This window comes from Colius striatus, chromosome 4, assembly GCF_028858725.1.
Source record: "Colius striatus isolate bColStr4 chromosome 4, bColStr4.1.hap1, whole genome shotgun sequence".
Lineage (NCBI taxonomy): Eukaryota > Metazoa > Chordata > Aves > Coliiformes > Coliidae > Colius > Colius striatus.
In genome coordinates this window covers 72,968,530-73,040,472 of record NC_084762.1, presented here as the reverse complement: position 1 = coordinate 73,040,472, position 71,943 = coordinate 72,968,530, and the positions used below count along the sequence as shown (strand labels likewise).

Below are 71,943 nucleotides of genomic sequence, written 5' to 3'. Positions count from 1 at the left end.
CTTCAGGGCTGGTGTACACCTGAAAGTGTCACCAGCACAGTTCTTCACTACAGGCATCCCAGTGACCCCTGCCAGTGGGAACACATGGCCAGAAATATGATATTGCCAGCATGACTTCTGGGACAATATAGGGTTTTTGTGGATGAAGGTGAAATGCTACTGAATCCCAAATACACGCTCCTCCTAATATTTGATGTACACTTTGCACAAGTATAAATGGCTAAAACCAAGACAGAAGAGAATGAGGCCCAAGGGAGATAGATAAGTTTTAATAGGTCTGCAGCCTCTCCTGGGAGATAATTTGTGCAGCCATTAAATAAAGAAAACTCTATTGGAATTTCACAAATAACATGGATTGATAACAGAAGGAAACATTGTAACATAGCTCTATTATCTGGGTGGGACACACATTGCTTCTTCGATACTGCTACAGTGCAGAGTGATTGAAAAACATTGTCTTTTAATTAAAAAATATATAAATAATGGAAGGCAAAGGAATTGCTAAGGTTCTTGCAGACTGCTCTGGAAAAGGCTGCTTCTGGTAACGATGGGCAGAGCTCACTGGGGAAAAAAAGTGTACAAGTCAGATGACACAAAGATAGAAATTGAATGGAAAATGCTTTGAGTCAGGCTGACAGCTTGGTTAATAGAGCTCTGTGCTAACAAATATTAGCAGTATGTGGCCTCACTTCAAGTGTTTGGGGTGTGGAGAGATGGCAGACAACTTAGCTGCTATCACAGAATTACAGAATCACAGAACAGTAGGAGTTGGAAGGGACTTCTAGAGATCATCTAGTCCAACCCCTTGCTAAAGCAGGTCCTCCTAGATCAGGTCACACAGGGACACATTCAGGCAGGTTTTGAGAACCTCCAGAGAAGGAGACTCAGCACGCTCCCTGGGCAGCCTGTGCCAGGGCTCCCTCACCCTTACAGTAAAGTAGTTTTTCCTTATGTTTAAGTGGAACTTTTTGCATTCCAGCTTTTGTCCATTGCCCCTTGTCCTATTACAATGTACCCATCTCACTGTAAGCCTGGGTTCTCCATTAAGAGCAGGCACTGCTGTAGTATCAGATATCCTGCAAAGCAGAAATAGAACAGGACTGTGCTGGTTTTGTCTGGGATAGTGTACTGGGGTTGCATGACAAGGTTTTGGTAGCAAGGGAGTTACAGATGGGCTTCTGTGAGAGACTGGAAAAAGCTTCCCCTACATCTGATAGAGCTAATGCCAAGTGGCTCCAACATAGATCCACCACTGGCCAAGGCTGAGGCAATTAGTGATAGTGGTCATGCCTCTGTGATAACATAGCACAGAAAGGGCAAAGAAGGCTACAATGCTAGAGCAAACTGCAGCTGAAAAGAGGTGGGAGGATATGAGAGCAACCCTGCAGATGCCAAGGTCAGTGAAGGAGAGAAGGAGATGCTCCAAGCACTGGAGAAGAGACTGCCCTGCAGCCTTTGGTGCAGCTCATGGTGAGGCAGGTCCTGCCCCTGCAGCCATGGAGGCCACAGGGGAGCAGAAACCCACTCGCAACATGTGGAGGGTGCCACGTTGGAGTGAGTGGATGCCCAAAGGAGGCTGTGACCCCGTGGGAAGCTCAGTCTGGAGCAGTTCATTCCTGAAGGACTGCACCCATGGAAAGGATTCACACTGGAGCAGTTTATGAAGAACTATAGCCTATGGGAAGGACCTACATTAAAGAAGTTCATGGAAGACTGTCCATCATGGGAGGATCCCATGCTGGGGAAGAAGTGTGAACAGTTTTTTCCCTGAGGAGGAAAGAGCAGCAGAGACCATCTGTGTTGAACTAACTGTAACTCCCATTTCCCATCTCCCTGCGCTGCTCTGGTGGGATGAGGTAGAGACACAAGAAGGGAGGGGAAGGGGGAAGCTGATGTAAGATTTAGGATTTATTTCTCATTACTCTTCTCTGTTTGATAATAAATTAAACTAATTTCCCTAAGTTGAGTCTGTTTTGCCCATGATGGTAATTGTTGGGTGCTCTCTCTCTGTCTTATCCTAACTTGCAAGCCTTTTGTTATGTTTTCTCTCCCCTGCCTAATTCAGGAGGGGGAGTGATAGAGCGGCTTTGGTGGGCACCTGGCATCCAGAGTTAACCCATCACAGAGTTAATTTGCTTCACAGTAACTAGTATGGGGCTGTGTTTTGAATTTGTGCTGAGAACAGTGTTGATACACAACGATGTTTTAGTTACTGCTGAGCAGTGTTTACACAGAGTCAAGGCCTTTTCTACTTCTCATCCCACCAGTGAGTGGGCTGCACAAGCAGTTGGGAGGGGACACAACAGGGATAGCTGACCCCTACTGACCCAAGGGATACCTCATACCATAGGATGGGACATCATGTTCAGTATATAAAGCTGGGAGAAAAAGAAGGAAATGGGGAGACCTAAGGAGTGATGGTGTTTGTCTTCCCAAGGCACTGTTACACATGATGGAGCCCTTCTGTCCTGGAGACGGCTGAACATTTTCCTGCTGATGGGAAGTGATGAATGAATTGTGTTATGCTTTGGTTATGTGGGCAGCTTTTGCATTACTTGTTAAACTACCTTTATCTCAACCCATGAGTTTTCTCACTTTTACTTGTCCAATTACCTCCTCTGTTCCATTACTGGGACATGAGCTGTCTTGGCTTAGTTGACAGCTGAGGTTAAACTACAGCATTTGGAGGAATTATTCTACAAATGTTGGAGAAACATAGGGGTAATGCAGAATACTCCAAGCTCTCACAGGTTCCAATGACAGAGCAGGTTTCAATGACAGAGCAGCTTTCAGGCTCTGAAAATGAGCTTCCCAGCACACGAATGGCAGCAGCTGGCCACTGCAGAACCCCAAATACACTCAGAGCCAGCCAAATGCATGGACCCTGACACTAATGTACTGGAGTCTCTCAACAAACTAAACCACAAGAAGGAACAAGACAAGAAAGTGGAGCATATGTCAGGCTCCAGAAAGGGTGCTGCCAAGAGCTAGAACTTGCTTTACCATACAAATGAAATGATGACTTTGTAAAAAAAAATAGGAAGAATGTCTGGAAAGAGCCCAGCTCTTGCAACCCTCATTTCTCTGAATGCATTTATTAGTGTTATTCTATTTATGGCTTCTAGTTTTCGAGTGTGGCCGATTATGTTTCACCTTGGAGCTCCCCAGCGTACAAACGCTCCGCAGTCAGGCGTTGGCTGCTGCCCAACTGGCCTCTGCCCTAGTTACTCTCCGTAACACAGTGAAGGCTGTAGTATCATTCCTTTTTAGGGCTAAACCACGCCACCGTCTTTTTATCATTAAAGGAAATGAACTTGAAGTTACATCAAAATAAGTAAATAAGACTTGTGTCCAAGGGCGTTAAGCTTACAAAGCAGGCGATCTCAAAGGTTGGGAGAAGCAGCGTGCAGTGCTGCTGGTTTGGTAGCGTTCTTTGGCATGAGTATAAATGACAGCAAGAGGTGTGAGGCAGAGAAGAAAATCCCAAGTATTCAGCTTTCAAGGAAATTTGCAAAAGCCGCTGTCTCAACGGCCAAGGTTTACATGCATCTTATGAGAAAGAATTACTTTTCTAGGGGAAAGTAATTGTCCCCTGCACTGCTGAGTTAATGATGTATAAAATAACTCTGACAAGCTCAAGTCCCATGGTGGCACTAGCCAACAGCGAAGAGAAAAGAAAATCCAAACAAACTACTGGTGACCAGAAAACAACTCGAAGCAGATTGTTAGCAATAAATCTTAACATGACATTGAAGCTGGGCTCATCTTACAAAGAGCAGAGAGAGAATTGCTAAGGGCAGATGGCAGTGCCTTTCCCCGTGATACAAACATAAACGAATGTGTATCGTTTCTGACTACTGTATATGGCTCTGCCTATCTCAACATCACAAATAGCTGGAAAGAACATTAATAGACTTCTAGGGACTGAGTTTTAATTGTTCTGTGGTTTACAACCATCAGTTTCTTCTAATTCTATTTGATGCAGCTATAGCTTCAAATATTCCACATTATGCAAATTATGAAGTTCAACTGGAAGCGTTTCACCTGCCAAGATCTGAGTTTCGTGTTAGTGGTTATCCTGCAGTAGCTGGTGGCAAAACAAACCTACTGCAGCGTAACACAAGGTGACATCCTTTACATGGTTATATTTAATCTCTTCTGATGCTTATTTGAGTTGTAGCTGAGTACAAGGATATACAGATTCTGCATTCAAATCATCGCAAGTATGAATAGTAATGGCAACAGCCATAAGAATAATGCAAAATTCTTGCATCTGTCTGTGCAGGGAACCCAGGAGTTTTTTACGTTTTACATATAGATCACCCTTTGTTCCAATATTTTCCACTAAAGCTGTTGTGAGGAAAATCTATGAAAAACAGGAAATCTGACTCATTATAAGGAGTACTGGAAGAACTGTAAGTCTGGTCATACTGCATGTATTATTAGATGCATGAAACAAACTGAAAACGACAGTGTATATTCTTTCTCTTACAGAACTTGCTTACAATTCCTTTTGGGTTATTTGTAGCAATAAGATTGAAAAAAAACCCCTCAGATAGTAGAGTGACTTGCCAAAAAGGTATCTCTATACCACTACACATAAATAAAACTTTCATTCTTTCTATACTATTTATGGGCACATTTGTTTGTAAACCTTTTTGAAATGTTCTTTTCCATTTCTCGAGATTCACTTGTAGCCTTTCATAGTTCTTCTGTAGAACAAAGCTGACATCTCCAGATGGCAAATAGAAACATCAAAAGATGGACTGCCACATGGGAAACATTTGCCAAAGCTAAATACAGTCTTAGAAGATTTTCAGTAGTAGAGCTAAGAATTCTTCTGAATATGCCATTAATAGTGGTGCAATAGATCTAGCTGACACTTTGGAGTTGGTGAGCTGCACTCAAATACTTTGCTACCCACAAAATGGCACTTATTTCAGGATAGTTACAGACTCAGGAAATCATACAGTAAATCAAAGTTAAGAATTACACAAATTCTGCTATAAAATGCAGCACACATTAAATGACATACAAGAAACATGCACACGTGCACAACTAGGAAAGTGTGTATGATAGGATTCAGTCTTTTTGCTGAAGAAATATTTGAGAGTTTTACAGTTCTTCAGCATCTCCTTTTATAGAATCAGATAACTGCCACTACAAATTCAGCTTGAAGACTGACATTTTTACATCACAATAGCTCCTTTGTTGCTCTAAACAGCGATATATGCACAGAAAATCAGTTCAGAAAGAAAATGCTTTCCATCATACTCACATTTGCCTTGTTATCAGAATGAGAAACTGTGTGTGAAGTTCTTTAGAATTTTTTAACCACTGGTATTGGTCTCCTTTAGATATTGGCAGAGGTGGGAAGGGACCTGCCAAAATCCATTACACTTTTTGTCTCAGCTGTAGTAAGACAAAGTGTTCATCATGAACTGAGCAATTCAAATATCTAAGGATATGAGAGAGAATTCACTCAAAATAGTGAATAATTACTTTGAACTTTGCCACGCTCTCCAAGTAGAAACTAAGAGCTAATAAGTAATATAACTAATAAGTAATATAACTAATAAGTAAAATATTTTATCAAGTTTTCTCAGCGGGAGAGGTCCAAAAAGCTCACTTGTCCCTTACACCAGCCTCAATAGAAATAGCTCTTTATGGTGACTGGTCCTTGCCTCAGACACCAGCTCTGCAAGCTGTGTGGTTGCATCAGAAGCACACCTCTGTTAGAGGCTTGTCTGAATCAAAGTCCTGGTGAAACAGTGCCCGTGAAGACCTCACCTTCAGGCACTTTGCCCAAGTTTAAATATAGACATTATTAAGCAGTTTTTTTCTCCCTTTCTGGTTTATTGTCATCATGAAGAAACTGGATTTTTGCTTAATCCTAAGTCATTCTTAAAGCAATGGATTTTGGAAGGCTGTAACAAGAGCTAATAAGTCTATACTGAACAGATCTGCATGGCTAAATTCTGCAAAGGAGATCTGTGGCGTTATTGAGTCCTACTAACTGTATTGCAATTGTATTAGAGTCCTCTCTGTGATGCCTGTCCTCACTGCAATATTGATGTACTACCATGGTGTCACATACAAGCCCACAATGCTATGCTATAACAGCTATGTGTTAGTTTGTTCCCCCAGCAGAACATTCCTCTACCGTAGCTGCCACACAGAGCATTTTTTTTTAATTAATCACAGGTGACTTGCAGGCACTGATGAGTTCAAGGAATGTGGTCCACTGAAATCTCTCCAATTGTAGTTTCATGAGAGACTGGCTCCAGCAACCATACTGGTTAAAGAAGTTCCTGCCCTATGACCTCCAGCTACTCATTCATGGTCTTATGTCACAGCTCATCAGCCCTGCTGTTGGGTGAGAAGTTACATACCTTGAGCCACAGCCCAATTTATAGTCTAGCTCTACGGAGGATGATCACACGGGCCCGAGGAGGCTGTGAACATCAGCACAAGGGCGGGAGCAATCATCTGGGCATGGAGCAGGGCAGGCACTTCTTAAAAGAGCTTCACTGCCGAAGTCAGCGTCTCGGGGAAACCCCACCTGCAGGTTTATAATCTGTTAAGCCAAACTCACAGCTAAATGGAGAAGTCCCACTTCTCCTTCTGCCTGCTGGCCATGCTTTCTGAAAGGTTTTTCCCAGGGATGTACATCAAACTGTAAATAATCCAGTGTAAAAAGCTAATCTGACATAAAACTCATTGTACTTTTGCAGGCTTGGTTTTCCACTGGCTGACCCCTCTGACCTGACTAGCTATGTCTCAAAGCCAGCACAGAGAAAGTATTAGAAACATAGAGAAGGGTGCAGGTGGGGAAGGGTTTTCAAAGGCAACTTGCCACTAGGTTGGCTTAGCCAGGTTAGGCCATTATCAAGTTACATCTCCACGATGAGGTGCCAGCCAGACTAGCCACAAGTTACACGAGTCACCTTACAACACCCCCGTGAAAGCTGGGGTACCTCAGCACAGGAAACATTCATTTGGTCACTCCCTTCTGGTTGTCATTGTCAAGCAGTTTCTTATTGAGCAATGCAACCGTCTTCCTCTTTTGGTATCTTAGAAGAGATTTTCTTTTGGGATTTTAGGACTGCACAGTTCTTGCAGAATGATTTTCTGCAGGAAGAGCAATTTAGACTCACATTCTTTTCAAGAGATTTCTTCAGTTTAATATTCTACCTGCTTCAGTTGCAGAGGCATCAATGAGTACAGCATGGATAGTTCAGCAGCTGAATGATGGTAGTAGTGGTAATAAGAGTGCATATGGGAATCCCAGGGAAACCGTAGTCATCATCATTAACATTTTATTTTCTACAGTGCAATCCCTACTCCTATGTACCACAATTTGCTGTAGCAGGCTATGCAATGCCCAGTACTGGAGAGAATCTGCACAAACATGAAGAGCAGGAAAGCCGTGAGGAAGACAGTCATCACAAAACTCAAACTGCCATGGGAGATTTTCCTATTGATACTTTAAAATTACTCTTGTTCTGATGTGTGGATATGTTTCAGATCAGGTATGATTTTGAGGTAGAAAGAAGGTAATCTCAAATATGTAGACAGGTCATATCAAGATTCCCTGGTTGTCAACTTTGTTGACAAACCACATCACAACTTCTGTTTTTAGCACTGTTTTGCCCAATTTGCTGTCTTATTCAATTGAACATTAATTAAAAGCAGTAAAACCCACAGAGCTGCAACAACGTGGTGTTTTCCTCCTGCAGCCTGATATTCAGTAAGAAACATGCACTTAAAGTAGGGACCATTTTAAAATCCATCATGTAGGTAAATTCTTGAAAAGAGCAAAGGAGGGAACTTCTGAAATAGATGAACTCGTAATGCTGATCATACATAACTTAAGTGATGACTCCTTAGCTGAAGATGGCAACCTAGTGTGTATCTTACAGGAAAGTGATAATGAAAGTTAATATTATTAAGTGCTTTATAAAATGGTTAAGTGAAAAGAGGTATTCCTTCTTGGACAAATTGCCTTGGAATTGGGGGCCTTCAGATTCCTGAATCACCATGATTCACCCCTCTGAAATACAGTAATGTGTTTCAGCAAAAAGGGTGCAATGTGGGAATAAAAATGTCTGGTAGAACAGTCAGCTATTAGAACAACCTCCCCAGGGAAGTGGTGGATTCCCCAGCATTGAAACCTTCAAGATTCAGACGGATAGAGTGCTAAGCTATTTCGTCCAGGGCATGCTTTTGCAAATAAAGGTTGGACCAGATGATCCTTGAGATCCTTTCCAACCTGGAATTCTATCATTACACATTTTAAAATCATGGCTGGTTTACATGGGCACCCTTGGCTGTGAACTGTGGCACGTCAGCAGGATTCTGAAGAGAGGAAGAGTGAATGAGGACTCTTGAGAGCCCTACATCAGAAGGAGGAAAGTGACATGACCTATGACAATTACTCTAAATTATTCATGTACAATAGCACCCAAGGATCTCATAAGATCTATTATGTTAGACATTGTATGCTGAAAAATTTGCAACCTAAAGGGATGTTTTTCATTATCCACTGAGGGTGAATTTAGCTCTCAACAAAACATACAGGAAAACACAGTTACTGTTGTGATGGAAATTATTATTGTGTAATAATTTATGGATCTTGTTTGTTGACTTTGCTATTGGGAAATTCACTGTCTAAATATACTGGCTTGATTTAATAAGGGAAAATCAGGCTGACCTAATAGGTGGCTGGAAGGTAAACAGACAGGTTAAAAAAAAAAAAAGAAAAAAGTTTGAAATAAACCACTTCTTCACAAATGCATGTGAATTTTTAAAAGTTAATGGAGGGGAGGGGGAAAAGGATTGCAAGCAGATGAAAGGAACTCTCTTAAGTAAAAGTAGGGGGAGGGGTGTGTGTGCAGTGGAATCAGGCTGTCACATGCACAATGTTTTTAGAGAAAAGATGGGAAGGTGTTTTCAAGAAGCCAGACTTTCCTGTCTTGTTCTGGAGGGATAGTAAGACTTTAGAAAAATGAATATGAAGATTTGTTTTTTTTAAAATCTTTTGCTAATCTGAGACCCTCACAGAGAAAAGTGGTAGAGATCAAACTTCATGCTGAGTACCATGAAAGATACATCATAGTGCTGTGCAGGACTAGAATAGGCAGAAAAAATGAGGAATTCACAGTAAGTAAAAAAGTAAGGGGGAAAAAAAAGGAAAAATATAGATGAGTTGTGGTCAAGGAGAAGAAAGAAGGAAATGTAATCGTATCTAGAACCACAGTAAGTTGCCCCCAGATGTTTCTCACTCAAAGCCTGATCATGCTTCCATAAGGACCAAAACTATGGGCCCTAAACTATGCAAGCCCCACAGTTCAGATTCAAAACAAGAAAGGGTTATCAGATCTCAGGTGGTGCCTGGTTTTCTTTTTCCTTTTTAAGTAACAATCATCTTTTTCTAATGGCTTGATGTCAGAAGTATGCTTGAGGGAGAGATTTCAATGAAGAAAGCTGGCAGTTGTGCCCAAGTTCCATTGATTCAGTGGAATTGGCTCCGGTCCTTGTGGGACAAGTGCTTCCTTAATTTTAGACAAGTCTACTTCAAACACAATCAGACAAGAGGCTTTTCCCCATCCCCCCTTTTTTGGCCTACACGGTAGTGAGACATGTTGCTTGTAATCATTATATACTAGTTTATTGATTGTGGCTTTTCAGTATTCACTGTAGATAGGCTCGTTTTAACAGAATTGTCAAGAGACGTGTCTGGTTAACAAACAATTATGGATTGAAGGTATAACAGCAAGCATGGGGATTTTGTCAGGACATACAGAAATGTGCAGGGAGTTTTGACAAATGGTGAATGAGATTTTCTTTCAAATCTCTGGTATTTTTCAAGAGATGTTGCAAAAGTCGATTTCATGGGATTTTGGAGGCTGTTCAATATTTCATTTTCATCTCTAGTTCCTATATTTTAATATTTTAAAAGATCAGACCAATGGAAATTGTTCACAGGAATTGCATATATGGAAAATCTATAAGAGCCCACACGATGGATTACACCGGCCCATTGCTTATAACATAATGTTACCATTAAAATGTACTCTGGTTATTAGGAAAACTGGAAGTGAGTCAATCATTTGAATAAACAAACAAAGACCTGGTTGCCCTGTACTTTAGTGCATCCCTGAGACATCTGCAGGCTCCTTTCCCACGCCTGCTGTCTCATTCCTAAACTAGCAGAGGCTGTTGTGCAAGGCAACCTGGCAATTCCTAATAAACAGGTAGCTTAATGCACTGTCCTGAAGCAATCCCTGCACACCGGACACCTTTGCACTTTTGGGACAGGCACAGGGAATTGAAAGCATCTTGTGTGTATCAGAGGAGTGAGAAGAGGTTTTGCAGCTTAAGGAAAGGGAAGGATAAGCTTATCAGGCCAAAAGAAGGTTTCTGTGGCCTCTGCAAAGGGGACATGTGTCCTGACTGCGTCAATGAGCTAGGATACAGTAGTCTGGTGTGTTAGACACTGTGAGAAGGTAAGAAGATAGAAGAAGGTGTCAGCTTCAGCTTTTTGGCTATAGAACAGGGTTTTTTTTTTTGTTTCTGAAAGATATAAGAAACAGTGGCAACTTCAGCAAAAAGAAGTCATTTGGCTTCACAACTGACAACAAGTTCCCAGCCTTGTAGGAAGCAGTATTCCTATATGCAAATTCTTAGGTAATTAACTGGGGGTAAATGGAAACAATACCTGAAAGAAACAAACCCCATACCTCTGAACTCAAGTTCTTGTATTGGGATAAAACATGCATATTTTAATTTCTTAAGAATGAAAGCCTATGTTTTCAAAAGCAACTCTTGTTTCCTGTTTCCATTATGGTCTCAGACTGGGCATCCAAACTCAGGTAAAACTCTGGCCAATGAGTTTCTATTTACCTTGGGCGTCAGGGTAAGACTCACAACATTTCTGCTTATTAATTCTCCAGGTTTAATGTGTTTGGCTTTTGCAAGTTATGACACAGTAAATACATTTGTGTCACTTAGCAACCTCAGCTGTTACTAAAGGAATGTCTTTTGTTCTTGGAAATCTATTATAAATGCAGGTTACAAAATTATTATTGGGGATGGTGTTCTGGCCTCTCCCCATTCTTCATTTAAAGTGTGCACAGGAAATTAGTTTGCTTTGCACAAGGATCCTTCATTGACACTATTGTTATGAAAAGAAGCTCTGCATATTTACTAGATAGAAGCTTCTGTGGAAAAGAAAAGACATGAGAAATGCCTGGAGAAAGAATGGACTAGAGAGGACCTCCTTGTCACTGGGTTTATCCAGTTCAAAGCCCTCTTACTGTTCGGTAAACAACACTATAAATACTTTACCATTGATATGCAACACTACAGAGTCTCTCTCAGGAACTTATCGACCTGATTCACTTCTATGTACAACGCCAAAGTCTGAGATCACAGATCATGCAGCTCTGGCATAAGGGTTGAAATCTAAACAACTGCACAAATTAAAATCTATTTTTCATTTCACATCGATTGGGTTACTGGCTTTCTGTAACAGATTAGAACATATACATGATCCTGAATATATACATGTAGTAGAAGGACTGAGATGACATTGGATTGTGGACTTCGAAGGATTTAAGCATTTTCTTTCTTTGTCCTTAATAGGTTTAAAGCTCAGAACTCACATCCAATTGTCCACTTTGTCAGGATCAATACAAAAGGTAAGATACAGAAACTGACCTATATGTATCCTCAGGAAACGCTATAAACTTATGTCAGAATTTTATAGACAGCCACATAAATAATATAAGTAGCACTTGTTTATGAAACTCAGGCTTTATCTTCTGCAAGGGATATCCGAAAGTCAGTTGTAACTAAAAATATCCTACAGACTGTTTTCTAAAAATGTGCACAAAGTGAGAGTGCAAATAAAAAATTATAACATAAAGGAACCAAGTATTGTTTGCAAATGTAACATCCTGCTAATAGAATGACTTAGACATCATTTTGCAGTGGGAATTTTGGCAATCCCAAAACTGAAACAGACAATACAGAGAAATGTGTTCCCCTTCAAAACAAAAAAGGAATCGCTGCTGCACTCATTGTCAAATTACTGCTCAGAGAAACATTGTTGGTGGTCAGAAAAATCTTGTCAACAGTTTTTCACTGGTTGATTTTTAAAAGAACCTGCTTCTATGCTTAATGTTTGGGGTTTGGGGGTTTTTAAAATTTAAATTATTGTGGTAAACTGCTAAAGTAAAAGCAGTGCTGCAGTAGAAGACAAAGTGTGATAACTAGGCTGTGATTCTCCTGATCTAAAAGAGAATATCTTGCTTTAGCTAACTCAGGACTCGGGCCAAATGACCTCGTGGCTACAACTTCAGAAGCCCTAACTTCTTCAGGGTTGACCTGGCAGCCAATCCTGTCACACGAAGTCAGCATCAAGGCACCTGTACGTACGACAGACACTTGTGTGGCAAAACTCACTGTTGTTCTCACTTCTACAGAGAGACAGCAGCAAACAGCTAACAGTTCATAAGGTGCTGTAGTGATTTCTGCCAGGAACATCCGACAGTGGCTGCAGACACCTTAGGCATGCTCCCAGCATGGATTGGGGTTTAATGCCAGAAAGGTCTCTAGGTGCTGACATGCTGAGATCTGCTCTACACGTGTAAGTATGACATAAGTTCATACTGAGCTCTCCTTGATGTAGTTTTCCTACACGAACAAACGTTTGAGGGGGAACTTTAGATCTGACTTAGGATATACCGTCTCCTCCATCATTTCCGCTCTTCTCTTGTTTTTCGCTTCTACTGTGAAAAGAGTAGTCAGAACACCAAAGTCATGGGTGAGGTTCCCCATTCCTCTAGGAGAACATAATCTGAAATGCTCAACCTGCTTGCTAACTCAAGATATGAAAGTCTATGACACTCCCTTTATTGAGGTGGTAAAACTGCTAACCCAAACTAGTAGTGTTCAATGTATTTTCAGTGGGTTTAGTCCTAAAATCCTCAGCAGGTACTTATACTCAGTCATTTGTCCATCAGTCATCACCACATCTTTGCATTAATAAAAGATCTGAGGACATTGGGCTTCTGCTAATGACTGAGCTCTGAGCTCCCTATCTGAGGCACTGATCTGCTCCATCCTGCAAACTTTTCCCAGAGCTGCTGTTGGTTAGGGATGCAATGAAGCATGATTTGCGATTATCATTGCTGGGCTCATGAAAGCCCCAGGTGTAGATGTAATCACAAGCAGCACTGAGCTTTTGCTGCTATAGCTTATTTTGCTTTTTGTGGGAGGAGAAGAAAAGCCTGGAATAAGCTGTACTGGTTTATTGCAGTTTTGCTTGTACAGAATGCCAGATTACCTGCTCAGAAGTGCTCTGAATATAGATCTCCCTTGAAGAAGATCTATCCACTGCATCTGTGTAGGCCTGCCTTTATTTCACTTGAAAAGATACTGCATAATTATGGAATAAGGGTAGAAATGTTTGCCTAAAAATATTTTGGTGTGGGGAAACAAGATCTGCCTTTTTTACCATCTGCAGAACACTACCTGGTTGCCAGTTATCAAGAAAGTGCTGAAAATAAGAAAGTATCATTACATTAAACATACATGTGAATAAAGGATGTGCAATTAGGTAGAACGTTTTATGCTCGGCTCATACAAATCCAGCCTGCAGATGTAGCAGTGGACTTGGACACCCTGCCTGAAGTGACCAGTAACATGTTCAGGTGACAGCATGTTGACAAACAGATGCACACATGTACAGAACCTCTTTCGTTTTGTACAGCAAGTGAAAGTAGATCGGGAAAACACTGACAAACGGACCAAAGGACATGACCTCTCCTTTGCTAACCGCTTACTGATTAATCAAGGGCATGGTGCTGATAGCAGTTACACATGTAGAAAAACTTCCATTTTACTAGCTGTTGCCCGGCAGTGGCGACCTCCTGTCCAGTTACATGAATGAGAGTGTTCTTGACTGTCCCCCCAGAGTTTTGACATCTAGAAAATGTTAAATTTAAGGCTCATTGTAGAAACTTCAGCACTAGTTTAAAGAACTCGGTGATGGATTCAAGCGAAGGAATGGCACCGGGACAGGAAGATGCAAGACAGAGCCTTGGTCCCAGGAGATGAAGTAAACTGCCGCCAGGTAGAAAACCCTGACGCCCGCACAGCCTTGCTTCATGACTGATAATTCTAGTGGTGGAAAAATAAGACCCCAATGGCGCTTCTGTGCCGAGGAATTAAACCCCAAAGCACTGTGCTGCCTGCCGCGCGGAGGTGTCCGGCACACCCGGCAGCAGAGCTGCGATGCCCGAGCGAGCGAGCGAGCTGGCGCCGGCAGGAGCGCACCGGTGTGCCGGCCCCTCGGTACCGGGCGCACCAGCACGAGCGTCTGGCGGTCATAGAACGGGGTCTCGTGTGAGACGGCTGCAACGGGCACTGCAGCCTGACGACCCGCGCAGGAACGCGCCGGCACTCTGTTAGGAAAACGCAAGCATCGCTTCCACGTGCAGCCTTAAAGGGAAACGTTAAAGTGAACGCAGAAACCGGCAACTGCCGCCTCGCCGGTGTGGCTGGCGGTTACAGAGGCACGGGCAGGCGCTCACACACGGAGCCCTGCAGACCACTAACGATTCGGCGGAGCAGTGTCTGCCGGGCCGACGGACTTCGGGCAGATCTGGCCCCGACCGAGAGGCAGGCGAGCGCGGCGTCCGGAGGAAGCCCATCGGCGGGCGGCTGGCAGGCGACCACCCTTCCCCGGGGACTCTTCGCCCTCCTCAGTTCCACCCCCTGCCGCCCTTCTCCGGGGACTTGTCTCGGGCGACAGGACCCTCCCCGCGCCTCCCTCGGCCGGGCCGCCCGCCCCTCACGCCCCTCCTGCCAATCACCGCAGGCCCGCCTCCGACACCCGAGGTGCGGGGTTTGAAAGCGGGCCGTTCCACGGGGCGCGCAGACAGGGGGGGAGCGGGAGCGGCGCGGTTGCTGGGCGCGGGGCGGCCTCGCCCGAGCGGCCGTTTAGCGGCTCCGGGAGCCGCCCCCGAGCCGGCGGGTGAGCCGCCCCCTCTGCCGCGAGGCGGGGCAGCGGCACGGGAACGGCCGGCGGGCGGTCGTTGGCGGGGGCGTCCCCCCCCTGCCCGGCGCAGTGGGAGGCGCCCGGGATCCCGCGTCACCCATTGTTTACAAACCAACCCCAGCGGGCCGAGCTCCAGCTTCAACCGCAGCCGCCGGAGCCGCGTGTGCTCGCGTGCGCGCGGGGCGGCGGCCCCGGTCCCGGCGGCGTCTTGCGGCACGGCACGGCTGGGCGCCGGCCGAGATGCCGTGCCGCCCGGGCGAGCGCTTCCTGCTGCTGGAACGCTCGGTTGCTGTGGGGCAAGCGGGCTCCAAGGAGGTAGACGCGCTGGTGGCCAAGCTGGGCGAGGTGCTGCAGCTGAGCGCCCAGCGGGCGCCGCCGCCGCCCCGCGCCCCGAAGCACCTGGGGCCGGGCAGCGCCCGCGACCGCGCCGCCCCCTACTCGCCGCGCTGCACCGGCGGCGGCCTGCTAGCGCCCCGGGGACCAGCCCCGCCGCAAGGCCATCCACAGCACGCCGAGCCCCCGCGAGTGGACAGGATCGGGCAGCAGCGGGTGACCAAGCAGCTGTGCGGCCGCGGCTGGCTGCGGAGCGCCGCCCGACGGAGGAAGCACCCGCCGCCGGGGCCGGGCGAAGGGCCGGCAGAGGAGGAAGACCCCCATCGGCTCCTGCAGCAGCTCATCCTTTCCGGCAACCTCATCAAAGAAGCCGTCCGGCGGTTGCAGCTAGCGGCGGCGGCGGCAGCGGCGGCGGCCTCCACGGCCTCGAGCGGCAGCGCCTCGGCGGGGAGCAGCGGAGCGGACGGCGAGGCGGCCGAGGCGGCGGTGGTGCAGCCCCTGCAGTAGCCGGCGGGGACGAGCGGCGGCGGCCGGAGCGGAGGAGCGCGGCCGAAGCGGCCGCTGGCGGCGGGGCCGCGGCCGGCCGGACTGCGGGACAGCGGCGCTGGCTCCGCCGCGATGTAAGTCTCCCCCGCGGCGGGGCCCCCCTGTCCCGCTGCCGGGCGCGGAGGGGCCAGGCCGGGCGCAGCGGGTCGGAGTCGGTTGGGGTGGGGCGGGTGTGCCCCCCCCCCCCCGCGCCCCAAGGTCACCCCCGGCGCGGCGCCGAGCCTCGCCGCTCTCCAGCCGGCGGAGGCCGCGCACGCCGCCCGCCCCGCGCTGTTGTTGTGACCCCCCACACACACTTCGCCTTCCCCGGGAGCTCCTCCTCCTCCTCCCCCCCGCCGGGAAACCCGGCCGGGGCTGCAGCCCCCCCGCCGCCGGTGCCCCGGCCGCCGCGGGGCTGCTCCGTCTCCCGGGAGCCATTTGCAATAATTCTCGCTGACCCCGGCGGGAGGTGTTTCCTGCCCGGCCCGGGCTTTTTTTGTTTGGTTGTTGGTAATGTTTTTTTTAACGATTATTTTGACGTTTTGAGTATTTTTTTTTTTCCCCCGTTGTGACTGTATGAAGCAGTTTTTTTAAAATGTGAATATCGAAGCTGGAAGGCAGCTGGACTTAAAATTGTAAAGCCTGATGAGTGAATGGAGCCTGAGATGCATTGTTCACGTAAGGTAGCCGAAACAAGTTTTTTTTTCTACCAAAAAAAAAAAACGAAAAGGAAAAAAAAACCCACTACCCCAACCCGGAATCCTCCGTTCCCCGACAAACTCAATGGCTCGAATACAAGGTGCAGCTGTTGATTTTAAATATATGCACTTCGTACCGGAGTGTTTGAACTGTGTTCCTGATTTACAGGACTTACTGTCTTAATTAACCTGTCTGTATTGAATAAACGTGGTTCTTGTTTTTATTTTTGAGTCTGTGTCTTATTGTTAAAGGGAAGTGAATTGTGGTTCATGAGAACAAAACTATGTGGATGATGCTCTAGTAGGCACGTTCCCCCTTGATCTTTCACTTGCGAGATCTCCATTTTGCAGGCGCACGCACGCACACACACACACACACACACAAAATCCCCACAACAATCCGCATAGCCTGATGCAGTGGGACACCGGTTATTAATGCACAGAGATGCAAGTGAGCCCCTTTGTTTGCCAGCAGCGTTCATTTCGTAAGCTGTGAGACGCCCCTTCGAGCAGCAGAGAATGTGGCTGGTGGAATTTCTAAGTCAAATCACACTGAAACCAAAATTAGGTATCTTGTATTGGGGAAGGAACAGAGCTCGTGGTGGTTACTTGTGTGGAGGTTTGTTTGGGTGGGTTTTTTTTTTCATTTTCTGCGGAGAGGTGAAGATAAAAGACTGGAAAGGAAGGTAGAGTCATCCAAGGCAACAATTAAAACAAAAAATCTTTAAACCCTTGAATTTGATGCTAATTATGATTGAGTTCTAGCACCTATTCTGAATAGCTTCCTTGGTAAAATCTGACGTTAGGCTTTTAGGACTCAAATAATGAGCTTCCAGAACTGAACACAGGCAGACTGGAGCATAACAATCTCCCAGCCCCCACTCAATTTGAGGTGAAAGCTTCTGCTTTGAAGAAGGTAGCAATCCCACATGAAAGAAAATGGAAGATGTTTGCCTTTGTCCAAGAGAGCAATTTATGCAGCAACATTTGCTTGTGCCATTAGTTCTTTCAAGAACACGTCAAATCTACAAAATATTTTAGATATTCTTTTTCTGCTAACAACTACTGATAGATACTGATGCTGAAGGGTTTTATAACTGAATTCCTCATACACTCAGAATGGTACGTGATGTTATTATTAGCTTTCTCTTGATTAATTTATAAGTAGAATGCAGTTTTTCCATATCAAAGTATGTAAAATGCAAAGGGAGAAGTTCAGTGCATTTTAGAACCTCCTTAATTACTAACATCTGAAGTCGTTTTTCTCTTAAGTTAGCTGCTTTTGTGGCATTTTGCACAACTTGGAAAGGACTCAGATCTGCCATTAGTTACATTATACAATAAGGTAACAAGGAGGTTGTCCTTACTTCAAAGGAATTTTTATTTGAAATTTTGTTGTTTTTTAAAGGGGGGAAAAAAGTTCAATTTCAAAAGAAATCTTCAAATATAACCACTAGCCCACAAGTAAAAAACTAGTTGTTCTCCTATTTGTCCTTTAGATGCTGGGGCAGATAGGTATTTGCTGTGTCGATGCTGAATTTCACTCCCTAGTATGAGCAGTTTAATTACTAAAAGTGCTGGAGGAAACAGGCTAAAAACTGAATACAGATGATGGGGCCTGAGTTGTTACACGACTGCAGTTAAAAGTATATGTGTGGCTGTCAGCTGAAATTCTGAAAGCTGACACGGTTGACTTGAGTTTTTTGCCACCGATAATTATGCATCGATTCTGCATCCTCCCCCCTCCCCCCTCCCCAAATCCTAGCCTCTGTATACTAATGAGAACAGCTAACTTTACAAGTGTCCTTTGTAGTCATTGAAAGCCTCAGGACATTCCTTTTAAGGATTTTACTAGAATAACACTTTTCAATAAACTGGCAGTTGAAGTGAGGCTTAGAAAAGATGCTAATAAATTTCACAGTGACTGGCTGGTTTTTAAGCTTCCTAAATTACTTCTAAAATAGCTTTTACTTTCTCCTTTGTGCAAGGCTGGGAGATGTATATATGAAAAGAGTTATAGTGAGCTAAGTGTTATGTAGCGTGTGTGATGATTTGGTAAAAGGATTTTTGGCACTTGCTTCACATAACCTGCATAACTCACCAACACGTTTTCATCACTCCTAACGTGAACATCCTGAGCTCATGCCAGCAACCTTTATCGTCACGTCTTGCTTATAAGTCTTTAAAACCGTCTTCAAAATGGAGCACATCACTCCTTTGTAAGGGAACGGATCGGACGGGGCTTATTTTGGTTTTGGAAGCCAGATTTTACAAGATGTTGGACCAATTGAAGTGTTGCCAGAAGGTTTCCATTGATTCATTGCAAATTCTCTGTTTCAGATATTGCCTTGCACTATGCTACACAGGCGTACAAACAGAAAGAAACTTTGATATAAAAGTCATCCTCTACTTTGTTTCCCAAACGGGATAAAAAATGTTGAACAGTGAATGTTTTTGTAAGCTTTAAATATATCTGGTTTAGAGATATGGTTTCTTCAGTACTTTTAGCCTGTGCTGCTCCTCAGATACCAGTTTTTGGCTTCTAGCAAAGCAAAAAGCAAATTTGGGTACATTTTGGACTTCACAATATACTTACACAGGATCACAAAATGGTAGGGGTTGGAAGGGACCTCTAAGGATCATCTAGTCCAACCCCCCTGCTCAAACAGGTCCACCTTCATTTGTAAGTGAAAATATAGTTTACTTCAGCTTTAAATTTGGAGTAAAATGACATTTTCATAACAAGCATTTAGCTAGGTTTATTGTTTTCTTTCCATCTTGTGAGGAAACATGTTCAACGCACAAGGTTTTGCAGTGGATCACATGAGCTGTAGGATCAAAACCAATCCATTTAGGTATTTTTAACAAGGGATACTGCAGTGCATTGAGGAAGAAGCTGATTTTCATTATATTTATGGGAGGGCTGTATTTTGGGGGTAAACTTAATTTTAAATAATACTATAAACAAATACACCAAAGACTCACAATCTCCTCTTTCAACGTGCCTCTCTGTGGTGTTGCATTAGCATGGCACAAGGCTGCTACAGCTTTTTCATTCATAGTCTACCTTACAGCTTAACTCCTAAGTTTTCTCCAAGTGACTGAAAAAACGTTTTCCTCACCCTTTGCCCAAAAATAAGCTTCTCATCCTTGTTATGTCTTGCTCTTTCTACTCTTATGTTTCCTGAAACTCTTGAAAGTAACTCAGTTTAGCCATAAGTTTAGCATGCAGAATGATTTTTGTCTGCTGTTCACCTTATGTCTGCTGTTTCCTTTTTTAACTTACAGTTATGTATTGCACCAGCACATAGAGACTCCTGGCAAGATTATGTTGATATTGGTACTCAGCAAAATAAACATGGCCGGAAAGTAGGCAGGAAAGTAGGAGCTCTGCCCAAAGTCCTTAAAAACAGGTTTTAAAGTAAATAACATGTGTGTCTTATGGAAGGTGTAAAGGAGAAGAAGAGTGTGGGTTGGTTAGTGCACAATTTAAGTTCTGGCCAGCCGTACCCAGTCCCAGTGTTGGTGGCATCTCTATCATTTCCGGCATCTCCATCTCTATCTAAAGAGCATCCCTCATCTCCTACTAGTCCCTGGCTCCACAATTTTCCTCTCCTCACCCTGCATTCATCACTTACCCAGGCCATTATTTTCAGGTTGGTGTAATCTTTTATTCTGTCATGTCTTTTGTCCATGTTGTAATACTCTTCTCAAATATTAAGTGGCTTTGTTCCCCTCAGTTGCTTTTTGCTAGGTACATTTGACTTGCTTGTTCATTTGACTTCAAATATCATAGCTCAGACACTTCTTAGTAGCCAAGATCTGTTTTACTTCTTACAAACTTTGCAATATGTGAGTTGGAGGAAAAGTTACAACTGTCTTTCATCTTCAGTTTGTACAACACAGGGCAGAAATCGGAGATGAAATTCTAGCTGCAATAAAACAAACAGATGAAGTTAGCACAAAAAAATTCCTCTCAACATCTTTACTCCTTTGCTTTTTGGTTTGTTTTTTTTTTTTTTAGAAATAGCTGGAAAACACCACTTAAAGTGTTATGATAACTACATAAATGCCTTTGCAGCAACACAAAAATGAAATCGGCAAACTCACTTCCTGAGTCAATGGGATTGGTTCGCTTTTTCTCTTCCAAAAATGATGCTTTAGCTGTGTGACTAATCTTGACCACCTTTGTCAAAGCTGCAGAACTGCTATTCTGCAATTTCCATGGTAAAAATCAGCTGCCAGAGAAGGAATTGGTGCCCTTAGGGAGAGGAAGAATGTATTGTGCCCAGGCCACACTAGTACACACTGTAGACTCCACAAGAAAGGAAGCTACAGGAAATCAGGCACCATAAATTCAGAGGCACACAGCATCAGCTGTTCCTTCTGTAACATCCTGTATTTAAACTGTATTATTTTTGCTTCCCATGATCTAATCAGGTGATAGCTGGTAGAGTAATGCAGCCAGCTAAGGGTGCTCTTCATCTCTGTAGGCACTAGGACATTGACAATCAAAAGAAACTGTAAAAACACCTTGTCTCTGTGTCCCCCCTGGTAATCACTGACATGGCAGGACTCTCATGAAGAAGTGCTAAAGAAGGGCTGTAAGCTCCTGAGTGGTATGAAGAAGTTTAATACATCCACTTCCAACCCCAATAACAGGTTTTATAACAACAACAATTGTAAAACTAGGAAAAAACCAAAACCCTAGCCTGAGTTTTTACACTTGGAAGCCAGGCAGTAAATTAGAGAATAAATAGACCTGCTTTCATTTTCCTCCCATGTAGGAACTATCAGTCCTCATCAGAGGAACTTTGCTGCTCCCCAGTGTACTGTGGGGCTTGTGCCACCAGCTGCTTCTCAGAAGGTGATCTCTAATCGATTTTACAGTCCAGACAGGTTGTAGTCTTCCATCTTGGTGGGATCACTTTTAAGAGCAGCACTGTATTAAAGAAATACAGTTTTCATTTGGTGGTGTGTGGTGAAACGGCACCAGGATGAAAAATTAATTAGAAGAAATGGATCCTGGCAGGCTTAATGCTAAATATTTGCTGCTCGAAGCTTTTTACCACAAGAGGTCAGAGCTTATTCTACCTGTATCACAACTGTCTTAGTTTCAAGGCTTAAATCTACCGCAGCATGGGCTCTAAGTTAAGGTGCAAATTTGGTTTATTGGTATTCTTAAATCCATGTCATGATGCCTTTTCATTTTTACAAGACTAGTAGTTTTCCACAGGAAACCAAGCAGTGCTGAAGCAGGTGAGGGAATATCTGTATGTACATCCCCAGCTTCTCCTGAAGAAAATGACTGGGATATGTAATCCTCTCTGGTTGGTAGGAGGCAGTATTGGCAGTTGCTATCCTGGCAATACTGTCAGTCAGTGCACAAGTGTGCCCCACCCATGTGATATCTCTATGTCATTTTAGAAGTTAAAAAAAAAAGCAGATACATGTATTTTTCATCATTGCTCTTCTCTGCTGTTAGCTTCCACTGGGATGCTTTTACAGCTGCTTTCCTCCAAGGCCTCTGATGTAAACTTCTCTATCTGCTTTCAGCTATGTCCTGAGCAGTGGTTGGATCTTGAATCACAGGACATGGAAATCTTCTTCCCGTAAAAAAGGAATATGTCAGCCTGGAGTGTGCCAGACTGGTAGCAGAATGGAAGGAGACAGAAATTCTCTCTTCTGCATATGTATAGATCTGTTCTTCTCCCCTCCTTTTTTTCTCCCTCCTTTTAAGGGAGGCTACAGATGTTAAACGCCTCTGAAAGTAAAATTGCCAACCTCAGTAGGGATTTGGAACTGATCCATGGCCCCATTTTCACTTTTCCCATTATTTTGCTGGAGACCTTTTAACAGCACATTTGGTTTGTGTTCATCCTGTTCTCCAGCCTGTGGTAAGACAGAGGTGCTCCAGGGCTAAAGAGTGAACACACTTGGCACGGGTGCTGTGTATGTGCACAGACAGGCTCAGGGGTCAAATATGAGTGGCTGAAACAGTACACATCAAATGTACAGATGTTTTATTGACACTAAGAATAAAAGATAGTCCTGCACAAAGGACATATTCTATTAATCAGCTTTAAAATTAATTTTCTGGGAAACATTTTAATGTACAGCAAAAATTATGGGATAATACCATTGTGCTTTTTGTCTCATTGTCAAAGTTAAAGCAAATATATTTTTAGTGCAATGCTGCATATGGTCTGTGCATGCATTGCCTTGATAGCTGCACCTGAACACCTCTTATCTGAGTAAAACCAGATCGGACACTATCAGAACGACCAAATTATTGTAAGAAATAGAATTTCAAATGGGTTTTAGTTCACCTGCTTCTTCCTAAACAAAACAAAAATCCTTATTGTTGGGTATGTACCAAGGCTGAATAATTCTCTCTAGGATGTCTTCATGCAGGACTGACTGGAAGTTTTCAGCCAGCACAATATAGATCTGCCTTATGATGGCAATGGATTTAACTTATCTTCTATTCAAAGTCTCAATTCTTTGGGCTTTGGTATTTTTAAATACATTTGCAGTAGGTTTTTTTCATGCACAAGAGTGGAGCTTTTTCTCATATTTTCTAGAGTCAGAAAAGCTTTAGGGTGAGAAGGAAAAAAAAAATCGTCTCAAAATCTAATTGTGAAAAACTTTTAATGGTTTCAGATTGTATCTGCTTGGGAAAATTATCTTACAAACTGATCTTCACCTTCAAGTACAGCAAGTACGGACACTTAGGAGTTGAAATTGTGTTATCCAGGAGGCACTACTTTAAAGTTCATAAACTTTGGAAAGTTTTAAATTGGAGAGGTTAACTGGAATGTTAAAACTAAGTAGAAAGATGAAAGATTTTCAGTGGGCAATTTCAACTTCACAAGCAGTCCAGTCCAATTTATTTGAACTCCTGTGACTCAACAGAGGATATTAATGAATTGACACCAAAGGTGATCTTTCATAAGTGACAGACCCACATAATTAAGTCTTTTAAACTCTAAGGATTGTCATACTGGGTAAGACCTGAGCTCTAGGTACCTCAATATCTTGGATGCTGGTCAGCTGCTTCATACCAGCTGCTTCATGGTAGAAGAGCCCCAGCAGTTCTTATCCTGATGTCTATCAGTTTGTCCCCCTCTTGGTTAATATAGTTTACCGTCTCTGTTGGGGTTTGGAACTTTAGTCATGGTTATGTTGATTTTCTTGATAGCTGCACATGATGGTATGAGTGGTCCAGTGCTCTCAGAGGCAGGAGATCTGACCTGCTGTTGTCATTTGGCCTATATATGTTGGATGCAAAGCTGGCTTCCATGGAAGGTGGGTGGTTTGGGTGGTTGGGGTGGTCAGGGGAGCAAGATTCCTTCTGTGAGAAGCAGAGAGCCCAGCCAGCCTGTCACACATATCTAGTGGCTGTCTTTGCTTCTGAGTGCAATGCTGAGCGCTGATAAGGAAACAGCATGAATGGATATTGCCTGTGGAAGCTGGCTCTGGAGAAAGATGTGGGACTGGAAGTTGGGCTCTGTAAGAAGAGACTCCTCAGGAAACGTTGGAGCTGACCAGGAAGAGAAACAGATGTGCAAGAGATACTCCCCAAAGAGGTAAGATCTGAACCAACACAAGAACTGTGGAGAGCTGTGGAAAAAGGGATTTCAGACACTCTAGACCAAAGGACTTACACTGAAATTCAGAAGTATGCGTAAGTCTCAATTCCCCTTAATAACTCCTAGAGGGGATGGGGGTGATTACTAAAGCTTTGAGAGCAGATTTTGGAGCCCCCTCATGAGAGGGAAGACTATTAAAGACTCATCTGGAGAATTATAGGTAGAAACAAGCTTTCTGATGAGGAAAAACAGTAGCATGGTAGAAAACTAAGACAAGCTCAAGCAGCTTCTCCTGACTGTCTGCAAAAGGATGCTGACATGTGGACACTGACCATGGGCAGCACTGAACCATCTCTTTCTTCTGTTCTAGTGCACTCTTGACTTTGGCATCTGCATGGGTCATGGTGGGATTTTGTCCTTTTCCTGTCACCAACTGCTTCCTGGACTATGGGTCTGCACTGGCAGGGAGCTTGATCATGTTTATTTCTGCACTGGTACTCCTTGATACCTGAGCACATGAGATCTGAATGCCTGGTTCTTTCTAATACTGCACATAGAAGCCTCAGCTTCTTCCATCTGCCCTAGAGAGAAGGGGAACTACAGCACCGCTTATTTCTGTGGTTGGAAGTCTTTATTTCCATGGCTGTGGCTATGGAAAAAGAACCTGCCTGGCTATTGGCTTCTTAGTTGTCACAAAGGTCATGATTTTGAAAACAACTGATTTGTAGTAGTTACATCTTCTTTTTTTTCCCCCCGTTTGTTAGTTGCTGCTGCACTATAACCCATATCACAGCAAGCAAAATTAAGTACAAATGGTATCTATTATTGCCTTGCTGTTTTTCAGACTATGTTCAGGAACAATGACAAAACAAGTACCAAAGAAGTCAGCACTTCTGTTGTCAGCATGAGCTACCTTTACAGCTCTGCACGTGGCACTGAGTGTCTCACAGCTGAGATTTGTGGCCCTGGGTGATCCTGGCACCAACAGCTTGCCTTGCATAACTGCTGTTATTTAGTTGTTAATGCTCTCATTGGGTTTGATGTTTCTGAGGCACAGAGAAGCTTATTTCTCACATTCTTAAGTCCTGAATATAAGGACAAACCTCTTCCCCCATGAGGACAGTCAGGCATTGGAACAGGTTTCTCAAAGGCTTCAGTCTCTGTCCTTGTTGGTTTTTAAGATCTGACTGGATAAAATACTAAGCAATGTAATACTGCCTGAGACTGTCTGTGCTTTGGATAGACAGGTGGACTAGAGACCTCTTGAGATCATCCTAACCAGAATTATCCTATGATCCTACAAAGTTGACACATCCACTTGCAACAAAATATTCACAGAATATTCTGTTCTAATACAGTGCGTGGAATCCACCCAGTGTTTTCCCTAAATCTCAGCTAGGAATAAGGAATCCAGGCTACATTTAATTTCAAGACTTTTTTCCTGTGATATCTTTATTCACCCTGATTCACCTGGAGTATTGTTCTCATTTAGGGTCCTATGGTTGCTCTGACCATTCTCAGTTTCTTCTACCTTTAGATTTTGTCTTTTCTCACTGAGATCTTTGAGGACTCAAAAGCAATAGCAGCCTTTCCCCAGCCACTAGTTGCTTCTCTACAATGGGGAGGACATCACTGCTCAGCTGATACTCCTTGGACAGATAGATGCACTTTTTCCTCCAGCGCTGGAAAAGGCAGACAGAAAGGACCAGATGTCATCCTCATGGTTCAGACATTCTTACTTTCCCCTCACAGCTCACATCTGCATCATCTTGAGCCTTTGGGCTCAAGAGGGAGCAAACTAGTTAATGTTAGTCTGTGCCCGAGGGCAAGAGTTATTCCTAAGAGAGCAAGAAAAGAGTCCTTTCCCAGATCTGAAGGACCTCATCCCTTGTGCTCTTCAGATTGTGTTTGTAATGGCAGTTCTTGTCTCAGTAAGCCTTGGAACTCAACAAGAACTGAAAACACCCTCCATATTAGGAAGCAGTTTGCTAGGAACAAGTGACTTAGAAAATGTTCTAGTCCAGTGCCCATGACAATGGTTTCAGATCACTGGTACCTAGAGAACAAAAAAGCCTCCAGTTTTGAATGTGAGGTGAAGTTTCTGTTTGATACAGAATGAAATTCACATATTTTGCTTTAGAGAAGTTGCAAGCTTGAGACCACCTCAGATATATCTATATGCTCTATATGTCCCTTGTCTCCAGTGCATACCATCCTATTCTTTTTTTAGCAAAGGCATTAGGAAATTTAAATGACAGACCACATATCTGATCTTTACAGGACAGGGCCAGCTCGTGCAGTTCAGCTGTCCACATCTCCAAAGCTCTCAGTTTTATCTTTAGTGATAAAGCCTCGGTGTCCAGCAATGGACAACAAAGCTGCTGAAGAGTCTGGAGCACAAGTCTCATGAGGAGCTGGGGTTGTTTATTCTGGAAAAGAGGAGACTGAGGAGAGACATCATCACTCTCTACAACTACCTGAAAGGAGGTAGCAAGGTGGGGATTGGTCTCTTCTCTCAAGTAACAAGTGATAGGACAAGAGGAAATGGCCTCAAGTTGTGTCAGGGGAGGCTTAGACTGGGTACCAGGAAGAACTTTTTAACTGAGAGGGTTGTTAGAGATTGGAAGATGCTGCCCAGGGAGCTGGTGTAATTCCCGTCCCTGGAGATACTTAAAAGACACACAGATGAGGTGCTGAGGGAATGGTTTAGTTTAGTGATGGGCTTGGCAGTGTGAGGTTAGTGGTTGGACTTGATGACCTTAAAGGTCTTTTCCAACTAAAATGATTCTATGATTCTATGAAATTTTAAAAATAGAAATTGATGCCTGATTTAATCGGGCCTCTTTATTTACTCTGGGATAGAGGATCGTTCACAGGGGTTTTTTCAAAGGTGTCTCAGCGCAAGGGTTTTCTTGATCCTTAGCTCTTCTTCCTCTCGCATCTGAAGTGTTTTCCCCCTTTTCCCCCTGCTCTCCTGGGAGGTGAGATGAGTGCCTTACGTGGCACCACAGGCAGGGAGCAGTGCTGCCTGCTACAAACCACCGCTGTCCCTTACATTGCCTCCATCTCTGCCTTTCAGAAAGTTGAAGAGCTTGTTCAGTTTTTGAACAAAAATATCTCCTGTGATGCCCTATTATCATACCCAGCTGTAACGTGCTGCTTTTGATTTGTGCTTGGCTGGTTTGCTAGTAAACTTCATCTACATGCATATGTACTGCACTGGCGTGCCAAGTGACAAGCAGAGATATGTCTATCCAGCTACGTGTTGGGCAAAACCAAACTGATCCTTTTATCACCAAATGAGACGTCATTATAGCCACCTTCTGGCCTCTCCCTCAGCAGATCAGGCTATGAAAATCAGGCAGGTCTCCAGCCTGTCCTATGACAGTGAAAAACCCAGTCAAAGTCAGCGCTACAGTGGCCTTAACCTTCCTTAAATTGGTGGTACCACTTGCATTGCTGACAGTGCAGTGAGTCAGCACGGATACGGTGAGCTGGTCTGTGGTTATCCACGGCTCAGCACCAATCCTGGCTGCCGTGACATCACTGCTGGGGGTGTAGTCACACCTTGCCTGACCTGTGTGCTTTCTTAGTGGAGGTTATCCTTGCACCTCCCTCAAGTGCGCAACGGAGGGAGAGTGCTGACAAGCTCAGTCTTGGAGTGCAGAGATTCGGGATTGGTGCCAGCAGCTCGTGTCAGCTTTGAGCCCCCACTTTCCTGTGTTGTGGGGCTGTGACAGTGCAGACAGGCACTTCCCAGTAGATGCTCACAGACACCAAGAATAGACACTCCATTATTGTAGCACATTAGCTGACGGTAATGATGGGGCTCTGCTTACTAGTTGGGTTACATACTGGCAATCTGGCCACTTTACATACTTTATTTATCAGGTATTAATTGCAACTTCCACTTATCACCCCCAGCCTAAATTGCCGCATTGTCTATTGCAGCAATCAGACATTTACTTACTTTTGCTTTTGTTATTAGCATCAGAAAACTCAATTACAGGCAAGCAGGCATGCATGCACAAACACATAGTAGTAGGTTTGTGCTGATGTTTTTAAAGATACACATCTGCTGATACTAAAAATAGGTCCTTGTCAGCAGCTTGGTAATTTTAGGCTCAATGAGAATTCATCCCCATGGTAACTGTACAGTTGTTGAATCATTTATTATTTGAGCTTCAAAATCACAACAGTGCCAGCAATTTTCATCCTCTGAACATTTTTAAGGACCTTTTGCAGTGTTGCAGTACTCCTTGCTCAACACCATCAATATTTATCAAGCACATAGTGCTAGCCCTTGAACTGAGTACCTGCCTCTCCTCTCCTCGTCCATATCAGGACTGGGAGACTTGATAGCAGGACGGCAGTTTAAATAGGTTTCACTGCTGTGATAACAGTATGGCTGTTTGACTGAGGGTGGTACATACCAAGCCCTGCAAACTCCTGATTGGCAAAATGAAACCTTAAAGTGTGGACCTCGGACATGGCTTTTGTCTTGAGAGGCAGAAAACCAAGATATCTCAGATCCCTCTATTGCAAGAGGTTTTGCAGATAAGGGCCTGGTAGTTTTTAACCACATAGATAGATAGATGGGTTGACAGTGAGGGGACACCCTGCCTGGCTTTGTGGAGATAAAAGCTGTTTGTACTTTCCCTCATTTACAGATAATACTCAGTAGCCATCTTGTGCTAAAACCAAAAGAAGTCAGCATAAGGTAAAACTCGGGCTTCCTGAACTCAGGGTTTGTTCTCTTGGAGCCTCCAGAAAACGAAACAGCGGAAACTCTGCAGGACAGAGGGGCTGTGACCACCATCAGACTTGAAACAACAGGAATAATTCAGCAGCAGAAACACTTCCACAGCACACAAATTGCATTGAAATTGGATGCCTGAGACTGATTCCGGGATGGATTAAATCACAGGCATCAACTCCCTCACCAGCTGCCCGCATGATTTTTGTTGCACCATTGCTGGCCATTAGATTTACTGGAGTGTGCAATACAGAGGGCTGTTACATTTTGGGTAGAAAAGGTTCAGTCCCATTTAATCTGACAAACTAGAATCTGAAAGACTGACCCAGAAACACAGACGCTACTCCCAGGTGCCAGCAGTTGTAAAGTGATATGCTTACCAGAGCTGATTCCTCCCAGGTTAAACACTATAGCTGTTATATACCATCATGACTGATGCCGTATTTTTAGCTCAAATGCACTTTCATTGTTTGAGCTTTTAAGAAGCTCTTGGACCAGGTAATCTGCAAAGCGCTTTTAAATTGCCTTTCGTCTTATTAGTTCAGTTGAGTTGAACACAGTGAAATAATGATGTGCAAGTGCCTCCCTCGTCCAGCCACCGTGCAGCTGCCTGCCACTTTAAGCAGCTTTCTGTAAATCTGTCACTACTCAAGGCGTGTTGTGCATCACCCATACGGGATGTGTCAGATGATCCTGGTGCGCGCTGCGGGGAGAGCCAGCATCCGCTGTCAAGGCGAGCTTGGGTTCCCCTCCTTTGCAATCCACCTCACCTACATGCCAAGGGACAATACAGTGCTTTCCCCAAGGGCAGGAGCAGGAGAAAGTGGCCTGTCCATGAGCTAGCTCTCAGCATAGAAGTTCTCTCCTAGACAAGCAGCAGCTCTTCTTTATTCTTTATCCGAGCGTCTGGTTGCTCAGTCTGTTCATTTAATTAAACCAGAAATTTCCTTCCCTCCAGTTGGTTCAGCCACTATACATTTATCCCAGAGCACATAAGGAGACAGATTTGGAAGACGCTGTCTTTATTTCTTTCCACCTACCAGCCTCCATCTTCCCAGGCTGGAAGGCATGCTCTGTGGCCATGGCCCCAGCTGGCAGAGGCGATGCCAGATCTCCCCATGCAGCAGCCAGAATGCTTCAATACGAGAATTACTCGCCTGTAGCATCCAGAAAACTGGTCATGGCTTGCAGGTTTTATAACAAGCTGGGAGAGGGAGAAAAATCACCTGCACAATTGACCAAAAGCAGTGTTTATTTCCAAGCCCATTGTGGCTGAGAGCTTGTTTCCAAGTAGTTGTTTCCTCTTGCCATGCAGTATGGGGCAGGCAGCTTGCCCAGCAGGCTGTTGCCCATGAGAATGGAGTGACCGTGCCAGAGCCCTCCAGCCCTTACCAAACACTGTGTTCCCCTTGACACAAAGAATAAAAATCTCAGTAATGGCCTGAAATACACTGTTACTGCCCTGTGGCATACAGCTAACCACAGCACCATTTCACATTGGGACTCTATTCATTTTTACCTTGTTATACTTTTTTTACCCTCTTGGGGGGGTACGATGACAGACTGGGACAACACACACAGTGATGTCATGAGATCACAGTGTCACAGAATGGCAGGAGCTGGAAGGGACCTCTAAAGATCATCTGGTCCAACCCCCAAGCTCACTTTGGTCAGGTCACACAGGTACATGTCCAGGTAGGTTTTGAAAACCTCCAGAGAAGGAGACTCCACACCCTCCCTGGGCAGCCTGTGCCAGGGCTCCATCACCCTTGCAGTGAATAAGATTTTCCTTGTGTTTAAGTGGGAGTTTTTGTGTTCCAGCTTTTGGCCATTACCCCTAGTCCTGTTGCTGGACACTACAGAAAAAAGTGTTGCCCGTCCTCCTGACATCCACCCTTTAGGTGCTTATGATGAGGTCCCCTCGCAGTCTTCTCTTTTCTAGGCTAAACAGCCCTAGGTCTTACAAGATGCCCCAAAAGCGCTGCTGATCATGGGCTTCTGTAGCCCATGAGCTCCTGGGTTTGCACAGCTGTGCCCCAGGGTGCCTGCCCAGTCAGAAGATTTCCCTGGACATAAGCAAAGGTGTTATTGAACCTACAGAGCAGTGGCAACTGGGGACTATGCAACAAAAAGAGATGCAGCAGGCCTGAAACTTGGAGACTAGGCTGGGTTTGGAACTTTGGGTACAGTTTCCTTTAACACAAAATGCTTTTTAATCTGAAGCCATAGAGAAATGATGAACATATGATTCTATCATACTATTTTTGCAGGCTGTGTCTGAAGAAGAATCATGTGTTAAAGTCCATCTATCGGCTTTTACTAGTTTTTTCCGTCGGCTTGTAAGTGTATTTTCCATCAGATGTTTTGATTAGTAAAAGTAGCTTGTGTATGATTTGTACTAGTGACATTGGTCTTTTAACCAGAAATAGCTCCTGAGCAGTGGAGTGCCCTAGAAATATTGTCACTCCACAACTTTGTGCTTACACACAATCACTTAGGCATTTATCCCACGTCACATTCCTCCTCTCTCCACCCTGCAGGCAGATTTATGCAGGCTGAATTTTTTTTTAATAAATGGGCTTCTTTGTTCTTCATTTGGCATGTATCTTGCACCCTGAGTTACACACCAGTCATCTCCTAAGAAGTGCAGGTGAAGGGCAGCTGTGCCATTGCGGGTGGCTTGGACATGCCAGACACTGCCCTGCCTGGAGGAGCTGCTCTATAACCTCATGCTAGCTTTGACACAGGGGCTGAGACTGGAACCAAAGCAGGGCCAGGAGTGACCCCTTGGTGTGTGGCAGCCAGAGGAACAGGCAGAGAGACACACAGATTATACAGATGAAGCCAGTAGCCACTCGATTGCAGCAGCCCATGCAACTGCCCACCTGAATGGATGGAGAAGGGGCATGGGGTTTGATGTTAGACATCTGAGACCAAACACTCACAAAATCCTATTTTCTGCTGCTGGTGCTTCTTTGTACAGTGATGGATAGATCCTCTTTAAAGGCACCAACGTGTAACAGCTCTCCAAAAAGCAAACCAGGCTTACTGATTAATCTAGGCCATCTTTCATTTTCTCTGCACTCATTTCTATGCTTTCTGATTTCATTCCCATGCTACCATGGAAGGCTCTCACTGCTAAGTACACCTAAATATGACTGCAGCCAAGTGAGAGAGGACCTCCCTCCCTCCCTGTTGTGGATCCAGCTGCAGTGGGGCTGGTACAGACTCAGCCCCTGCCCAACACTCCCAGACTCCAGCATAACACAGCAGGGCCTCAGCATTCCCACCTCAGGCTCATCAGAGTGCTGAGCCTGGAACCACTCTTTTGTCACCAGTCAGGCTCAAAAATCAGTAGAGGATTGGTTGTTGATTGCTGGGGTAGACAAAGCTCATAGCCTTTATGGCTCAAATCACATTGGTTTCTCATCTGTGGTGTAATGAGACTGGATGGGACATGCTTCTGCCACCCTTTTACCCATCGTGGGAAGCCCTGGTTAAGTGTAGGGGGAATCAATGCTCCAGTGGTACCATCGAGGTGAGGGCAGCACACCATGTCTCCAACTCACTTGCGTGAATTTTGTCTGGGTCTTTTCAGCTGGTTTCATTGCCTGGGATCCTTTGATGCTGTAGTGACAGCTCAGTGTGGATGGTGGTGCTGCTTCAGCTCCTCACTCCTTCCTGGCTCTCCACTGGGGCTCCTCTTGGCTGTTTCTGTTACTCCAGCTCCAAACTGTGGTCAGTAGAAGGGAAATATAACAGATCTCCAGTGCTTCTTTATGCCATCAGAACTGTGCCCAGGACCCAAGGTGGTGTGTGATGACACAAGGACAGGTGTAAGGAGGACAGGTCCAGGGAGGAGAAAATGATTTTCAGATAGGATTGCTGGCATACCATGAAATCATGGCCTCAGGATATGAATGGGGGTATAACTTGTAGGCAGAAGGGATATCTTTCATTAATCAGAGTGATAAAGTTGGGAAAAATACCAGAGTCAGGTTCTCCAGGCCCTTTTTTGGGTATATTTCTGTGTTCCAGACCTCTCATAGACAGTCTGAGCCAGCCAGGGTATGGTTTACTGGAGTTCATGTGGGCTCCTTGCTCTGTTATGGCCACTCAGATGATTGTCTCTCTCGAGCCCAGACAGGCTGATGTGTGCAGTCATATTTCTCACAGCAGTAAATGAGGTAGTAGGGATGGTATGGTGCTTTTTCACTTGTTTTCCAGCTTAGTTCTGTTGCCACGTGGCTGTGTGTCCTCTCAGCAGCATTTGCTCCAATTCCATTACTGAAGCGCCTCATTGCAGGAGCTCCCACGCAAGACCAGGATCACATATCCCCCAGGGACATACAGGTACTAAGCCAAGTCACTGCCGTGCAATACATACAAGAGCCACAGGAGAACCGTTATCACCACGCTCCACTTACACCATCAAAACAAGGATTGTTTTTTTCTTTGTTTCCAATTTAGAAACGTGACCTTCCATTGGCTTCTCAAGCCAAGCAGGGCAGAGACGGCCAAAAGCAAGCTCATCCTGCTCAGACTGCCCAGCTCTGCTTACCAAGTAGCCCACACACCTGTGGTGTGTAAAAGGCCTCCTTGGCTCTCTTATAGGGCAAAGAAGTAGGTGAGAGAGACTGTTTACCTCTTCATTCAAGTGATTAAGGATTAAACAACAAAAAAGGAGCTCTTATAGATCCAAGAGTTGAACGTGCCCATCTGAGCACAGGCTGAAGTTACTCAGTTACTGTGAGTGTCATGGTTTTGTGAGGAGCCACTTTTGCTTGGTAACAGAGGGACAGGGCTGCAGCACAGACCTGGCAAAGAGCTCTTGGACTTTCTCTCCGTCTGTCTGTTTCCTCCTGTCTGTGAGGAACAGAACCACCTCCAGACTGGCTGGGACAATCTGGTGCCTCTGCCATCACTGTTTAAGGATGGGAATTTGAAATGCGTGAGAGAAGGTGGAAGGGAAAGGTAAGATGGAGGCGACCACGTGGACCCTGCAGCCAGGAAAGGACAGAAAGAACGATGCTGGACCAGGGACATCCTTGCAGCCCGCGATGAGAAGCAGAGACTCCCTGCCAGAGGGGGTAAGAGCTGGAGACTCTGGGTCAGAGGGAATGAGCAGTTTAGACCCCAAAACATAGAAGATGAACTGGGGTTGCAGCTGCCCATCAGCTTGGCCCATGCAGGGCTGCCTGGTGTGTAGGAGACCCCGAGCTGGAGCAAGGAGGGGCTGGAGAGGAGCACTTTTCCTCAGGAGTGCAATAAGCAGCAAGAGATATCAGGAAAGGACTGACTGCACCTCCATTCCCTGCCCCCTGCACTGCTTATGAGAGGAGGAGGTAAGGACGCTGGGCTCAGGGCTCTGAGCCAGGAAAGAGAGAAGGGGTGATCTTAAAGAGCTGGTTGCACTTCCATCATTTGCCCCACTCTGTGTTGTTGTGTTTTGGTTTTGTTTTTTTTGGCTAGTTCTGGTTTTGTTCTGTTTTGGTTGGAGGCAGATTTGTTTTGTTCCCCAAGCTGTGTAGCCTGATCTATTTTTTCCAGGACCATCAGCAGAGATTAAGCCCTTCCTCTGTGGTACTTAAGCCTGATTGTGGTCTTTTGTCCCTGGATGGGCCAATGAGGTAGGGGCAGGCACAGTGAACACACAGGCTCCTTCCCTGAGGCCAGTGACTAGAGGGACAAGAGCTGGATGAGGAATGCTAGGCAGAGAGCTGTGCCTGCCCCCTCACTGCTCTCTCTTCTGGGCCAGCCCTGAGGCACTAGTGTAGGATGCCTGAACATTTGGGTCCCCTGTCCTGCCTTTCACAGCTTTCCCTCCTCCCCAGCACTGTTCCCCTGCCAGCCCTTCATCTTTTGTGAAGGGCACAGCCCTGCTTTACCCCATCCCCTGCTGGAGAGGCCAGGGAGATCACCTTGGAGAAAGAGATAGATGGGAGCACGAAAAAGGCAGAAAACCCATACTCAGGGAAGCAGGTTGCAGAGGAGGGAAAAAGGCTTTATCCTCAACCCACCCTGAAGAGCTTCGTTGTAGGGGGTGGGTTAGAGGCTTTATCTTACCATTGCTGCCAGTTTCTACCAGCTCTGCATTTTATCAAGGTTCTTTGCTGAAAGTGTTTGCTACTTAAAAAAAATAAAAAACAAAACAAAAAGGCAGGGCAGGACTTGCATTTTTCATTGCAATGTGCTGCTTTCTGGCAGCATTGCTTTGTAAGATCCCGAAGGGCCGCAGCCTTTGAGTTCAAGGGTGTCAGCAGTGACAAAAGCACCCTGAAAAACGTCCTCTCGTTAGAGAATAGTACAGCTACAGTTCAGGCACCAGAACATACACAGCTTTGGTTGGCAAGTTACTAATTATGGGTTAAAACCACTTCACGTTCATAGACTTGGAGTATTCCTTCACAAGTTAGTTTCATCAATGTCTATTTATTTTTGGCTTGCAAACTTTGAAAAGAAAATCACCAAAACCCAGAGACTAAAATATAACTAAAAAATTTAAAGTTTAAAAATTCTTTGGGTTTGTTAGCTCAGGATGCACAGTAGGAAACTTAGGATGGCAAATTCCAGACCTAGCAAAATCAGAGAGCATCAAGTTCTCTATAGCCTTGCTTAAAGGTTTGGCCATTCGGCGATGTTACAGTGAGATTATCCCTCCCACCTTGGAAAAGTACAAATACAAAAAGTTTAAGGGAGGGATTTTTAGGAAGTCCTTTAGGCTTAAAAAAATCCTGCCCTAAATGTGGGGCATTATTTTCCCAGTAAACAAATTGTGATACAATCATTATTTTTGAGATGGTTTTAAATTGACAAAAAAATTGCAATGTTCCTGGTCAGACAGTGTACATCATGCCATGGAGGCTGGCACACTGACCTTGGGAAGCAAGAGTGTTAGACAAAAGCTGATTTTAAACAATCTTTATCATTCTCATATATTTAAAAAAAAATACACAAAGTGTACAAATATTCAGCTTTAGGGTTTTACTTTGGGAGTTGAGACAACATGCTTACTGAACTCAGTTTACAAAAGAGGAACGGGATAAAGACATAGTAGCCTAAAAACTGGACATACTTTTATTATCAGGTTAAACTGGGTTACCATTCCTTGGTTTATCCTGGCTAATAGAAAGTGCAATATGCTTCCATAGTTTGGATTTGGGGTTTTTTTAACCACATAAAGCCATTATATTTAAAACCAGGTTTTACTAAAACTGTAGTTCAGAAGATGAATTTCCTCCATGTAACACAATATTTTAATATACAGTCTTTATGAAAGTATAACATATATATTCACTTGTTTTTTCAGATTAATTCTGGTTTTTTACATTACTATTATATATTATTTACACATGTGAAAACGTGGGTGATATATTCACAGCTCAAGTTCAATCAATAACCCTAACCTCAGAGAACGTTACGTTGTGAAATCGGACCTTTGTCTTTACTGATGGAGTGTCATGCTTTCCTGCTTAAATAAATAAAATCGCCTCCATCTGAGAACCTGCCTGAGGTAACTGAGACATTCAGAGACATGGAACCTATGAGAGTTCCCAATTCATCTGGCAAAAAGAAAATGGAATACACATACATTTTGCCCTTCTATAGGAATCGTTTGTTTGATTTCTAAAACATACAACCATTAGGGTGGGGGAGTGGTACTCCACTCAGCTTTAGGTTAAACAAAATTTAATATGGTAATCAATTGAAACAACAGGCTTATTAAAAAAGACTATAAAGGATTCAGTCCTGAACTCAGTAAATCAAACCCAAAGAATCCCAAACGTGAGACAGCTTGTGAAAAATTACACAAAACTCAACTCAGATCATATCTATCAGGATGTGTGTTCAACTTTATGAAAAATAGATATATAAAATACATATGAGAAAGCCATATCAAAGCAGAATAATCACAGGCAGAGGCCTGAAGAGGACATCATGTCTACATCTGACAATGAGATCAGCTATATCAGGGCCTTCTCTGATAGGTGCTTAGCCAACCAGTCCCAAAAGATTACAGGGCAGACTCCCCAGGCCAATACTTAACTACTTTTGGTATGACAAGGTTTGTTCAGGTGCCACCATTAATCCCTGGCTGTAACTCCATCCTTTGCTCCTCTTCCCATCCACAATGGGAAGAATTTATTCCTTATCTTTTCACAGCCATATTTTTAAATATCCTGTTCTCATGCCTCTCCTCAGCCTCCTTTACACCAAACCCTTCAGCAGGCCCTTGGGAGCTGTTTTCACCCCCCATTTGTTCACTCTGTAGTTGGCCCACATCTTTCTGCAACTTGTGTGCCAATTGTTGGCTGTAACACTTTGCTAAAGTTTTACCAGCACTGCAGAGAAGACTTGGAAAACTTCAAGGATATCCCAAACAAAAGATCCATTTGTGCAACCCAGCATGTGATTTACCTTTGTTTTTCAAAAGTATTTAATTATTATTGCATTCAGATTTATTTTTCCAAATCATTTCTGCCTTACTGCTTCCCATCCACTCATCCCCTGTCTATATTTGCACAGTTGGGATACTCCAGTGCAGTTAATATGCAAAGATTCTATTCCCTCATCAATCCCCAAGTGGCATATATAGGCTAATTTTCTCTCTGCATAACTATTAGTTTATAATTGGGCTCTAAAATTAAAGGCAGAACAATCACCTCAGAAAGAAAAGTTGGAAATACCATGTTAAAATATTTTGCTTCAATTAATCCTGTTGAACATACTCATGTTTACAGAACAACGATTTAAAAGAATGCCCTGAAGTCAACCACTTCAGTCTGCAACAGCGTGAAGTTTGCCAGAAGATAATACAAATCTAGATGCTATGGCTGTAGTGATTGTGACAGCATGGCACAAAGGAAAGAGAAGAGGAAAGAAATAAAGGAAAAAATAAAAGGGGGTGTATGTAATATTAATTAGCCTCATTTCCATTACCACTTGCCTTGTCTGCAAGAGTTTTTCTACTTTGCCATCTCACTTCCCCCACACCTCTTTTTTTTTTCCTTCCCTTGTACTTACTTTCAGAGATACCAAGGCATCACTATGGATGTGGTCTCATAGTAACTAAATACTGCTGTAGGAGGTACATAAGCATCCCCTGACCCAAAGTGCTCTGTGAGAACTCCACCTTAACCATTGAGGTTTCCTAAGGGCCTCCCAGGAAACACAGCATGAGTTAGGTCCTCCAATTCTACTATTCTTTCTGCTGAGTTTGGGGAAAAGTCAGAGAAGAAAAGAACATGGAACAGGATCCAACCTAAGCATCCCCCCCAGCCCAACAGCCACAGAGGTGCCAGATTTCCTTCACCCAATCGTTGCTTTCAAGGTGGACTGAGGCTCTTCTTGGGCTGCAGTATTGCAAAAGCCTGTTTTCCTGGTGAGAGAATACACAGGTGACAGAGCACAAAGGTACAGCCCTTTCACCACAGTTAAAATATCTATTTGGGAGAAGGAACTAGGGAGAATCTGACCCTGAGCTCAGCCTCTCCAGCAGATCAGGCTCCAGCTCCTAAGCTCCGCCCCTGGACCATTCATGTATTTTAGGGAATCTTGAACTAAAGGACATACACAGCTGAGGGCCTGCCCCTGGTAGGGCAATAACCCAGCTCTGCTTTCCAGAAGGATGAGCAAGGATAGGATAAATGCTTTCTTATATCAACCTCCAGAAGTATAACCAAGTGCATTTTTATGGATTTGTGTGTTTTTAAATCATAAGACAGAATTTTTTGCCAATACCTTATCTTGTTTGGCAATAACTTCCTCACATGGCAGATGATTTCTAACTCACAGACAAGGGCTGTTTGTAGCTAATTTCAAGCACAAAACAGTTTGCAATCTTCACTCCTCTAATATTTCTTTTGAACCTGCCAGAGAACACATGGTTGCAGTTTTTAGGCTCACAAATCTCTCTAGTTCAGGGTTACTTTCTTCCCCTACTCCTTTTTCTTCAGTTCAAATTATTAGTATAATTACCATGGAAAGATGCTATGCTCCAATCTCTAACTTAAATCCAGCCCCAAGGCAGGCAGGGAGAGAACAGAGACTGTTAAAGACATCAGTTATTTAAACATAAGCATGTATGTCATCTGATTTCTTTACTAAGAGTGGTAGTTGTGGTGCTGAGTTGTGGTCAAAGCATACTTGCTCTAGTTCAAGTAGATCAAACTACTGCCTACCCCTGCCTTAAAGCAGAAGGAGTTCAATCTTAATGCAATTCCTTCTCTTAAATATGAGGTTGTAAACAGCAAATAAGGTGGGTAGAACAGGAGGTGGAAAAATAAAAATAGTATCACATGAGAGGCTAACTGCATTTCTCATTTTCTGACTAATCAGTGTGATCAAAGTTTGAAAATTGGCTACTTCTGTAAACCATTTAACATTTAATACCTGGGTTGATACAGAGAGCACACAAGATAAGAATCCGAGACAAAGCATTTGGCATACTGCACTTTTATTTTTACAAAGCTACAGCATTTTTTTTCTCAAATAATCCACTTGACATTCCTAACTTTTTCTGCAGTGTAAAATATGCCTGTATATAAAGTTTACAGTGGGTTTTTTGACATATCAGAAAAATATGTACAAGAGAACAAGTTTATTAAAATGGCAAATGCACAATTAGAGACCTTAAAATACTTTTTTTTAAAAAAAAACCTTTAAACTGTGTGCAAAATTAGGTAGAAAAAGACTTTGGCTATTTCAAAGAACATAGTAGATCAGATTTTGTAGCTTTAGCCTAAACTATTTCTGTGTTGAGTAGATTAACACTTTCTTTATCAAGAGAAAACCCTCAAGGACTTGCATGATTTCAGCAGCTGTGCTCTCAGTGAAGGGCTTAGTGGTCTAGTGCGTGCATGTCCAAAAACTGTGCATTAACTTTAGAACAGTTAAGAGGTCCACCTGGTGATTTCCAGAGTTGTGATTTTTTTTTTTTCTGGAGCACAACTGGCTTGAGCTGTGGTAAAACTGGGAATATATCAAAATCTCCATCTAGACTCGCTGTGTTTGTTCAAAACCTCAGAAAGGGTGGAGGAATCTGTGTGAAAGAGTTGTGCAGGTCACTGAACACCACAATAAAAACAAATCTTAATTTCTTAATTTCCAAATTTTTACAGAAAGATCAAAAGTTTTTTCACCTTAAAACACAGGTTTCCCATGATATTTTGTTAGAGAGAATAACACTGTTTCACTATGAGTATGCCATAATTTATCCAATATTACATGACCTTTTTAGCTTTTGAGATTAAGCGTTACAACCAACTCCAACATAGCAATGCTGTTACTATCCCTCAGTGCCTGCTTTGCTTCTTTTCTACCTCCCATCTCTGTGCTGACACAAGGTACACATGCAGCTAAGCTGTAAACTGGAATGGGTGAAAACAGACTGAAAGACAAATCCCATGGACTCTTCCAGTTGGATCAGCTTCCCTGACCTAGGTCGCTACACGATAAAGCTCACCACAGACAAGCAGCTATGGGTGGATGGGAAGCAATGTAACACAGTTTAAGCCAGGATGCTACTAATCACCTATGGCCTAACCAACTATGGTCTCAGATTGTTAGTTATAGGGGTGAGGTTTATTTTTATCAATGTAGACAAAAAATCAACTTGTTGGCCAACTGCAGTGGTCACTTTTGTTTTCATATGTGCTGTACTTAACTTGGCAGGACTCTTAGACCAGATGACAGTAAGGTGATGCTGTAGATGCAGCTTTTGCCCAGAAGTGGGTTACATCCTGGGCTAATAACCTTTGTGTCAGAGAAGAGAGAATGTGAAAAAGAGGACACCTTGTTATTTTTCAGAGGGGAAGGTGAGAAAAGCAATAGAGGAAAAGAGAGTATAAAATAAAACTTACCACTTCTTTGACTATCTATTTTTAAAAGACCTGAGATTACAGAAGCATTTTTTGTAAATATATTTCTATACCTTCCTCTGGCACTACTGCACATAAAACACACACTGTGGTCAACAATACACTGCTTTTCAGTTCAACTTGCGTTTTTGTGCACAAATGCTTTCTGGGTGACTTCACCCTTTGATTGTTCCTATACAGAAGATCAAGTAAACCAAGCTTGAAAGGCTGAAGTGGCCTGATCAGAAAGCTCACAAAGCAAGAGAGTAGTTGTCAGTTATCCACACACAGTCTACTTCACTGCTGCAATTTTACATCAGCAGGAGATTAAAAATGGGATGTTGTAGTTACCTAAGAAAGTAGATCATTCTGCCTAACCAGCACCAGACTCTAGCGCATTGCTAAGAGGGTAACATCATCTCTGCACTTTACTCCTCAGAGCAAACTGACTCTGAGGAGCTTCTGGAGCCTCTCAGTGCTGATACTAAAGCTTGAAGTAACATGCATTTGGAGCCCTGGGAACTATGCAAAGCAGCAGCCCATAACAAGACTGGAGTAGTCAAAATCCTTTAAGTGATGGTTTTAGTAGCCAAGGTTTTATATATTGCAGTGTGACATTCTGGATGTAGCAAAGAATAGCCATGTTCCCAGGGCAGCAAATGAAAAGTTATGTGCAGTATGGTGGTTATCTGAAGCACACACTGATACCCCCAAACCCACGTCCTGGTTTATCCTTACCTTCTCTAAGGAAGTCTAACTGCTGGGGCCCTTAAATGCAAATCCATTCTTTGGACACTGTCCTGGCCGGATCATTTGTGTGTACAAGTCCATCCTCTGCTGCGTACTACAAACACAAGTTAAGATAGAAGCAATCAGAAGTCAAACTAGTGCAGAAGAGAGCCAGCAGCTGGCTATGACTCTCAAAGCCCTGGGCAAGTATCAGAGTTCAGGCCACACAAGACATTTGTGATGCTCCCATCACCATAGCATGAAGAGCAATTCAACAAAAGAAACTATGCCAGAGTTATTCAGCCTCCCCTAACACTTGGATACACATGGTATCTTGTTGAAGAAGATTGTCTCTAGACTCTGGCAGTCACAATACACTGGTCTCAAGAGAATGTCCCTGGAGATCAAAAACAGAACACACTTCCTGTACAGCCTGAGTCTCAAGTACTTTCAAAGTATCTAAAGTTAAAACTAATACATTCACTACTAAGCAAATCCACATAGGCCATTTAGCCCTGAAGTGTCCCCAGACTTCTTGCCCAAAGCCACTTTGATTGTTTTCCTTTCTCTCCCACGTGTGGCTTCAAGCACCTACCATTTCCATCCCTATATTCATGCTATTCCTTAGACCTAGGGTCATCTCCCCAAGCCACATTAGAACAGTAGTTCCCAAACCACCTCTACTTCTCCAGATTCATGGATATAAAGATACCATGAGAAAGTTTCTGCTGTGGACTGTCAGTCTTCCCTCGGCTTACTCACATTTGTGTTTAAATCCTTAGCTAAATCAATATTTATGAAGATTTAAGATTAGCCCAAAGGCCTCTGTCCCAAGATGCCTTGTGGAGAGGTCTTCCCTCCCCGTAAGTCCCCCAGTGTCAGTCTGTATTCATTCTCTCCAAAGCTCATCTTCTTGACTTTCTCTGCAATTTTTAAGTCTAGTAGGTGCATTTGCCTCCAAGCATGTGTTTTCACCACTGTTTTCAGCCTTGCCCTTCCCTAGTTCCCACTATTTGCAAAGCCCTGGCTCATCTTCATACAACACAGTATAGAAGAAGACAGCTCAGTCACAGCAAGTGAGAAGCAAATCCAGTAGACAAACCACTCCTGGACACAACATAGAGATCTTTATGGTTCCCCTTCAAACAAAAGTCTTCAAGGGGTTTCACCAAGCAAATGCAATTTACTAAAGTGTAACTTCTACAGTGAACAGCTATAGAAGAGGAACTGGTTTTCCACAGGAATGGCTTGTAATGCTTGTTTATGTCCACAGTACTGTGCTCCTGGGTACCTTTGTGACAAATCCTTCACTGGTGGCTCCCCAAAGATGACACTTGCAGTTTTAAGTTTTGAGCCTATTCTCAGAAAAACAGATATGGGAAGATAAGATTTTATATAGAGTAGATGTGGAATAGTATCTTTACACAAATTTATCACAACACTTCCCACTAATGGTTCCCTGCATGCCTTGTACATAATATTATTAGTCTTTCTAATCTCTAACAAAATAATGCCAGTCAACACAGCTATGTACTATTCAACTTCTCAAATACAAGAGCAGATATGCCCATCCATGGTTTGGATGCAAGCTCCAGGTCAGTGCTTTCCATTAGATACCTGCCAGATGCATCCAAGGATGGAGCTTTCCCCTAGAGCTACCAGCAATGTTAGCAAGGCAGAATTAGCTTTTATTTACTCATATTTCATGGACTCTTTAGACACAGCGTCCTTTGTGGACCATGGCAACTACCAGTTTAGTGCCACGATGGGACATGCTTTTCTTGCTTCAAAGAAGTATTAATGTCACCATAATTAATATAATTTATTCAGGAGTAATTTAAAAATGCTCTTTAGCACCCAAAGTACTCCTAGTTTGCAGAGGTTAGAAGCTTTTATATTCTGTCAGGTCTTTTATAGCCTTATTCAAACTGCCACGAAACTGTTAACAGACTGTTGTTTTGTTTTGATTTGTCAGTTCCAGCAAATATCCTTTCTGCTAAGTATCAGATAATCTATAGGACTTACCAGCTACTGCTAGACTCATAAAAAACATTTAATAGAAAACAAAAAAACTTACTCTGTCTCATTGAACAAGATGCACTCCCCAGACTACTTGCAACTCCATAGCTTTGTGAAAGGTGTTACTAAACAGTAACTCTTTTGGCCAGCCAGCTGAAGCTACCAAAAAGGGAAATTTGTGCATTTGAGATAAGAAAACAGAACATCATAAGAGAACTTGAGAGACAGAATAGTTAATTTTTTTTCCAGGATCCTTACAAAAACAACCCTACTACTTCAAAATTCCTAAAAAGGGCAAGGAAAGAGATAATTTTTCAAGTTTTCTTTGCAGAGTTGATTGATTCTTATCAGGAAGGATAAAAAAAGCCCAATCTCCCAATCAGACCATGATACAGCTTTCTGAGGTAAACTAGTTTAGTAAGGAAAGACAAGTTAGCTTGCATCACTGTTGAAAAAAGCCAAACACCAAAACTGAACAAGAAACCACCAGAAAACAGACAGTGAGACAGACACCTTGGGCAATTGAGCCTTCATTTTGAAACAAGGCTATGGCCCTCATCTTTAAGGTATTGCTGTTAAACTAAAGTTCCTCTGCCTCCCTGGCCCTTGTTGAGAAACAGGCCAAAGGAACTTGTGATGGCCCATGAGAGCTTTAGCTGGTGTCCCAGGGGATGGCTTTCCCACTATCTCAGCCACTTGGCCCTGCAGCTAAGCCTCCAGGTGCTTTGCCCTCAATTTTGTCAGGGCAAAAGTAATCCACCTTCAGTCCTCTTTGTCCTGTATCCCTCTATTTTTGTTATTCTAACTTCTACAGGTTTCTTATCTGTTTTAAGGAATTCAGACACCTCTGTTTAAAGTCCCAGCTCTTCAGGCTAATCCTGCTGGCTTTGTACCGAGATGCTACAAACACTTGTAACGCATAACACCACCTTGGAGAGAAATATTAACAGCTTCAGCAACAAGTTAGGCTAAGGACACTACCTGCTCCAATTTCCCAAAACAGGATAACACATATGGGCTTGTCCCCAGCCATTTCTGCATTCCCTCAAGAGATGACAAAGTGATCATGTTTCCAGATGGAAAAGCAGTGGATAGAGGACACTGGAAATGAAGTGTCCAGGGAGGGATACAAGACAAATAGCTTTTACAGATCATCTTCTCCAGCTAAACAACCCCCAGGAAGAAATACTTGCATATTTGACAAGGGGTCAGAGAGGATTTCTACAGTCATTCTTCGCAGTGGCATATCACAATATAATGACGCAGTGCAAGAATCTTAACTATTTATATCAATCTAGTTCTTGAAGAAAGAATCAAATATCATATGAAACGTTTCCCCAGGCAAACATTTTTTCCTTATGAATTGATCCTCCTTCTTGAATCTAATCAACAGCCAGATTGGATTTTTAAAAAAAAAATCGATATTTCTCAGATTGGGATATTCTCCAAAGACTCTCAGAATAAAACACAATTGAGTTTCAGAAATCCATTTTGGATGCAAGAACAAGTTTTCACATGTTCTAAAAGTTGATGTTGGCATTCAAACAGCATTTATGCACACAAGCATTCATCACTAAAGTATTCTGTAGAAACACTGAGGATCACCATCTCTCCTGTTTGATTTCCTAATTATTTTCTTTCATTTCCTTAATACCGATATCCAGAAGGAAGCTATGGTTTATATTAAAAGTGGGTGTGAGTTGGGAGCAGTCAGCATACATAATCAAGCAGGTTTTCAGATCTCTGCCACGTATCCTGCACGTCAGCCAAGACAACCAAATACATACTTGGTCCTACTTGCACATAAGAACAAATATATGCATCAAAACCATCTACACATCTCAGTTCCCTCTCTGCAGATTTTTTACCCATATTTTTTCCTATGACTTTGTTCTTTTGAGTCCTGAAAAAGTTGGGGTTTTGTTTAAGTATTAACTATTTCCTGCTCTATGACCAGAGATACTAAAGATATCCTTTCATCAGGCTACTGATTGACAGCTTCTATTAATTTCAGGACTCTAAGACAGGTCCTGTATTGCAGGGTAGTCTTACTACTCACTCCTCACCATACTTCTCAGAGGAACACAGAGAAAGCCATGGGAGAGTAAAGAGAGGGAAGAACAACTTGTCAGATACTTCTGCTAGCATTTCAAGATTAAATTAGCTAATTTAACCTTTACAAGCTCTAGGAAGCCCAGGATCTCTGTGGATCTCTGCAGCACTCCAAAGCTAGATCCTCTGACTGAAGCCAGCAGGAGGAACAGCAAAATATGGTAAGTGCACATCGAGTAGCCTTTAGAGAACCTCAAGGAAACTTGACAGATCACCCCAGCAGTCGATGAACAGCAGATTTTTTCCCCCAAGATCAATAGGGATTTTCAGCTGCTCCTGGAGCTGGCACAGGGTCGTGGGTATAATGTGCATGTATACACAAGCCTGCAGCAGAACACCTATAATGCTCCTGCTTGGAAGCAGCCCAAAAGCAGGAGGAAATGCAGCTTCAATATAAAGCTTTTTAGAAGTGGTTCATATAAAGTTTGAGTGAGGCAATGCCAGTAAATTTTGTGGTATATTTACCAAAGTTGAAAGTTTAAACATGGTGCTTTGTTCACTAACAAGAAATGCCATTAGCAAAAGTATCTACATAACCAGAATAATTTTCCTGGAATGTTTATCCATATTTAAAGAAAAAAAGGTCATATAACTTGACAAATAGGAGAAGTATGAGTGCTAAATCATTGGGTCACCTATTAATCAAGTGGAAACATTTAGATCCCCATGAGTGCTGTTCGGTCATGGACAAATATCACAGATTCTGTTCTCAGTGAGGAAGGTGCTTGTTTTACTTAAAAGAATCACCTCTAAGGAGCCTTGTTCCACCATCAACCCAAAAGCTCTTTCAATACAGATGTCATCCCCACATTTAACCAGATAACCTGCTGCCCAATTGATACACGTCTCTTGCCTATTGCAGGCAGTTTCCCAGCTGTACGAGTTAGCAGCAGCACAACAACAGGCAATGGAAACGGAGCCAGAAGCACTGCCACTGAGTGAAGCATCCAGCATCCTATCTTTGAGCCTTGAATTACCAGAGATTACCTGGCCATAGCTACAAGTGTTTCAGAAGGCCATCTGCACAATTACTCACATGACTCAAGGCACAACAGGAGAATCCTCTCTCCCACCACTCAACTGTGTAGTAAATAAGCAAAAGGAAAAACTACCCTTGCACTGATTTCTGCAGTTAGCTTGCATGATGTTGAAGTATCAATTAATCCCTCAGACTAATCCAAATATTTTACTAGAGAGCAGAGGAAAAGTCAGAAAGTGACAGCAAGAGCTGCTGACTGACTATCAAATAATTCAGTATATTAAGCTAAAAAAAAGGCAGTGGGATCTGCAAATAGAAGAACCTCCACCAGCATCCATGGTGGTATTTTGTACGATGGGCTGAGTAAATCTGAGACAATGCTGCCAGAAACAACATTTTTACAGGTTTATCAACTATGAAGAAAGGTTGGGTTTAAAAAAACGTAAATAATTTTACCATCCCAATACCCAGATACCTGTTGATCAGATCATTTCTGTTCTGCTGCTTTTCAGACATCCATGGCAGTTTTACTAATTAAAACATACAAATGAAGAGATAATGACAGCCTGTGAAGGCATGCAAGAATTAATCTTCCCTGCTAACGCACTCCTCCGATGACATCCAGTAGTAGTTAAGAGCATCCCTGCTGTTCTGATCCTTGGCAAGCTACTTTCCCTTAGAAAAGTGAATTAAGTCTTACCCTCAAAACAATCATTCTGGTGACAAGTTTGTGCCATTAACCAAAGAGCCAGGGTTATTTTGACAAATTCTCGATGGAGATGAGCTCACCATGAGTAAGGATAAGTAAATGGAGAGTCCCAAATTCTTCCACTCAATGTAAACATGGGAACTCCATTTGCTGGACAAGAACTAAAAGCCACCACCAGCAGGCTCTTATGCTCAGTGAGCCCATTCACTGCAGATGTGATCTATTGCAGTCCAAGCCCATACTTATTATAAAAATACAATTAACAGAGTACTACAGTCTAAGAGCTGTGGTCCAGTGTTGCCTTGATGCTGTGAGTACAACTAAGCTGATGAGGTTTTGTTTCTGGCTGCTGCTGTTCTCCATCTGTGACAAATCTCCCAGGCTAAATACACATACGGCTGTTTCCTAACCCAGTTCTGTCAAGTGCTGCTGGTTAGCCAGACACACAGACATGCAAATAAAGCTGCTGGCAGCAGATCTGAATGGTATCACTCCTAATCCAGCCCAGTTGTTCACAGATTTACCAGTTTAAACTCATTCTAACTTAATTGTGCTTCAATACAGATCTGAGCAATGACCAAGGTTAGAAAAAAGCCTCACTTGTTCTCCATAATGGTCATTACGAAGGATGCGATCCACCACAGAGAATAAAGTGACACTTATTTCTAACCTTGGTCATTTTAGTTATACATACACACACTTTTTAAATGTCTGTATGCATACATATATATATTTATGCTATATCTGTTGCATATATATATCTATAAACTAATCAACTTGTAAAAGAAAAGTGAGAAAAACAACGTACCTAATCCATAGTAGCAAGAGGCAGAAGCAAATGGATGAGGATACTAACAAGTTATTCTGTATTTCCTTGTGTGGCAAATATCATAATCACAGTCTCAGGTACCACAAAAAGACTTTTTAATTCAAATTGCTCCAATGGAGAGAGCACTGCACATATGCTGTGACACAATAGGGAGATAACCCAGACTTAGCCACTGTTAAACTAGCAAATCTGAATACAACTACAGACACACACTGGAAAAGATCCATGCTCACAAGTAGTACCTGCATCTCAAGAACTACTTCAAAGATGCAAAGAAACAAGCTCATGTCCCCACACCTTGGCTCAGTAGCCCAGGAGTTTACCACAGGACACAGAACACAGGAATACCCTTCCAGTTATTCGGAGTTCAAGGACTTCCTGAGCCAGACAGGGTTTCTGCGTATTCACTAACTCACAATGAATTTCCTGCCCTTGAGCTTTTACAGTTTGTTGGAGCCCACATCAGTTTTCAGCTTCCATATAATTTTTTTTTGCTACAAATCCCACCAGCACACTATACTACTCACCAGATGAGAAGCCTCTTTCCACTTCACTGCTCAAAATAGTTGAAAACACAACAAAGATTAAGCATGTTCGTACAATTACAGATTTTGACAGAAACTTTTAAGTTTTAGAGGCACTGCTTAGATGTGACTAAAATTCCACAAGAACAATATCCCACAGCAGTAGCTTCCAAGTTTGTGTATGGCAAAAACATCTACAGAACTTGTTAGCGTTTGCCAAGTAGTGCAGTTATTCATTTACTTTCAGCCTAGATACATACAGCAACTTCTACACCTATTTATCCAGGATTAGATAAGGAAAGAAACTCCTCTATCCCATGAATCCCATTGTTCTTTTTCCTCAAAAGCCTGGGATGAGGCAGAGACTGAGATCACTGATTTGCTGTCAGAACATGTTGCCAGATATAATTACAGGTTGAACAGAGATATCAAAGACCAACCGATCCCAAATAACTCGCTCTCATTTGGAGTTTACTAAAGCTATTTTAATACCATGGAAGGCATCCATTTCTTTCCACCATAGTTTTCCATCACCAAAGCTATAAACATTAAGATGAGCCCAAGAGTTGCAAGAATTTCTGATAGACATTGAAGACCAAAGTAATGCCCCCCTCCCCCTAACCATCTAGGTTGATTACTGTGGGGAGAATGGAATTGGCTATTATAAAGCAAATTGACCTTGCAAAACACAAGTGGTAGAACCTTTTGGCAGCAGGTCAAAGAAACTTTCCTTATTTCCATAGGTATTCACTAGCTAGATTTATGAACCATTGTCTGATGGTTAGGGATCAGCTCTGTATTGCTTTTCCACATACATGCATTTAAATACACATTTAGTACAGAGGATACCCCAATTGTTTCCTGCTGCAGATACTCAACAGTTTTTAAATTACATTTCAGAAGCAGAAAATTCCTGAGTTCTGACCCCTACGTGAAAGGGACCCAGTTACTTATTGCTTCCTTTATAAACCACAGGAACTCACCTGGCAACTAATAAAGCTTACAATTTTAGAAAAAGAAACAAACCCCAACATTCAAAGTATCAGCTACAAAAGATCATTCTTCTATTGGAGTACATACAATTTGTCTGCATATCAAACATTCACTCAGGATAGAAAGGCAATATCCAAACTGCAGATCTCACAATATGGAAAGAAGAAAATTTTAGAAGGTCTTGGCACTTGGGATTGATCGGTCTGTAACTGACACATATTCCCTCAGCTCAAGCAGCCAGTGATGGGACTCACAATGGATGCCATTCAGCAAGTTATCTCTGCAGGGCCTGACATTTCACCTGCAGTGGCCAGTCTATTACTCAATTAGTACAACCTGTCAAAGTCACTACAGACTATTACTACTGCTGTGTGCTCATGACATATAGAACTATTATTGAGAAACTTGTTTTGTATTGCCAGTGCAAGTTTGGAATTTTATTTTTCTTGATCTTACATTGAAGTGGCTGAGTTTGGTAACATTATCATAACCATAAGACAGACATTGAAGGCATTATAGAAATTATCTCAAGTTATGAGAATATTTTAATTTAAAAAAACCCACAACACAACAGGCAGCTCAGACATCCCAGTTTAGTGTAAAGTAGTAAGAAAACCTTTGTTATCTTACAGGTATTAGAGAGTTTATATTGCTCAACAACTTCAGAAGTAGCTATTTGGACACTTTTCCAGAGATAAAAAGCACTGATCAGAATCTCATTGAAGGCCTGAGCTCTTTAGCAAGCTTCCCAATAGATTAGAAATTACTTATGGCTTACAGGGAACATGGCTCATGCCAAGGCCTCATGACTGCAGAGGGCAAATGGTACCAAGATGTTTTGTGTTTTGTTCTGTAAAAGATAGTTAACATGTCTAAAAGAGCCAAAAGCCCTTTGTGAGAGGTGTTTATGAAGTTGAGAATAATACATGCCTCTATATGCTTTACATATACATTCAATAGATATATGCTTTAATGCAGTACTTTTATAAACAAGTATCCAGTTTTTATTATAAGGGTCAAAAGTTACTTTACTACAAAAACAGAATTTCAGAGGTTTTTAGGCAAGACCTCAATCCACTTATTTTCACAGGGGAAGCAAAGGCTTCTTTACAGACATGGGAAGGAGTACTGCTCACACTGATTCCCACTGAGGGCACAACAATGCAAACTAACAAGTTTAAGAGGCACATTAGCTGAAAACCAAAACAAAAAACCCAAACAAAACACATCCCACTATGTGTGACATGGTTGGTTTTTTTTTTTTTAGACAAAAAAAATTAACCACTACCTGAAGTACTCTAAAACTTGGGAAATCCCTACATATCCTGAAACTGTTTCCCTGAACAAGGCACCGAACAAGCTGTTCTTGGTAGCACAAGCCTTTAGCATAGCAGACAATGTTCTTTTGTGAGCTTTGTGCATTTGCTGCAAAAAGGCTTCTTTGTTCCTGCTTGGTTTCTCCTTTGCTTTACCTTGGGTAGTACGCTGCCGTGTAGTTCATGAAGAGTTGAGCCCCAGCAGGGTAGTATGCCGTGGAGGGCTGGAGCGTTCGTGGGTTGAGAAGCATGGATGGCTGATACAGGGCAGCTTCTGTTGGCACAACTGCAGCAGGAGCTGGAAAGGAGTAGGAAGGAGGTGAAAGGCCTAAAGGGAACAAATGGAAAACAGATTAGAACCTTTTGAATTTCAGCATATATATGGTCTTCATTACCCAGAGCACTCTGCAGTAAGTTAACTTTTCATTCTCCTGCTCATCATCACAGAAAATAAGTCTGAGCCACCAACATGAGCTTGACTACATGCCTTTTGTCCAATTCCCCCAGTCAAAAGCAAAGTCAGTAATACACTAAAAGCCACCTCTTGCTCTGGGAAGAGAGTCTCTTTTTGAAGAAGAGGCCAGTTTTTCTTTTCTAGGCTCAGATCTTAATGAAGTCTCCAATCGAGAAGTGAGAATTCTTCACCATAAGGAAGTTTCTGTGCTAAAGATCTACCTAATATGTCCCCAGAGGGCACCTTTTAATCCTGACATTCCCTAGCCCTCAAACAGCTCTATATTCAATTAATCAGCAGCAGAGAGAGGTGTCATACCTTTGCAGCTTCAAGTGGTAACAGTTTTTTTAAAGAAAAACAAAAAGCCACCACAAAAGTATACTTTGTGATGTTACAACAAGATGTGAGACCTAAAATTCTAACTGATGAGAGTTCACCCTCTTCCTTTGCCACTCTTAATTTTCTCCCTTCTTCCTCCCCTCAGTGCCATAAAAGTGAACATAATAAAGCTTTAAATAACTGAATAGCAAAAATACAGGCTACTTTAAAGTGATGGTCAGCATCTGACTACAATGAACCCATCCCACAAGTTCTCAGGAAAAGCTTCCTGCCGCTGTCTGGAATAGCTGTCACATAGGACTACATACTGCAGATCCCTGCTCAGCAGGATACATGCATTGCCAAAAAAAAAGAAAAAAAAAGAGCAGTCACTCAAAAAACTTGTCTTCTAAGGATTAGTTGAAGGTCTACTCACACTGAAAAGGAACTACACCCAAGAAGTTTGCTGTCATAATAGCAGTTCTGACCAGCACTCACAGGACATTTCAAAAAGCCACTACCAACAACAATACATTTGCATCGAGAGAGAGAGAAAGCTCCTACTTGACTACCTTGCTATTTATGACCTTAGAAACAAAGTATTATTTTTCCCATAGGCTCAGATTTACATGGCACACATTTAACAAGTTAGCCCTTGGCTCTTAAAGCATTTCCCCTAAACTTTTGTCTAGAAGTCTGTGCTCATCCTAGCAGCTCTGAGAAACCTAGTTTTACATGAGAAAGTTTCTATGATTCTCTGAAGCCAAAGCTATGTGTATTCTACTCCCACACAGGCAGCCTCAACTCTGTACAGACAACAAAAAGCAAAGGAAGAGTTCAGTCAGTAGTGGTTAAATAGGCAGAACACTTGAGGTAAAGTTCTAAAGGAAAGTATTACTCATGGTTTCATAAATTAAGTTTTGGAAGTGAAAGAGGAAGGACTTTTACTTTACATGTTCGCTATGATAAAAAAACATAAATACAAATCAGTTTAAATGGCAAATAGTTCTTTAAGGTCTAGGCAGAGCTTACTAACTACTTTTCAGTCATGGTTCACTCTGGCCAAGCTAAGTTTCAGGGAGGAGAGGGGAAGTTTAAAATTACTCTTGCTTTTCCAGTGGTAAAGTGGTTTTTCAGTCACAGTAACTCACAACCAAAGGGAAAAGTAACAATTGCAAGCTGCTGATGATTTAACATGAAAAGACCTTATATTAATATCCCCAACACACCTTCCCAAGAAACAGAAACAGAGTCAACAAAGCAGTTTGAGCACCTACCCACATATAGCGTAGAGTATTGTCAAGACTCATGCAAAACTTACATGGTAACTTACATGGTGGTGGGGACAAGCCATTTCGATTTAAAATGCCCCCCATTAATACAAAGTTCATCTCCTCAGCAGAACACTGAAAGACTTCAACATATCTGTCCTTCATGGTCTTCTTATGACACTTCTGTGCAGCCAGAAAAGCTCGATCTGCAGATTTCATCTGAATAAAAGCATCTCCTGATGGACGTCCCTAGAAACAAGGCAGACAAAAAGAAGTGTCTCTGGAGCTCCCTTGAAGTAGCAGCACAGTAATAACTTGTGCTGTTAAAAGCTGCCTCTTCAGTCATAAATATGATCACTCAAAATCAAGTACAGTCAGTCAACCTGAGCAGCCATTAGCATGTTTAAGCTCTTCCTCCCCAAGGTTCTTCCCACCTGTGCTAACTCGATTGCATTTATTTACCTGTTTCAATTAACTCAAGCTGTGCTACTTCTGTTTAAAAGAAAAATAAGGACATCTATGGGAGAGACTGCAATTGAGGGTTACTCAGCTGCTTTGATATCTGCTTTTAGCAATTCAGTAAGAACAAAGAATTGGAAGATCTAATCCACATTTATTACCTATAATTTTTAAAATTCAAGAATACAGTCAAGTGCCAAAAGTCAAATAATGAGTTTAAAAAAGATTTTAAGGCCAATATAGGTCGAGAGGTTTTAGAGAGGTATTAGCTTAAAGCTTGGTATGAATTTGTAGAGAAAAGAAACCCAAACCATCCTTATATACAGCTGTAAATGAGTAGGATACACAACTGAGAGGAGTCATTTTAGCCACCTGCAGCTGCTGACTTGCAGTAGCCAAACTGGACGTAGAGATCTGAAGCCAGCTATAATTTAAGCTCTGGGCCAGTTCTAGTTCTGGGCTAGTAATATCTTTAGATAGGTACTAGAATAAATATAGCCCCTTCTCTCTCCCCACATTTAAAATACAGAAGCCTTACTCCAGGACAAGGAACTATTTTGTAGTATCAGCTTAGGCTTCCTTGTCAACAATTTTACAAGGATCATTTTTATACCACAGTAATCAGTGAAACTACTCAGGGCATCTCTATAGAGTTAGAGGAGCACCAGACTATGAAGATCCTTTGTTTAAGAAGTTTCGGTAGAAGCTTCTTTCCAGAAAACAATGGCAAAGATGTGACTGTTTATGCATGTCAATGATCTGTTAATCTCGATGCTTAGCTGTGACTGTTCAAAGAAAGCAATCATACAGTTCAGGAATCCCAAAGCTTCAGCTGCTGACCTATACCTTAGGAAATCCTGCAGGCACAGTTCTCCTCAAATATACCTGAGGCATATTGTTCAGTAAGGCAGGAGCAAACCACTTCTTTGAGAGGTAACATTGCCTACACTTTTCTTTTGAAGGTACTCCCTGGTAGAAGAGGAATTATGCATGCTGTTGAGCAGGACTCTTCAAGCCTCCTACAGTGCGAGATCATAGGTGCTGCTCTGGGAGCACCAGCCCCTCCAAGACTGTGGCTTCAATTTAGGCAAAGTAGGCTCAGTAACAGAGACAGCTCTACAGCAAGTGCAGCAGCTGGCATAGCAGGGTTTTAAAAAGTCAATACCTCTATTGCCTGCACACTTTCAGAGGAGAGCTGGAGGCCAATTAATGCCATTAGTGTCAATCAAAGGTGCCTCCTTACTGCCACCATCAGAGGGACCATGTTTGCATAAACAGGTGGTTGTCAGAGAGGCTGGAGGCATGGTGCCCACCTGGTGATTCAGGACCATATGAACTCCATGTGTCCTGATATCTGTGGAAAACTCCCCCAAGAACTCCAGGATGTCCTCGATAGTAGCAGCATAGGGAAGACCACGCAAACGTATGCAGTCTCTGACGTTAGTGGGAGGCACAAACTGTTGAGGTAATACTGGAAGAATAGGAGGTGTCGGGAGAGGAATGAGAGGAGTGGAAGAGTACCTGTTCAGCACCTGTGCAAAACAGAAAAACAGAGTTTACACAAAGCCTCCTCACTCAAGCTCCATTTCAGAACTGAGCGTTAACACCAATGCCATTGGTTTTCACCCCATGCAGTATTTTAAGAAATAAGTGAGCTAGATCTTGGGCCTTCAACCACAACACCAGCGCTTACAATTCAGATGTTTTACAGTAAATATTTGGATCATTTTTTCTTGAAAACCATAATTTTAGTTTTGAGAATTTGCTTGAATTGTTATGCAACTCTCAGAAGACATCTTAGAGCACGAGACCTGTATTTCTACAGTATTTTTGTTGGGAAACTATCCCAAAGAATTCCACCATGTACAGAGTCACAGTGACGCTTCTACTGAGATCTGCAAAACTGTCATAAAGTCTGGGAACTAAAAGCTTATTATTTCACTAACAAACAGCCCTGAATTGCGATGCAATAGTCCATCAAGTAACATAGGTGGTGTTACCAAGTCACAGTATCCGCAACAGACATGCTTTGAGATTTCTTGTTACTAATTTTAACAGTAAAAACCCTCCCTGGTCAAGAGTTCATTGACTATTCAATCACTACCCTTTAACTTTTTCTGAGCAAGACTAAGTTTCACTTACACCTGCAAAGCTATCATAAGGTTTTCTAAACAAAGAAACATATGAAAGCACTTGAGAGCAAGGTAATGACAAGAGTGAGTGCTGTGGCTATGACTTCTCGTTACTAGTGTCACTCTTCAAACAAGGCACTGACATCTCCAGATATCTGGGGTGAACAGAGCTGTACCATCCCTTCACTACAGCGACACGGTTTTTTATTGGCCATAAATTGCATCATAGGTGAGACCTTTTAGAATAATGTTTAGAAGTTAGTGGCCTTGAGTAAAGCTCCACATAGTTTTAAGGCATATATAAATAGTTCTCTCAGCCCTACTTCCTTTTTTCTGACAGCATAAAACTAATTAATGTAATTAATGGTCCATCAAACATTGCTAATGCAACAGGGTGCACTCTTCAGGCCCAGTTTCACAAAGTCAGAAGATGGCCAAGACCTGCCCTTAGAGGCAATTGGCAAGACTCTTCAGATAACATCGCTCTGAAGATGACAGCTACATTGCAAGGCTGACTAAAGATAAGCCTTTACATCAAGACTTGTTGCTAGTGTTCCCCCTGAAAAGACCATAATTGGACTTAAACAATTTCATTATCTGTAGTGTAAAGCACCAGACCTGCAAACTTTCTACTGTAAGTGCTGTCTGCAAGGCTATTTGAAGCCAAATCCCCAAAGATTTGTATGTGTGTGTCTGTGAGTATGCACACATATATAGATACATATATGATTAGTAACATCCATATACCATGAGATCTTATATTTAGAGAGCAAAGCCTCATGGAAATTCAGGCAGTATTCTTTCCAGCAAGAACAAGAGAAAAAAAGCTTTCGAGTCACAGCCAAGCAGTACTTGCTTCCACTACTGTATGCCAGTGTAGAATTTTGGATTATATGAAGTCAGTGTTTGTGTAAGTTTTACACCCACCTGCTGAACTTCTGCTGCAGTGCTCCTGAAGAGTTCAATGTACCTTTTCCCCAGCAAGTCCTTATGCTTTTTCAGTGCGTTTTGTGCATATTCCTCACAAGCAAACAACACAAAGGCGTCCCCTGTCGGCCTGCTATCAGGGTACGTGACAAACAGAACTCCCTCCTTTCCTCCTGTGACAGGGCAGTGCTGGCCAAAAAACGTCAGCACCTCTTCTGTTGTTACATTGAAAGGAAGACCTCGCATCCTGACAATCACTTGGTTTTCTTTGGACAAGAACTGCGCAACCTCGTTGGAAGTGCCTTTAACAAAAAGATGTATAGAAGCGTTACATCTAAGCAGCCACATACAATCATGAGTGAGTCTGGCATAGCTACCTCCTCCCCACAGACAGTTTAAGTCGGTAGAACAATATTTGCCCCTAAAGTCAGGAAGCTGTCCCCCTTTAATAAACTAGAAACACTGTATAGCATACTTCTGACTGGAGTCTAATAACATTACTCCATCGTTTGGAAAAGATTCATCATTTCAAAGCGTAAATAGGAAGTACTTAAAATGTTCAGAGCCCAAGGAAAGCAGAGTCCATGAATCTCTTGCATTAACTGTACCTGTGCTACTGTGCACCTTACTTTTCTAACTTATGAATACCTGTGGCATGCTTTGAAGTCATAATATATAGTAACCAAATAACCAGACCATTGTGCTGGGAAAGAAGGTTGGAAGGACATATTGAAAAGACATCAGGAATTTCACTCTATCTGGACAAAACTGTCAAGAGTCTGCCAACTCTACTTTCAGTATCTCTAGAAGACCACTGCTGCTCGTACTCACAACAGTAAATGAAACATGAGCCAGCAATGTGCCCTTGTGGCCAAAAAGGCCAACGGCATCCTGGGATGCATCAAGAAGAGTGTGGCCAGCAGGTCAAGGGAGTTTCTGCTCCCCCTCTACTCTGCCCTGGTGAGGCCTCATCTGGAGTACTGTATCCACTTTTGGCTCCTCAGTTCAAGAGTGATAGAGAACTTTTGGAGAGAGTCCAAGTAGAGGGCTACAAAATGAGGGGATGAAAGGATTGAAGCATCTCTCTAACAAGGAAAGGCTCCAGGACCTAGGGCTGTTTAGTCTGGAGAAGACTGAGGGGGGAACCTTACCAGCATTTACAAATACTGAAAGGGCAGGTGGCAAGAGGATAGGGCCAGTCTTTTTTCTGTAGTGCCCAGTGACAAGACAAGGGGTAACAGGCACAAGTTGCAACATGGGAAGTTCCACTTGAACATGAAGAGAATCGTCTTTCCTGTGAGGATGAGGGAGCCCTGGCAGAAGCTGCCCAGGGAAGGTGTGGAGTCTCCTTCTCTAGAGGGTTTTAAAACCAACCTGGTTGTGTTCCTGTGTGATCTGACAGAGGTGACTTGCTTTAGCAGGGGATTGAACTGGATGATCTCTAGAGGACCCTTCCAACATCTACCATTCTGGGATTCTATGATAACAGTACCCTAACCAAAGCTAGCTGCAAGTGGAGTACAAAGTCATCCACACACCAACCAACTACGTGTGGCCACATTCACAAGAGCATTTTATAGCCAACAGTTAGTTGTGGATGCTGATGGAACAAACTCCCCCTTCTCATCCCCTGAAAGTTACCTCCTGCAATTTTAAGGAAGTCTTCACCTGTTGCCTTGTATACCTAAGGAAAGAGAACACGTGATCAGCATGCTATCCACAGTTCTATGGAGAAGAGCATCTCCAAGCCAGCATCACGCACCTCGATGTATCGACTCCCCATGTGATGCTTGTGCCTTTGCAGTGCCAGGTCTCTATGCTCTTCACTTACAAACCTCACGAGAGCCTCCCCATTCCTCCTACCCTGGGCATTGAGACAAAGTGCAGCACCTCCTCTGCAAGATTTAAATCAAAATGAACATAAAAACTCCACGGCCAACGCAGATGAAGTATTACAGACAGAGGCAAGTTCTTAGCTACTAACTTGGCAATATTTAGGCCTTTGAAGAACTTGGCTATGTCCTGGTCAGACGACTGCCACGGCAATCCTCTTGCTCGGATAACGGCATTGTCATCCACAAGTTCCATCTTGCTGCTGCAGACACAGGAAGAGGGAGCAATGCAGAGACATCTGCTTGTAGTATCTGTCACATACCATCTTCTTTGCTTGTCACCTGTGCTCCAAGGACAAGCTTCTGTCCCTGCTCAAATGTCTGCTGGATAGTAGTGTCAGGGCAGTGAGGGCTAAGTGTCTCATCACCATCCAAAGGCCTCTCTCCTCAGGGTGTCTGCTCTGTTAAGCTGCCGCTTTCCTAGCATCCCCTTCCTGCCTCACCACATTTGCTCCTTGAGCCCTCATCTCTTCAGTTGTGTTCTCACCACTCCTCACATACCAATGGTTTGTGTTTCTCCACTGTCTGAATACTGTAACTGGTATAAAATCAAGCAGCTGCTACTCTAATCATAGCTATGGGGAAATTGAGAAAGAACAGTTAGATGTAACTGAGTTTAGTGCTTATTATTTGTGCTTTGACAGTGTGTAAGAGCCAGTCACAAGCCCAGATCAAATCTATTAATGTTATACTGAGCTCACAGAGGACTCCTGCCTACAGAGTTTAGCCTTGACATTGCTTGTTCTGGCCATCGCTGTGCTACGAGAGACTAATATAGCTACAGGCTACATTGGCTGCTTAGCATGGGAATAGCTCAGCCACAGAAAGCCAGGTTTAATTGGTCATTACCACACTTTATTTTCTTCTTTTATGCCACATACAACAAAATGCTCACAGCTACCCAAGGCTGCCTTTCTGGCTATTGCAAGGATGGGGTTTTGTACCAAAGAGATTGTGTGATTAAACATTGTTCAGCAGCAGAAGATTCCCTCACATAGAAGGGCTGAGGTATGTCTTGTTATAGGAAGGACCTTTTTTTTAGCTCATATTTTAAATTTCTCAGGTGGCCTTTCTGTAGATGTCTGTCCTAAACTGTTCCACCTCTTCTCCTAATTCTGTACTTCTCACTATCACAAATAAGATCAGAATTTTTCCACCTCATCCCAGGATTTTGTTAGTGAAGGGGGAAAAAAAAAAAGCTTAGAACAAAGCTAAAATATAACCCTTGCACTAATCTCACTGGATACTTTCTGCTAGTATTGCTGTACTGGGTTTTTATTTTTTGCTTCTTTTGGCTCAGAAGTGCTGGCATCATCTACCATTATGACAGTTCTTTAATTTGGAAGGGAGAAGTAAGTATTCATGCAAGATGGGAACATAAATAAGGTCAGTTTAAAAGCAGTCTTTTGTGATACTGCAAAGGGAAAATCCAGTAAACCATTGAGAAAAATCTGTATTCATACATAGAAAATCATTTTCACATTTTAAAGCAACACCAAACAACAAAACAATCAACAAAAGCAGACAAAGCTTTATGTTTAAAACACATCTGGGAAGACAGTCATCGTAACTTAAACAATTTACTGGTAGCACAGTGTATTTATGGAAATGTTTCCTTCCCTATAAAATAAAATAATGATGTGTGTTCAGTAACTGCAAAGCAAACTCCAAGAAGTGTAAGACTTAGTACCAATAGAGTTCCATTTGCAAAAATGCTTACATTCCTTAATAGCAGAGCATACTTAACACCCATATGAGCACTTACTGGTAGAACCCAGAACTATCAGCAGCTAACAGGTAATATTGAAAGCCAGCAAGAAAGTTTTCTTGCATCTAATCATGGAATATCTCTTCTCTTTCTCACTTAAAGCATCTAATTGATTCCTATAGCAGTGGTAAGACAAACAAAAAATGATGGTAACAGCTTTTCGCAGATTAGTAACAGAAGTACAGGTTTCTGATCAGTATCTTTTAAAAAAAAAAACAGAGGGTGGAGCAAGAAGAGTAAGAAAGTACTTACCAAGGTCCACTTTCAAATTTGTAGTTCACTCTTTCTGGATCTGAAAATCGGTGGTCTACAAAATACAGCATAAGTTATTTTCCTTTCCTGAGCATACAGGATGGGCAGAAAAAAAACCAAATAAACAGAGAAAACTTGTTGATCCCAATCACTTACTGTATGGTTCAGATATTAGTGTTAGAATAATATTTCCCATGTCTTCAACTTGAGAGGCTCCATAGGGAAACGCTGGACTGTTCTTGTCAAGACTTAAATCTTTATGCTGGAGTTAAGTCAATCATCACCAAACAGGTTTCTAATTGGTTTCCTGCTCAAGCAACAAGCTTTCACATTATCCTTGGTGGTAAATCACTTCTCAGGGGAAGATTTAATCCATTTTCCTGCTGGGATACATTAGCTGTACTGCCTTGGTCTTGAACTACTGCTGCCCGCAAGAGTGCGAGGTCACTCCAGAAAGAGTCCAGGGACATGAGATCACAAAATAAGGACATATGTATTTAATACACTCATGCGTTATGTATGTTAGACAGATACACTTTTGCATGCAGAAGAGACCAGAGTTCTGTCCTTTTTAATTAAGATCTTCTTTAATGTCTAGGGGAAGATTTGAGGAAGGAGGAGAAGCAAACCATCAACTAGAAGCTCCAGAAATGAGAGGATACAACACATACTTTCTGGAAAAAGTAGGTTCCAAAGTAGAATAAACACCTTACCACTTTGACAGCAGTCACAAATGCCACCTCATCTAAATCTTATTAGAAGTTACCATCTGATCTTTGTGCTGTTAACACAGAAGCATTTGAATAACCTGTTAAGAGTGGAGCATTGTAGATAACCAACAGACAAAAAGAGTCCTACAACGGACATCATCTTAAAGCTGAAGGATTTTGAGAGAGAAGGATAAGCTCTCCTGGCAACAGAGAGCAAGAAGTGTTCTGTGCTGGAAAGACAGGCTGTAGAATGACCAGAAAAAAACCCCATGTCCTTAAAGGACATGATTTAATTTGCACATACCATCTTTTCTCACACAACTTTAAACAGAGTTTATTATGGTATCTCTCTCACTTTCTGCTATATTTGCCACTTCTGAGCACCAGGCTAGACCACTGTAAGATTACTGGCAACTGTATCATTTATAAAGCAAATTGTTGAAAAGATTCCACTCATCTTCTTAGATGACTGTAGGGTAAAAAGATAGTTTGCTAGCCATTGCCACTACACTCCCTTGCAGTAACTTCTTTGGAGTAATAAGAACTTTTCTTAAAAGCCACACTGAAAAATCCTGAACAAACCACATGCAATAACCCCAAAGCACAGTTTAAGAGACTACCAGTATTTAAGAAGTATTTAACTTCTTAATTGCAGTATCTTTTCCTAAGCTGTACATACTCAAGCTGATCTCCTCCCCCTCCTGCCCCCTGGGGAAGAAGGGTTGAAAAGAAAAATAATCCACAGACTCCCTTGCAGAGATGGTGCCTAATCAGCACCTCACAGATGTTTTTGAGCACCTCACGTATCAGAGTAGAGAAGCACTTCTTTTCCTGACATCCTTTCCTCTGCAGCACGTAGCAGCTCCACACTGTACTTACAAAGTCTCTGCTGTCCATCCAGGGCAACAACTGCTGCTGAAGACACAGGTATTGGAATCCTAGTCTTGCCTGACCATTTTTTAATGAATAGTTTGGAAATGTTACCATTCCCTTGTCAAAGCAGAAAGAAAGTGGGCAGGAATTTCAACAGCTACTAGGGCAGGGGACATGCACACACATGTGCACACACATGGGCTTGGCTCAGACTGTGCTGTCAAAACTGAAAAGATATTTCAATATTTCCTTTTTGTAGAGCCAAGGATCCCTCCAAGCAGTCAGCCATTGGAGATGGGAATGCAGCAGTATGAAGGGTCTGGGAATTTGGAGCAAGGCTGCCACACAAGTCAAACAAACAACTCCTCCACCCCACATTCATTTTCCTCAAAATATTTTCATTGAAAATATTGATCAACAGGAGATATAGTTCCTAAAGTGCCCGAGTGCCAACAGAAGTTGGTACCAGGTGTTCAGGCACAGGGAGTCAGCTGTGCCAAGGAACTCTAGATAAACATAAACACAGTGGGAAGGGAGGAAGAAAGTCCACCTTCACCTCAGATAAGCTAGCTAGAAGCAAAGCAAGAGTGGAGATGAAAATTGATAGTTTTCTGCATGTGTAAGGAGCATTTTAATAATAGCATTAAGTGAAAATCTGAATTCTAATGAACAAGGCTGTCTACATACACAGTGACTCCTATGAATAGAGGCCCTGGAAATTATGGATACTTGGGAAAAAAGCTGTTAATTGAACAGGCTTTATAAAACCTATTCCTTCTTCTGTGGAGAGACCACACATTTTTTGTACAGTAATATTTAAAAGTTGCCTCTCCTGGGCAACTGGAGGTGAGTTGTAGACAAATCCAAGTTCACATTTAAACAAATGTTTGAAAACAGACCTGGCTGTCTAAAGCTACTATAAGCAACAGCATGCACACATACATTCTAAATGAAGCAACAGGCAAAAAGGCACTCTCAATTAGCAAAGCAGCTGTGGTACCATCTCCTGCAACACTCAGTAAGTTAATAAAAGGGGCAGGGAGAGAAAGGCATATTTTATACCAGGATTCCCTGGGTTCCACATACAATATGGAAGACACTTTGAAATAATTTCCTCAGATTAATCACCACAGCTTTACTCATTGCCAGTGCCCTCCCAAGACTTCTTGCCTCTCTCTCTTCCATTTCTCAGTCTCTCAACTCCTATTTAACCATGGCAAAAGAGATACTGAACAACTAAGCTCTGAGGTGATATGACAAACTAGCATTGCAATTGTGCTCTGCAAGGATCCTCTTCCCCTATTGTTCTGTTTTTAAGTCTCTTCAGGTAGAAGATTACATCTTTTTTTAATGCTACTTTGCATAAAGATAATCTGATATTACCCAGTTCCTAGATACTATCACAGGAAACAAATAACAATATGCAAGATTCTCAGGTAATACCCAACAATGACTTTTGACTGCTAGAGTTAAGTACTATTGGTTATCATTGAGCTCTGCATCATTGTTTTCAGACACTGACGCAAAAAAAAAAAACAACCAACCAAAAAAACAGCAACAAAACAAGCCAAACTTCAGTTTCTGTATTGCAACTGAACAGATTAAGCAGGCTACTCTGAAGTACACCTGTGTTTCTGCTGACACCATCCAGATGCTCCTAGTAAGGAGTTATCCTTACAAACCCAGTTCAGAAGTGAGTGGAGCTAACCATGCACTGTAGGAAGCAAGAGCTATTTGCCATTTAATGGCTTCTGCACACCCAATCTTGAGGCAAATGATGAGTCTTCTACAGACCTAATATGAATAGTCATGCAAGCTTTGTTCACTCCACCCTGAAGGCACTCACAGTGCTGAAAACTGGCTCAGCAAGCTTTGCAAATCAAGAAGTGCAGCAAGTATGGGAGGTAAAGAAAGCGCAAGAACAACCCTGCTCGTTTTGGATACTTACACATGTTTAAAAAAAAAAAAAGATAAAGCAAAGATTTCAAAAGCCCTGAGTTTCTTTCTCTACTGAAACATGATAGCTTTTTTTGTTACTTAAGATTTCTCATAATTGTCCTACTGTCACTACTCTTACACAATACTGGCTAAGGAAAGTCTGACAGAAGATTGCCTTCTACACCAAAAACCGGTTTGAGACCATAGGTCAGGCAGTAGTGGTGAGATAACAGTTACAACTAATCTCACTTCTTCCTCAGTCCCTCAAATTTCATGGCATTTTAAAAATGTCCTTACTTTGAATTAAAAAAAAAAAACAAAAACAAAAAAATCAGTGGCTGTTTGTCCAAGAAACTTATCATTTCTTGGGAGGGGTGGGGGAATGTAGAACTTTCACCTCAAATCTTGTATTTGGAATAGTTTCACTGCTGTGCACAATTTCAAGTAGTTTACTGAAAGAGTAAGTCCCAAGAGTACTTTCTCAAGGAAGAATAACCCAGCCAATTATTCAATTTAATAACTCTATGGGCTTTTTTCTTGATTGTGCTTGCCATGTCTTCAAGAACTAGATAGCCAAATACCAATTATCTAATGTGTTATACACTCCAAGATGCAGCTTGAGTGACTGTGCAGTAGGAAGTTACCTCCCTGACTGTCAAGAGAAATTCAGTACATTCTCCATTTGCCTGTAATTTGTTGTTTAATCAGAAGTCATCCATCAAAAGAAAAGCTTTTGAAAGACTCCTAATAATCTAAGTGACTGTATAATAATACCCAGCTTCCCCCTAACTCATCATATCGTACACATTTACTCTCTCTGATCACAACTATCTTACATGCAGGTAAACGGAGATGTAGGTATACGAAGGGATGTGCCCCAAAATCATTTTAATCTTGCTCCTACTAGTTTGTAAATGCAAGCCTTTTGCATCTCTGATCCCTCCCCCTAAATCAAAGCCTGTTGTCCCCATCAAATGCTAATGAATCTGGCCCAATAGAGTCTGTGTGGCACAAATCATGGAAGATTCCCCTCATGGAGTCCCTTTAGCTATGGGGTAGAAGATCTTCACTTACTACAAGAATAAGGAGAGCTTGGTCAGATTCTGTGCACTTATCTGCAACTTCATTTCAACTTACTGCATTTGTTTTTGTCTCCCACTACAGCACATTCACTTCAAATCAGTTACTTTTCATGTAGATGTTTTCTTTTCCTTGCTACATAACAGTCTCTAGAGAAAAGTAGCTATCTCACTTACATGAAGGAAAACAAAAGTCTCTGCACAAAACTGTTTGAACTAGACTTTTGACTTAGCACCTGCTTCAGCACTTTGGTTTTGGTTTTTTGGTTTTTTTTTTTTTTTTTTGTTATCCAGAGCATTATATGCATGCCCAGACTCTTCAAGTGCAATTAACTTCTACAGCTTCTTACACCAAGAAGATTAAGTTGGTACATTACAGCAAGGTGAGGAGAAAGAAAATTATCATAGTTGTCAGAGAAAGGAAAACAAAAAATATTTTATCTTTTTGGTCTCTGCATTCTCTGTTTCCAGCACTCTCAAGCAACACAGGACACAGACACTTAATTTCAGCCACATTGCATAAACATAGCAAGTTTGAGTCTGAATTATGAATCCAATATACTTCTTCAGGTATATTCTGGACTGATCGAGCCTCTAAGAACTTGAAGGCAACTGCTAGCCCCACTCTGAGATGGTACTGACTCTTCAGGGGCTTCCTGACAGTCAGATAAGGCAGGGTGGTCTGCTCCTCTCTCCTAGCAAGCAGGAAATACATTGTCTGTCACTGTGCCTTAGCTGACCAGTGGCACTCCAGGTAACTACTATCACATAATTATTTCCTCAGCAGCAAGATGTGCATGAGGCATTCACATAAGGAAAAAAGCAAAAGCCATCTCAAAACAGATAAGTAGCTCATTGTTTTGAACTAACTTCTCCAGCCCATGCCAAAATATCCCTGAATAATGTATGAAGTTTTTGACCATAACTTTAAGTCCAGCATTTAGCTTCCAGATTATGCAATACAAGTACTTATTTTAATGTTCTACATAAAAATTCACACTTCTACACTTAGTGTTCTGCTTTGCCTCAGAGTATGGTGAGAAGTGATTGCTGTCCTTTCACTAGGACAGATAAATCCTAATTTGCAGATGGCAAAGCAGAGCAGACAGCCTCCAGTATTCAATCTTACTGTTAAACACACACACAAAAACTTCCACACATACATAGATATTTTATGTCACCTGACACAGATAAAAAGCTCAGACAACACTAGTCCTGCAGTGAAAAGCAAGAATAATCTAGAAACAACAGACTTTTGTGTTTGAGAAATATCATCTCTTAATGGCAACTACCCTATGGAACAGTAAGCTAATCAGAGGAAAAGAAGTTAAAAAAAATCAACAAACACAGACCTCCACTAAAAAAAACAAACAAAAACAAACCAAAAAACCTCTCACATTCCTTTATCCCTCCTTACTTGCTAGCTTTGACAGGTCAGTAGGGAAGTCAAGTGTTTTCTATGTCCTAGACCACATTCTACTTCCCAGGGTTTGCAGCAGGAGGGGAGACTGCCAGGGAAGTAAGGAGGAAGGAAGGCACAGCCAAATTATTCACAGCCTCAATTCAGCTCTGCTAATTGCATATGGCAAACAAACAAAACTGAGCTAAGACTAGTAAATAGACAGGACTAGATTAGAGACCACTTAATGCTGTTAGGAAAGCAATTTTAGACATCCCTATCACTGAAAATGGAAACATGTTACTCACTGCATCTTACTGCCAGCCCAGCCTCACCTTGCGAGATGTAACATGTACAGCTTCCATGAAACTGAATACCACGTGTCAACTGCATCCCTGCCTTTGCTTCACTCCTGAATCAAAGATTTACTACAAGTTCACGTCAAGAATAACCATTCCCCTTCCTAAAAATCATGATGGTTTCTCAACATTCACTTGTATCAAAAAATAAAAATCTAGCTGATGAGCAAAACCTAGCAATGAGCAACCTCTCAACTTCAATATCAGGATTCATGCCAGCAATTGGAGCAAGTATGCTAGTTACACTAAATGAGGAAGTTCAAGGAGACAAAGCTATAAAGGCACTAAAGAAAACGTGCAGAAATCGAGAAGAAATACAAGATTTAGCCCATGGGAGCATGCATCTTCATGTTTCTATTGTTATCTTTGTGAGAAAGCTCAGTACAGCTCCGAGTCACTCATTAAAGTTATACCACCCCTAAACTTATGTTGCAAGCATTACTCACTCAACTCTGTCCTAAAATTCAGCCAGAGCTGCAGCAGCAGTGGAGGCCTTCAATGTTAAAGGATACATTCTGTCATGGCTGCAACATCGAGTTTGCTAACATCAGGTGAGCCAGGGCAACATTTCTTGAACTCTTTCCGCAAGTCAAAAAAGGAGTAGAAGCATTCAGGTAATAAGATACTCTGTAAAAGGACAAAGTAACTACTGTCAGCTAGGGTGAGGTTAATCTACTTTGTCTTTAGATACCAAATTTTCTAACTTTTTTTTATAACAAGTAGGAAATACACAGTCTTTGCTACAAAGAAACTCACATAACTGTTCTATAGCCACATGTTTGTGAACTTTCTTGTTTGAGCAGCCTCATCTCTATAAGGTTTAAACAATGAAAGACGCTTTTTCACCATCACAGAAACATTTGCTATTATTATCAGTGCCTCAAATCCAACATATATGTAGGGGAGCAAATACCTGGTATTGCAACATTAATCATTGATTCTTGATTCCAGTTTTAACAGTAAAAAGCCAGAGGGCACTCACTTCAGTTTAGAGAGCCAAGCAAATTTTGCAAGACTAGCAGAAGACATTTTAGTTTATAGACAAGGCTGAATTTTCAGAGAGTAGTCACACTTTGTTCACTTAAAAAGAAAAAAACAACAGCAAAAAACCCAGCTGTGTACAGATGAGGTTTTGATATGCTGCAGAGATTGTCAGTCTATGTGTGATAACTGCTTTAATTGCAGTATAGGAAGCCAGAAGCAAGTTATGCAGCCCATTGGAAGCCAATAAAACCCTTTTCACCTCACCACTTTATCTATCACATGCTTTCAATTTTTTTTTTTGGGCAGGGGGCGGGGAGGGAGAATACATGGAGAAGGCCTGGGGAAGCTGTTTAAACCAGAGACCCCTACTCCTTCAGCTATGTCTTCACCCAGAGCTTCCCCATAGATGCAATATCTCATACTCCACTTGGCTATTTGTCGCCTGTAATGTCTCTCTAGACCAAAAGAAAGAATTTTCTGTGATTTAAAGATTAGTTAGCATCTTGGCACTGCAACAGAATGAGAGGATATGGGAAAGCACATTTAGGGAGCCCAAAGAAAGAAGTTTAGGCTCTAAAACAAGTTCTGCTTTGAGAACATTAGAGCTTATCTTAGCATATGGACAGGTGCATTAGGCAAACGATACTCTTTAAAGCCAAACTTATGAAAATGCAGGTGTGCTTGCCAAGATTCCCTGCTCTAGTTTTAGAATGGCTATTTTTCTTCCCCATAGAGAGATCAAGTTCTGTACTCCACTGCCATTCACTTGGAACAGCTGATGCCAATTCGTTCCCTAAATACTGTGAGTAGCTAGATTGGTTCAGACTGGGCATCTTAAATATGTATTCAAGAGCCTATTGATTTTTGCCTATCTGGAGTCTAGTGATCCCCTATCCCAACCTCAGGATTAGGGACTCACCAAAGAACCATCACAGGTCTCATAAGCATTTGGTTTACTTAATCTATAGGCAGCACAGAGCAGATTTCAAATTGATAATTCTTAACAAAACATCAACAGCAGATTTTGATGACAATCCCTATCAATGACATTGTAATGATATAGAAAAAGGATGTCCATCCCCAACACCAAACAAATCTAAATAATCATAGGAGTTATCCCACCTTTTATTCACATAATGCAACTACATGAAAAGATTAACTGTATTAAACATATGTGGCCATCATAAGTTAAAAGAAAGTCTGCTAAAAACTCATTTCCATGTTTTATCACATTATACCCCAAGTTCCAAGTTACTCATAGCCTGCTTCAAACTACGATTTGACTCCTTACAAGTGCTGTTGCTTCACTACAAGTAATGCTCACTGCTTCTCTTCTAAACCTTCACAGGCATAAATACTTGGAGAACCAACAAGTATTAAACCAAACTCATTCCACATCAGCTTTGTAGCAGCACAGACTTACAGCAGTACCCCTTCAAAGATGAAGCAGCAAACTGACGAGCACAGAGATCAGTCACAAGCAGAGGAGCAGGATAGCTCAGTTACAGAGCAATGCACGTTCACAGCAAACCACAAAATGAGCTGTTATTAATATTGAAGCAGTTATTTCAGATCTTGCTGCAACCCTATCACTAATGAAAAGTAGGCAGCACCTCATAACACTGTCAGTGATTTGGCAATTCTGAAGTTATAGAAAACTCTAGACTATGGGACTAGTCATCACTCACAGCCTGCCTCAAACCACTGTTCGGCTCCTCACAAATATGAGCACCACCCTTGGAGCGTCAATCCAGTACATGAAGACTGAAAGCTGTTGAAGCTGAACAGAAAATTTCAAAAGACAGTTTATGATTAAGGTGGTTAACTATTTGGCAACACTTCCAAATTTCCACTTGCTAACTTATTGTAGCTCCTACAGCTGGCTTGTAGGAGCTACAAGTGCTCTGCCAATGCATTGCTCCTTTCTCAAACACTTAAGAACTGATTTAACTTAAAATAGCATCTCAGGTCTACGTAAGTACAGGGCATTGTCTATGCCTTCCACATAGGCAGGCTCTTTAGTCTGGTAAGCATATCAACATAGGAGCAATGTTCATGCCATGGTTGTGTGGAGGCACCCTCATACTAACGATCAGTTCTGCAAGAAGTCACATAAAGCACACTGAAAGTCAAACTTCATCTACAATTACATACCTTTTTGGAAGCTTCAGGGTGCAAAACTTGCCTAATGTGCAACTGTCCATCAGTACAGAAACAGAAGGAAGTACCTACACCAATGTTCAGCTCATTGCTCACCGACTGATTAAACTGAAAGCAGGAACAACAAAAGACATACACACACATGAGATTAAAGTGGCTGTGCCAGGCAGTGTCATCAGCTGGTAACTTGTTATTCCTGGCCAGGAGAAACACGGAGTTGGAATTTCTTTTCATATGAGCCTAGTCCTTCACTTCTGTAGATTGTTTCTTACTAGTTAAGCACGTGATAACTTTCATGATAATTATCTTCACAAGAAAAGTGCCCTTTTTCTCCCCTTTAATGAGATGTGGCCACACATAGCCCACAAGTTCCTTTTCCAGGAGCAATTGCAAGACCACTGCAAGGAGACATAAGGCTGAATGCAGAGAGCTGAGGGACTGCTGGGGCAGAAGAACCTTTCAGACAGGACATTCATGCATGTTGGAAGAGTTTGGCTTTCAGCCCTACCCTCAATTAGAATTACACACATCTCCCTGTTTACCTAAGAGGCTTCACTACTGTCTCCTTCCCAGGACTGATGAGCCACCACAAGCCCTAACAGGACCTGTCACCACCCAGCCTTTTCAGCGGGCACCTAAACTTGGCTCCTTCCAACACTGATTGGGGTTCACCCTCAGCTGAGTCTCAGAGTCTAAAATGGCAGGAGATCAGGTTAGGGAGATACCTGACTCTGACTTTCCTCTCTTGGAGTTCAGTCTCTCCAAAGCTGAACGAGCTAAGGGCAAAGGAGAAATCCTCACAAAGCTCAACAGATCAGGCTGCACGGCCCAGACACGTCTGTGCTGCCCCTGCTCCACTGCCACAATGGCAGTGGTGGGAGGGAACTAATGGACAACAACAGTCCTCTATCCCGTTGGGGAGCCCCTAAGGCAGACCTGCACCCATCAGCCAGCTAGAGGGTATCACCTGTCTCAGTGCCTGCTCCAGCGGTGGAGCCAGTACCAGGCTCTCCACATCGACCTGGGTGATCTCCTGGCACTCAGCAGTCAGCTCTGGGTGGTCAGGCCGGACCAGCACGTCATGCAGGTGCCCCAGCTCCAGAGAAAGCAGAGGAGAGGTGAGTCAGCTCCACAGGATGGAGGTTCCCACCTGCAGCACCAGCCCCTACCCTCCACCTTGACCTGCTCCAGCCTAAAGTACCCATCACCAGCCCAGCGCTGGAGCTGCCCTGCCTGTACCCAGCACAGCACAGACCAAAGAGAGCAGCAGGTCGGGGTTCTTCCCCCTCGAGGAAAAATACCTCCTTACTCCTCAGGTCGACCACTTTCCACAGGAGCTGGAGAAGCTCTCGCTCATCCGAGCCCATCCTTGCCCCGTTGGTGCCCGCCGTAGTCACGAAGAGGATCACCAGGTAGTCGGGAGATGCCGTCATGGTGCCAGTGGACAGGATAAAGGAGAGGAAGGGAAGGAGGTAAAAAGGGAAAGAAAGAAGGTGGGGGGGAGGGGGAAAGAGGAGACAGAAACTTTTCCCGGGCGAGGCGCTTCCAAGCGAGTCCCGAGCGGCAGCGCGCCCACCTGCAGCCTCGCTCCCCCAGGACCGGCGCGGCGGAGGCGCCCGGCCGCCCCTTCCCCGCCCCCTCTTTTCCGCGGGGCGGGCGGCGGCCGCTCCCACGCCGGCTGCGCCCCGGGGAGGCGCGCAATGGCCGCGGCCCTACCTGCCCACCCCCCGCCCCACGTGGTGCAGGTAGCACACACCTGGCGCCGCCCGCCCATTGGCCCCGCCGGGCGGGGACGTGGCAACGCGCGGCGGCGCGGGGGGGCGGCTGGCCGAGTGGGGGGCGCGTTGCGGGTGAGACGCCCGGTGGCGGGCCGGGGCGCGGGTGGGACCGGGCCGGGGGACAGACCAGTCGTCCCCGCGCCGCGCGCCC

The 71,943-nt window shown here is 42.9% G+C and overlaps 2 protein-coding genes across 6 annotated transcripts; one reads left to right on the top strand and one right to left on the bottom strand.

The window, feature by feature from the left end:
* The first annotated feature begins 15,248 nt into the window (after positions 1 to 15,248).
* LOC133625340 (GSK-3-binding protein-like) lies at positions 15,249 to 16,847 on the top strand. The gene has a single exon (XM_061995589.1). The coding sequence runs from the start codon at positions 15,308 to 15,310 to the stop codon at positions 15,905 to 15,907; it is 600 nt and encodes a 199-aa protein (XP_061851573.1). The 5' UTR covers positions 15,249 to 15,307; the 3' UTR covers positions 15,908 to 16,847.
* Positions 16,848 to 20,473: 3,626 nt separating this feature from the next.
* ESRP1 (epithelial splicing regulatory protein 1) lies at positions 20,474 to 71,689 on the bottom strand. Of its 5 annotated transcripts, none has more exons than XM_061995292.1 (15): positions 71,316 to 71,689; positions 70,982 to 71,110; positions 70,009 to 70,122; positions 67,383 to 67,497; positions 60,669 to 60,767; positions 60,513 to 60,567; positions 58,585 to 58,695; positions 58,363 to 58,495; positions 58,242 to 58,284; positions 56,601 to 56,902; positions 54,855 to 55,073; positions 53,133 to 53,331; positions 51,196 to 51,367; positions 41,568 to 41,673; positions 20,474 to 20,555 (listed from the first exon to the last, which is right to left on the bottom strand). In XM_061995292.1, exons 1-14 carry the CDS (start codon positions 71,445 to 71,447, stop codon positions 41,583 to 41,585), a joined length of 1,914 nt encoding a protein of 637 aa, XP_061851276.1. In that variant the 5' UTR covers positions 71,448 to 71,689; the 3' UTR covers positions 20,474 to 20,555; positions 41,568 to 41,582. The 5 variants fall into 5 exon arrangements, with proteins under 5 accessions (XP_061851276.1, XP_061851277.1, XP_061851275.1 ...); XM_061995291.1 differs by lacking the exon at positions 20,474 to 20,555 and adding an exon at positions 39,643 to 40,012; XM_061995293.1 differs by lacking the exon at positions 41,568 to 41,673 and having other exon boundaries at positions 20,502 to 20,555.
* Between the last annotated feature and the right edge of the window lie 254 nt (positions 71,690 to 71,943).

Excerpts from the sequence above, each read along its gene's own strand:
- ESRP1 (XM_061995292.1), bottom strand. The coding sequence starts at position 71,447 with ATGACGGCATCTCCCGACTACCTGGTGATCCTCTTCGTGACTACGGCG. Across the intron at positions 71,111-71,315 it reads TCGACCTGAGGAGTAAGGAG|CTGGGGCACCTGCATGACGT; the intron begins GTATTTTTCCTC and ends CTTTCTCTGGAG. Across the intron at positions 55,074-56,600 it reads CTGCAGCAGAAGTTCAGCAG|GTGCTGAACAGGTACTCTTC; the intron begins GTGGGTGTAAAA and ends TGTTTTGCACAG.
- LOC133625340 (XM_061995589.1), top strand. The coding sequence starts at position 15,308 with ATGCCGTGCCGCCCGGGCGAGCGCTTCCTGCTGCTGGAACGCTCGGTT.